At 34.6% G+C, this 72,089-nt stretch overlaps 1 protein-coding gene across 1 annotated transcript; it reads right to left on the bottom strand.

Annotated features, from left to right (window-relative positions):
• Positions 1-35,226: 35,226 nt before the first annotated feature.
• On the bottom strand, positions 35,227-55,954 carry LOC127849721 (uncharacterized). The gene is made up of 11 exons (XM_052382469.1): positions 55,936-55,954; positions 55,401-55,541; positions 51,532-51,684; positions 49,764-49,916; positions 48,994-49,155; positions 45,085-45,237; positions 42,880-43,032; positions 42,174-42,305; positions 41,097-41,240; positions 38,373-38,519; positions 35,227-36,440 (listed from the first exon to the last, which is right to left on the bottom strand). The coding sequence occupies exons 1-11, from the start codon at positions 55,952-55,954 to the stop codon at positions 36,313-36,315; spliced, it is 1,485 nt and encodes a 494-aa protein (XP_052238429.1). The 3' UTR covers positions 35,227-36,312.
• Between the last annotated feature and the right edge of the window lie 16,135 nt (positions 55,955-72,089).

Genomic DNA, 72,089 nt, shown 5'->3' with positions numbered 1-72,089 from the left:
TTTACAAATACTTTCGCGTCTGCCATTTGCGATAAAAACGAGTTGAAATATTTGTGTACATTCACTCTATAAGGCTAGAAAGAATTATGAAAAATGAATGTGACCACATCTTAAATTAAGTAAATAGGTTTTAAATAGACATATGGTTTTCATTAATAGTTTTGCTAGTAATGATTGAATAATTTCCAAATGCCTAACGTTGAGCATTCTTCGCCGTTGACACTTAAATTTTGATACCCGCTGAGTGCATATTTAAGTAACGAATGATTTCGACTTTTTGTTTTACACTTTAAATAACAATTGTTGTGTAACCTAACTAAAATTATTTATATGTTAAATATACTTCCTTCAGCTTAACAGAACATGCAACTTCAGCTACATCATAATGATAGAAACCTCATACAATACGGGCCTTTACTTATGGCTAGCGACTATTTGCCAGAGAGACACATACATTAACCCATTTATGCCTAGCGTCTAGAAAAAAGGACGTGACATACAGCGTAGACCCAGATAAGACGCCGCATGATGCGGCGTCTCATCAGGGTCTGCGCTGTTTGCTTAAAGGAATTTCTGTAAGAAATATTCTGAATATATAGAAATAAATATACTAGACATCCCTAATTTTGGAAATAAATTGATCCAATTTAGAAGGATGGGAGAGTCCACTATTATTAAGTTATGTGAAATGTAACTATTAAGCTCAATGTAACTGTTAACATTACACCATAATTCATATAGAAAACATAGTATCATTTTTATCTAAAATATCAACAAAAAGTTAACATGATTCTTTGTCGCTGTTAAGTCCGTGTATATTCCAGGATAAAATAGAAAGTTCATTTGCCACGTAATTCTAGTCCCTGACGGGCTTGCCGTCAATGAACAGCGTGTCGTAAGAAATCCATGCACGTTTTCCTTCTCGCTTGGCAGCCTTCACTTTAGGGAAAAGTCTGGCCCTCCGCGCTTGAACTTCCGAGGGAACTGTTCATTTACATAAAATTGTGTCCCCTTCAGCTCCGGCCACTGCTGAGTTACCGCTTCCCTGTCCTTAAAGAAGGCAAATCGAGCTACCACGTTCCTCACTCTTCCCGCGATCGGCTGCGACGGCATCCGGTGCACCCTCTCGAGGCGTAGTGCATCGACTGTCTCCCTGGCGATCTTCATCTTTTCATGCAAAAAGTCACGGAACTTGCGCTCAGTTACTGCCGGGGTCTCGCTTCCGGTGGAGTTGTCTTCCTGAATGCCAGAGAAGATGAGGTTGTTTCGCATCGAATGCGCCTTTAAATAGTTAGCATCTTCACTGAGCTGCTGGCGTTGACGCTCCAGATCGTGCACGCGGGAGCTAACCTCACCGACTCCAATATCCGCCGCTTCCACCTTGTCTTCCAGGCGTGTAACTTTTTCGTCCGTCTTTTTTGCCCGGTCATCTAGAGCGACCCAAACCTTCTTCAGCTCACGCTCAAAGTCCGTCACTTTATTTTCCAGTACTTCGATGGCACCTAACTTCCGTTCCATGACCTCTTGTCTGTCCGAAAAACCTCTCATATTGTCTTTAAGGGCAATCATTAAGTCCCGGTTGGTGGGTACCCGCCCTCCTTCGGCGATCTTGGATACTTGTTCCGTACCGTTTAGAAAAACGTTAGAAGCACTAGACATATTAGGGTCTACACACTCCTCATTCAGCACTGCATTTGCTCTACACAAAACCTCACTTTCGGAAATATCACCAATCGAATCGTCAGACGGGCCTCTTGTCTTGGTCACCTTACACTTCAAACTTCTATCCGGACCATCCGAAATGCAACCACTACTATTCCGCTCTTTTCTTTTCTTTTGCTTCACTTTTGGCATGGTGAAATTCACAATAATTCATATCCAACTATTAGTATAACATTGACAAACACTTAGTAAGGTAAACCGATAATTTAAATGCTAATTAACACAAAAAACTTAATTTTATATCCCGCTTTGAAAAACACACTTGACCGCTCAATATCACGTGACCTTCACAAATCACAAATAAAAAATAAACGAGAATACTTTTTGATTAATTGAATTACCATTTTACTTCTCTATGGTTATATACAGACAAGAGCCACAGAACCGTAACTTTCTGAGGCACGGTGGAATTACACCAAAACGAGTATCAACTACATCTTGTCTTTATTAAAAAGCTTTGGAGAAGTAACATCATTAAGATCATCACGTGAAATTCAAGATGTGACCCTATATACATGTAGATTTGTAAACGATTAAATTACAGAGCTTGGCTGTGTATCTACTTTTATCTTAAGTCACATAGTATTGTACACGTCGAAGACATTCAGGAGTCAGAATAAGTATTCGGTGATGACGTCACACAATCTCCCGCTCGACTTGAAATCCGATAAAGTCATAATGTAAAATGCACTTTAAAGCTGTTTACTGTATGCTTTCCGGTGGTTTATAGTGAAATATCAGTGAATTAAAACTGATAATTTCACTGTTTCAAACAGTGAAAATTAACAGTGGAAATTATCGATAATTTGCACTGTTTACTGTGAAATGACGTCACTTTTTTGACGAAATGACGTCATTATCACAGCAAAATTCTTTAGTTAAACTCTTTAACAATGTATATTAATGGTGAAAAAAGCATTAAATAAATAAAATTTGTTGGATTGGGTGGAATATCGATTTTAATTCACTCGTGATCATAGTAAATATATATTTTCACTCGTGGCTGCACCACTCATGAACATATTATTTTCTATGATCACTCGTGAATTAAAATCGATAATCCACCGAATCCAACAAATATCCTTAATATCGATTTAAAAATCAAATATAGTCTCTCTGTAATAAATCGAGATTTATAAGAATGTTTTCGTTATATCTAAGTATATAATACAATCTTGTCTAAAAAATCAAGTGACCACCAATTTAAGAGTTCGATAGAAATTATATATAAATAAACAATTTGATTGAACAGTATAATAAATTAACTTAATTGTTTGTTTTTACAAACATGAACTTTTTTTTTTAAGAACGCTGATCCTTAAGACCTCTTAAATTACATGTTCAGTAATATACGTGATAGAAACAATATGATTGCATTTTTCGAAATATTTTTACAGTAGCTTTACAAAAAACACACATACCAAAAGATGTACGATTTTCTGACAGTAAATTCTACATTTTTATGACGAAATCGTGTCATGCGCGCTTTGAACAATTCTCTAGTTATATTTAAACAGAAGCAAGTAATTTAAAGGTACTTATTCATTATTCAATACCAAAAATGTAATAATAAATAACTTTGCTGTAAACACACACACACACACAACACATTAGAACATTTCCTTAGATAGGTAAAACTGTACCACATTAATGAGAATTCGCTTTGCTGAACAAAAGTCTTAACATGTCCCAATAGTATATACTAAATATCTAACTTTCGTTATCAAATATAATCAATGTTTAAACATTTTTCTATAGCAAATGTAGGTTGTATCAGCAGCGAAAGTTTTTTTAAAGACTATGTGGCAATGGTTTGTACAGTTTGAAAAGAAATATGGTCCAATACGGGGCACTCTGTTTACTTGTTTTTCAATTGTATTACTGTGCCCCGATGATTTGTTTGTAGACTAAAATACATTCATGTTTCTATTCCCGTATATTTAGTTTCTTCTTGCACCATGACCAATAATCACACAAATTTATTCAGAACAAAAATACTTTAAACATAGATTTTTGTTGATTGTGTGCTTGTACGCATAGTAAGACAAACCCAGTTAACACTTTACGCCTCATACGTATGTTGAACATGAACCGCATAATTATACGCAGGTATAAGGATTGTGTATATTGAAATGGGTCTTGCATGTCCAGTGGGTGGTAGTGGCGAGTGCGGCTACCAATGCACGGATCAAACGGTGAAGGTATCTCGATAAGATACCCCCAATAACCCATGTCACATTTTTAGGGGATTATGCTTGCAAAGTATGTTCCACATAAGTATTCGAACCCATAAACGCTTCAAAGGAAAAAGAACACAACACCATGTTTTACCCGTGAAATTACACAAAATTGTAATTCGCGAATACATGGAATACTGTGATCCGCGGCGAGTGTTGCTGCGAAACACCGCGGAGTTTCAATGAAACACCGCGACGTTATCAAGATTTCTGAACATTCACATTTCTAGAGCGGCAGCAATGATTGTGTTTTTTGTTTTAAAGTATTGGTCTATCTGTGATTGTATGCAATCATGCTGATGAGACTATAATAAACTAATCACTTTCTATGTGCTAAACAATAATATATCTACGAAAGATTCTTGGATTGTATGACATCAAATCATGATCGTCAAATTCAAATTGTGTCGAACATTAAACTAAATAAATATATATTCAAATATAAAAACACACAATCATAAGAAATGATTCGCCACATACCGATTATTGACATTTTCCATTCTTTAAATATTGCAATTTTATATAAAAGTCCAATAAAAACTGTGTGTTAAATTGCAATCTAAACCATTTTGAAACAACAATATATATAACACGATATATTTACACTGGCCTGTAAACGCATTTTCAATACGATGTAAATCCTCATTTACATCACGTTATCTGAAAAAAGTAGAATCATAGTTTTGAACTTACTGCGTTAGAATTTTTATTTGTGGATTTGGAAACCGTAATCAGAATTACTTGTTTTTAAATGTATTTATGAATGTTTGGTATTAGACAATAATTGGTACATAGTTTGAAACGGTAGTTTCGTAGTTTTCTCAAGAATGTGGGAAAATGCCATATCGCGGCGTCTTTTTTTAAATACTTATTTTATTCCTCGCACTATCAACGCGCTCTGGAAGCTTATCATTAACAGTTTCCACGGATGTATATTTAACGTCAAACATTTTATCATAACTTATTCGTTTTTAGCAATCTACATTGTTTTCATGGCCAACGTGGTTCTATATTTTATCATTTTATCAGGCTTTTCAGATTTGTATTGATATATTGTTAAAACTAAGCATTTTTCTTATATGTGTTTAAAAAAACACAAAAAAAACACAACAACAATAGAGAATAGCCCTAGTATGCTGTTATGAAAACAGGATGTATTTCAATGGACTGTCATTGCAATAAATGGTTTAACGGCGTTTACCTACATATATACTACTCAAAATTTGCTAAAGATACTGTTTATTTTCCCATTATCTTCAATTTAAACTTATCTAATTTAAATTGTTATTTTGCAGGTTTTGATAATAGAATGTGTGTTTTTGATTTTATTATTATGTATTGATTTATCATTGATGCGTGACGCTTGCTGAAATTAGCTAGGGATGAACTTCAAATTACACATACTATAAAAAGTGATCCTTAGCAAATTTTGAGTAGTATAAAGTAATTTCAGATAGTTTGATTCAATCAAAACCCTTGGACATTTTCAACCGTTAGTGCACCTAGTCCTTGATTCGTTCCAATTGAACCACGAACTGTTTTAAACTTGTTTTGCCGAATCTTACTTCTAATGCCACTGTGGTTTTTTTACTATCTCAACACTAACTTTGCCGCGGAGAAGATGAATATGATCTTGTTTGTGCAGCATATTGTTCGCACTTAAATAATGTGTGATAAACTGACTCACACTCGGCCCATGTTATTGAAAATGTCAAAGATCTGTTAAAGAACAGTTAATTAAGAGTAATGACGCTTCCATTTGTATACAACAAAACTGTTATGGCAGTTGAACAATGTATGACCCTGTCGTTGGTCTTTTATAAACGCGTCCCTCAAAGTATTGTAAAGTGTTCTTCTCCTTACCACGTTTAAGTTAAGACGTGTGTTGTTTGATGCACTACATTATTGTTTATTTTCGACGTACCTTGTAGCATGAGAAGTTATTTTACCGAGGTAACTAGCTGTTCATGAAAATTGTCAACGTATGTTGTATAATGCAAGAAGATTTCTTTTCGGGGGTTAGAGTGGCTTTTGAGATCAGCTTACCAAAGAAACTAGGAGTTTCATACAAAGATTCACTTTGAAAGGACTATTTATAAATGGCATTATATATTTGTACTAGTATGAAAGCTTTTTTATTATAAGTGGGTGTTTTTGCTATGCAATTATTGAAATATAATCCCTTTTCACAGTTTGTATAAGTATGTGTAGTTGTTTTATATTATACAAATTAATTGCGTTTATAGAATTTGTATGAAAACATTCAGCTGTTGATTTCGATAAGTCACGAGCGAGGTCTTACTGTCGCCATCGTATTGTCGCACTGTCGCATTGTCGTCATCGTACTATCGCGTTTTCGCATTCTCGCCATCGTACTATCGCATCGTCGCCATCGTATTGTCGCACTGTCGTCATCGTATTGTCGTATTGTCGAATTGTCGCCATCGTAATATCGGTTTCTCGCATTCTCGCCCTCCATCAATTATTAATGTAAACAATTTCGCTGAAATATACAAAAAGACACTCCCTTTCCAGAAAAATTCACCCATCAGAAAATATGATATTTATAGAATTTCTAACGATACTACTGTGAGAGCAGTGGTCTAATGGTAGGACGCTGGCGTAGGGATCGAGAGGTCCCAGGTTCGAATCCCGCCCTGACCGCTGTAATTTTCTTGAGCAAGAAATTTGTCCCACGTCTGCTCCTCTCCACCCAGGTATAAATGGGTACCTGTGAGGGAAATGTGCCGTGGCTGCCTGGTGCGCCATATGTAAACGGACGACTTAGATTGGGGGTTGATGGTGAAGTCGGCTGAATATTTATATAGAAGCAGACTATAATCCGCACCTTTAACCTTTATACTAAGCTCTGCGGAACACATCAGTTCAGGCGAAACTGTAGAAACCTTTGTCCAGGGTCTGCAATTGACGAAGGCACAAATTGTACCATACATTAGAGCCTAAACGCGATTTTGATTCCTATGGCATTGGTGATAAAGGTCTTGCAGTTTATCCTGGTTACGCTGGAAAGTGGTCATTCGTCATCATGGCTGTTGGTGGTAAGATGATTTCTTTTTTTCTCAGCGATGTCCTATTGTGATTAACTTATTCAGTAATTTGTTTACTAAATTTAAACTGAGGCCTAAAAAAGACGTCTTGTTTCTGGTAACCCGATCGACCCTAAAAAGTTTTTTCTGTTACAAACTCCGCATCCGAATTTTTTATTTTTTTTAAAATAAGAAAACTTTATTTTCCTCGTCAATAGGTATGTGTAGGTCGAGGCCATCCTACTCCATACCTTACAAAAATTATGTGTTAGTAGCAATTAAATACAGCCTGTGTTAGTATACAACTAAATGATTTGCACGTTTATAAACAGCGGATGCAAGTTTATATTTAGCAATGTACAATGTATGCATGTATACATAGATACACAGTAGATGACAAACTTTGTGAAAGCACAGAAAATACAAGAAGCAACTATACTTTCTATATAACACAGGGATCTACATACTTAATATGGAGATTTGTACTACACATATCATTGTTTTCTTTTGTAAAAGGTAAAGAAAGTGTAGATTTTAACAAAAAAAATATGTGAAAACAAAACCACAGTGTATAGTTGAAATCATTCATTTCAGTGCACATCAATGTAAAGCAAGTACATTTTAAGTTATGGGTTCATTGATTAATAATCTTACAACTGACCAATTTGAAAATTCCGATCCTTGGCAAATGGTGTGCTTTTGAATTTCCCATGCAAGTTGAAAACTATTTTTTAGCCCTGGTACTGTTGGGATTTTACTTTGTTTTTTATAGATAAAAACATACCTTTTCATTTCAAGAAATAAAATATTAATGGCGGTCATTTTTTCAGAACAAATCCCAAGTAGAACATCTTGGCAAGAGATGTTGGGAAAATTGATGTTGTTTAGATTCATTGAATATTTTATATAGTTGATAATGGGTTGAATGTGTTCACATTCCGAAAAAAGATGAGTTAAGGTTTCCTCATGTTTTTTACAAAAAGAACATAGATTGTCGTTAACAATTTTCATTTTATATAACAGAGATTTTGTACCCAAGTACATCCGAATTTTATGTCCGAAATTAACGCAACTGCGGAAAGCGTCTGAACCGTTAAGGACTGTTATTTTTGTTAATGTTCTGTAAAAATTCATTGACATTTATTCTATTCAATAATTGCTTTATTCAAAATGCAGTCTTTAGTTTTCAAAGAATATTAATTTGTACAGTAATTTACAGATGAAGACTTAAAAAAATTCTGCAAAATCCGCATCCGAATTTTATGTCCGAAATTTACGCAACTTCGGAAAGCGTCTGAATAGTTCAGAAATGTTATTTTTGTTAATGTTTTTTTTTTGTTTCATTTACATTTATTCTTGTCAATAAATGCTTTATTCAAAATGCAGTCTTTAGTTTTCGAAGAATATTTATTTGTACAATAATTTACAGTTAAAGACAATCTGGATCGAACATCTTCTTGTTAAGAGCTATATCTGAAAATTAGTACTATGTTATCATGCATTTAACACTGCTGATACCTGAAAATAATGACATTCTCGAGTTAAAAATTTAATTAAGTGTTGTGGTCAGAAAAACAAAACCTACACAGGCTATCGACCCAAATTATTTTGGGCATGTAACCAGAAACAAAACTATTTTTTTAAGCCTGATTCATTTGATTGCATTTAATATTCAAGAATGAATTAGGTTTGTTTCATTTCAATTGAGTGGTGCCATGTCGTACCTGATTCGTACCCAATTCTTTTTTAACGTATAAATATTTGTCATTTCGCCCACATTTGGTTGTGTTTTTTCATATTATATAATCTTGATACGAGTGTTCAACGACTTTTGCTTTTGTTAATCTCCCCGGCGCTGGTGATTATAGCCTATGAAGTTTTGTCCGTCCGTCCGTCTGTCCGTTGGTAACATTCGCGTCAGCCATGTGATTTGAATTATGGAGGTTTCATCACACTGCATTTTCGTACAGTTAATTTTGTGTATAAAACAGGTAGAATTCTTCACAATAGTAACACATATATTATATACATAATATTAATAATAAAACCTGTACATGTCAAGCATACATGTAATAAAAAATTAATCTTTTATTAAATATCGAAATAAAATGATTTTTACACTACATTACTCTATTGAATTTCTACTACACAAATAATTTTTTTTTAATAACGGTAAAAATAATCAAGATACTCATTTATAAAAGTATAGCATAACTCATTTCAATTATATTGACAATTAAAACCATATTTTGTCATAATAAAATATTCAATCACACAAAAGAAAACTTAATATATTTCAGTTTACTTATTCACATAAAAACTATAATTCAACGTCAATAGATGTATAATACACTTCTATATATCAGTGTGACGAATCCTCCACGCCCCCCGTACACAAAATAAGTATGATGAGACTGTAGTGTGAACACCTCGCACAAATTATAATACTTACCACTGTAAAACGATGTGCAGAAGGAGGTTTGTTGCCCTTAGCTTCAATGCCAAGGTCAAAATTTGGTTCAAAGATCATCAATATGCCACAATATGTTTATAATACTTCTTGTCTGCTCTGTATATGACTTTCAAATTAAGATGACCGTATGTTTTATCTGTTTATTCTTGATTTTTTTTTTACCATCCTTACATTTTGTTATAACATTTTAAAGCTGTATGTTTTATTTCAGGGCTGTCAAGACGCGATGAGCTGTCAAAACTGGTGGCTTTGGAAAGGAACCCATTTAATGCAGAACAGATAAAAAACCAGCAACGAGTACCAGAACGGGCAACCATGCAAAATACAGTCCCCTTGGAGTGAATTCAATGGTCATCTTAGTCAATTTGTCTTTTAAGTGTCTCAAACACTGTTCACCAATGATGTTTACTGTTAAATGACAGCATAAATGTGATGTAGTGAGCACAAGTCAGTTTTAAAATCGGAGGTGTTAAGGGCAACATTTAACTGTCTTGAGTGTGTGACTCAATTTGCTGTTTATTTGTTAACTTGCCTTTCAGTTCAATTAAGGTTATAAAAAGGAGTTTTCAGTTTTTTATTTGTTTTATAGTGCTTTGACTCAGACCATTGAAATAGTGATGAGAAATTAGTGATCATCTCCTATCCGTCTTTACATGTCTATGTCTTGCTTTGAACGAAGCTGCTCATTTGGGGCAACTGAAATTACCATCGGTAAATTCTGTTCATTTAATGGGGGATTTATGTTTTGGTTATGTAAGACTAAATATTTCAGAACATTTCTAAGGGGTATTTTTGTACGTGAATCAGTTGCCAACAAGTTTTGTTTTTTTATGAAAGTTTACATTTTATTTAATAACTTGAAACATAGTTGACCATATTCATCAGGTTTTGACACGTGGCTGATCATGGTTTCAGACCATGAAAATTTACAGAATCATGAAACAAGTTTTGACGATAAAACGTGGTTTACTAGGGTGGCATTAACCATGTGGACTATCATACATGGTAGAGCATGGTTATTTAAGGAAAGTGAAACAAGATTTATCATGGTCTGAGAGTGAAACATGGTCAACCATGGTCATCAGAGCGGTCATAAACCACGTGGACTATGAAACATGGTACAGCATGGTTATGTACAGGATCATGAAACGAGGTTTATCATGGTTTGGCAATGAACCTTGGTCATCCATGGTCACCAGAGTGACCATAAACCACGGCATGTTTCATTGTCAAACATTGTTTAAACATGGTCATTTTGTGGTCAAACATGTTTATAAAACATGGTTGACCATGGTTGAAACATGGTCGAACATGTTTTGACTATGGTTATTTCACAGGGGCAGGAAGCGTTAAATTATTTTATAAAATTTTCTTTTCTTTCATTTTAATATAGTCTGAAATCTTAAAAATGTCAGTGGTTATGTATTAATTGATTGGATGTAAAACCTGTAATGTAGATATGATTCTGACATATTGTAAAAAAGCTTAAAGATTTAATCAACAATTTTAACAAAGTAAGAGATAGTGTGATAAAGTTCTCATTGAATAATACATGCGTGAAACAAATAATGCACATGTTCTTTTTACTATATATATATATATATATATATATATATATATATATATATATATATATATATATATATATATATATATATATATATTTATATATATTTATATATATTATAGCTTACATGAGCAAATACGTGTAAGATCACGTAAACAAGAACACATATCTGCAATTGTGTGTTAAATTTAGATTGTGACCATTTTTTTACTGTGTATGCATGTTGATATTTAATTAAATATAAAACAGATGGAACGCCTTTTTTACACAAAATACAGTCAGTATCATGGTATAGTTAATGAATTTGTGTCGTGCTATGTATCGAAAAAAAAAAACTTGCAGAGTGGTAAAATGTTGGAATGGAAAAAGGGTTTCTTAGTAAAACAAAAAACCGTCGGAGACGGGTGATGCTCCCCAAAGTTTTTTTTGTCACAATATTGCACTATATATTCAGATAAAAGGAAACGTCTTGAGGGCACAGTAGTTGGGGGGAACAATAATTTTTTTTATAGAAAATTTCAAAGAGCCATAACTCTGTGAAAAATCATCCGACCAGAACCCGCTGATAATATGCACATCTCCTCTTGGTAGTGAAGCTTCCCATAAAGTTTCATTGAATTCCGGTCATTAGTTGCTGAGAAATAGCCCGGACAAGAATTGCACTATATGTACAGTTAATGGAAAATGTCAAACGGCCATAACTCTGTGAAAAATCATCCGACCAGACCCGGCTGATAATATGCACATCCCCTCTTGGTAGTGAAGCTTCCCATAAAGTTTCATTGAATTCCGGTCATAAATTGCTGAGAAATAGCCCGGACAAAAATTGTGCACGGACGGACGGACACACGGACACACGGACAGACAGACGAAGCGGCGACTATATGCTCCCCCAAAAAATTTTTTGGGGAAGCATAAAAAGGTAAGAATACACCCACCAATATGGGAAAATTATATTGGTTATATATTAACCCTGTCAAAATCGGTCTTTTGCCATATGCGGCCAGTGAAGCTCGAGATAAGCCAGTGCATCCGCGAAGTCTGGTCAGTAGCGACGTTGTTCTCTGTAAATTCGCACATTTTTTTCCTAGTCTCATGAACGGACATGGTATTTCTTTACCGGACTGCGCGGATGCGTTTGTTGGTCTGCAGCACAGGGACTTACACAAATATGTTTGTATATATGATAGGTCCATGATTCGCAAGACGCGGGTCAGATTGTACTTCTGAATCTAGTCGCGTTTATTAAAAGATCTTCAATCTTATAGAAACGTTCATGAGATGAATTCTGTTTAATTAAAACGAACACGCCATCCATTTTATTTCAAAACTCACTTAAATTTAATAACTCAAGTTCTTAGAAAACAAGACATGGTTCAGATTCCATTTTAAAAATCTCAAGAAGTTGCTCAATGATAAGTCACCTTTAGGAAAAAAATCCTGCAGATACAAGTCTTATTATTTTATCAAATTACTCAAATTTCAATTTAAACACGTTCCAAAAAGTTGTTTATTTATTAAGTTTTGTTTATTTGTACTTGAGTTTAGTTAAAACCTATTTATTTTAGCTCGATTGCATCAAAAGCCTAAGGCTTATATAAATACTCTCGAGTCCGTTTCCTGGGCCTAGAACCAGTACTTGGTGTTTTTAGGGGGAGATCTTAAGAATGCTTTCACAGTGGGGATCGAACCCGTGACCTCCCGGTCGCTAGGCGGACACCATATACATATTTGGCATTGTTTCAGACATCTTTACTAGTTTGGCCTGCATTGGATTCGTATATCAAGGCATTGCAAGTTACATGATGTTCGGTTGCTGGGCTCCTTTTGTTATTTTAAATTTTGTCGCTAAAATAACTGCTGCTTTAACGAAACATTACGGGCCCATGATAGCTGTACACAATCAATTTTCGCGATCTCCTTGGTGTGCCATTGTTTGATAAAACTATAATTACCTAGAACTAGATTTATCCAGATTTCATTCTTTCCAAACTCCTTAAGTGATAAAGTATTGAAAGGATCGCGCTTATCAGCAGCTAACATTCACATTTAAGAGTCAAGCAGCATTTTTTTTTTAAATGACAAATTTCGTGGATGGCGCCCTTACTGATTTGTGTGTGTATGATATTTGATTGTCCTTAAACTCACAAATAATTCATGTTTAATGCAACAATATCAACTCACACACACACCTCACAAATACGAAAGAGTCCATTGTTTAAATACTTCTGCTTTTAAGAAATGTTTAGGTTATAAGGTCGTGTTTATGGGAAAATAACGTTTGTGCTACAAATTAAACTCGTATATTGCCGTAACAACAGTCAGTTAATGAACGGTTATTTATTACATCATATGTATTTCAATAAATTTTCTAAAATTCATCACATGAGCCAACACAACAAATATATAGGAATAGCTTTTGAAGTAATAAGTCGACAAGTAAAAATATCAAATGTAATCGTCATTTAATTTATATTTCTTTTGAGTTCAACACAAATTTCACGAAGGAATATTGAATTTGAATGCGCGAACAATCAATGTAGAGTAAGTTGGTTCCTTGTTCTTACTTCCTTATTCCTTATTCGAATAAGGAATAACGAACTGTTCCTTATTCTTTCTTCAAGCTTAACATATTTGATATAGGGTTTTAAGAAAAATAATGCATACAATTATTAAGTAAATCAAAATAAAAGTACTCGAATACATTTACTTTATGTATTACGTTACATGTTCATGTTTCTTCATCGCACTTGCATACGATTTCTTGTTTAAACCGAACCGATATTTTCTAATTCGAATACCAACTTCACATCCACAAAACCTACAGCATATAACATTATTTTATATGTATGTGATATAAAAGTGTAATCTTGTACATTTCAACATGTCTGTTTTTATTTATAATCTAGTTCCCTTTTCGTTGCTGAATAAGGAAAAAGAAACCAGTTCCTTATTTTCCTTTTTCAAACCGAATAAGGAACTGGCATTTTCTTACTTAAACATCAACGAAATTGATCCAAAGTAAACCACGTATAAATGAACATCATTATATATATGTTGTATATTTAAAATACTTACTACAATACATTTGTACTTAGTTTTAAGTAATGATAATCCAGTTCCTTATTCAGTTTACAATTCAAATAGAATAAGGATATGGCATGTTCTTTCTATAAATTATAAACCAAAATGAACTAACGAGACGAATATATCAACGAAAATTATTTTTAATGTAGGAAGGGTATAAAAATATTAATTGCAGTGCATTTCTACTTTGTTGTATTTAATTATACCCTAGATCCTTATTCGATTTGAATAAGGAATAAGGAACTGGTTCCTTATTCCTTATTAAAATCGAATAAGGAACTTGCATTTTCTTACTTAACAAATAAATTAATATGAATAAAGAGACGCATAAATCAAGAAAATCACTGTAAATGTAGGTTGGGAATATAAAAAAAAAGTATTTATTACAGTACATTTCTTTTTAGTATTCTTTTGTAATGATAATATAGTGCCGTTTTGCGGCTGAATAAGGAAAGCGCGACCAGCTGCGATATCTAAAAATATCACTTATAACTAACGAGAACAGTGTAATTTTGCCGGTTCGCACGGCTTTTAATCGTGCGCCAATGTTGAAGGTCGCCGGATGTAACGTAGGCATCCTAGAGCGAGAAAACGCGCTTTCGGAGATAGAAAATATATTGAAATAAAACCACCCAATTACAGCTATGTAAGTTTTGGTTTTTAATTGAAAAAAAAAGAACAGCAAACACGAAATACAGAGGCATTTCGATGAAACGTTCCAGTCTAATATCACCCCCTGTACGTCGATAATCCAAACTGTGTAGGATAATTCAAACTGAAGAAAACATCGCGACAGAAATAAAGACCCCAGTCATTTATTTATAAGAACACGTTTATTTAAGGTAAGTTGTGACATTATAAACGTTTCTTTTTGATGAAATGTTATTTTCCGGAAACAATGCGCTAAAAACCCAATAACAATTAAAAACAATTAAATCGAAATAAAATGAATATGTTTGAAAATCTGGAAAAAGTAAATGAAATTGTCGAAAGTTTGAAGACGAAAACAATTATAATCGAATATTTTTTTATGTTTTAATGCTTGGACTTATGTATTTACCTTTCATATATGTATTTACAAAATTTGATTGGCGTAAATGCTCGAAAACGCAATATATTCGTATTTGTTTAGGACAAGAATATACCAATTGGATAATGACCTAACTAGTGTATGGATAATTCCAAACTAACATTAGGAAGTCGATGGATAATGGCCAAACTGCAAGATGTCTTTATGTAAAGATCTATGCAAAATAAAGACTCTTGTAAAATATTTCGAGATTTATTTAATTGCTGACAACGAAAGCATTGTAGCACAATGTTAAACAATCTACATTAAAATGATTTCGTTTTCTTTTCATGTAAAAGAGAAGATAATTGAAAACTACAGATGTTATTATTGTACAGAGTTCTTTAAAGGCCTGAAAGAAATACTAATCCATAACACAACTAACCATTACGTAGAAAAATTAAAAATTAGAGAACTTACCTTAGATGAAACAACCGGCAATTATATTATCGGACAAAAATATATGCTGATATTACTCCACAAAACATAGATGAACAACATCAGCAACTCGCTATTTAAAATGGCGTTATCAAAGTGATAGAAAAAGTTAATCAAAGTGCCTGCCCATCGCCCCGGCTCTAAAATTATTTGTCATCAGTTTAAAGGAGCGAATCGACGGTATTTCCCTATATAATGAAATATCAAATATTCACAATTACAAAAAGTCCAAATTGTATTATCATAAAATCGGAAGAAATAATACGTAATTGATGAAATCGGAAAAAAAAAGTTAAAAGTGCACAAATATTTTTCCTACCAAGGTTTCAACAGGCTTCAAAGTCAGTCCATATATAAGTCGCAAGCTTTCTTTGCTTAAATGCCGTTAATTAAAAGTCGTTTATCGTAAGTGAGCATGCGCATAGCGGGGTACTGTAAAATTCACTCGTAAATGTTTAACTACTACTTCAATTTTCCCGCGCCGGCGAAAAGGGTAACGGGAAAAACTTTTTATTATTATTAAAATACATCATTTACAAAAGATTTTTAATATCTATGCCTGTGAATTTAGAAATCATTTAAAATGTTCTTTTTTAAATGTGTAAATATATTTCGGAAAGTAAAATGCTACACTAGCCGTCGATATTGCCTTAAGGTTCATGTAGAGGCTTCATTTTGAAAAATGTGGGACCCCTAGCATTGAACTCAAATTTGACTAAAGGAAGAGTGCCACATTGATAATGTATACATATATGCTTTAATGGATGTTTTTCCTTCAAACTGCTACCAATTTTGTACATCAACGTATCATAACATCCACAAAATCAATCAAAATACAAAGAGATTTTAACACTAAAATATACATTGTTTTTAAAAATCTGAATCATGTTTATTCCACGTATTTCGGCGGAAAATTATATAACTAGTGAATGATATCGACATTGACGAGGGCAAGTTACGCTTAAATAGTAAAAAAAGTTTGCATATCTAGAAATATCAAAACTCGAACACATGTCATTTCATCACCATGGGGGCAGCCATTTTTAAATTAATAAAATAGAAAGAAACATGCTAAAAACTCACTCATCGCCTAATTGACATTCCATACGGTTGACGATGACAAATGCATTGGATTGTAATCTTTCCGTTGATGTTTGCAAACTGCACGATCAGACCTCATAAACACTCAAAAGAATAACTATGTAAGAAGCATTTCACCAATGTTTACAATCGTTGTCGAATCACATATACTTTAGTATTGCGCATAAAATAGTACGCTTACAGACTGACAGAAAGATCTAGATTTCTCCGTTCAATTCATCACGGTATACTATTCTATTGATAATATATAATAATACATCGCTTTAACAATCTAAAAGTAGTAATAATTCTTTTAAACGGAGTTTTTAATAACGAAAGTGAAAACAACGGAAGTTGGTTGGATAGTCTGTGAGATGCACTTCGGCTCCAGAAAAACAATACAAATTAACTAAAAAGACGTGTGGGGGACAATTTTCAGCTGGAAACTATTTCAAATAGGGTAAGTGATGATATCTCTACGCGGTCATTTCTGTTATTTAGTGCGATCTCTTGCTGATTAATGTTAATAGTTGTTTTACAAGTTGCCACCAAACTGACAAAATAAGCATGTGTTATCTCAGGTATGTGTATACACATACCCGGTTTTCTCACCACTGCACGTGGTTTCGACCGATTTGTTTTGCACGCTTTTCTACGGATCACAGCGATGGCCACGCTTTCAAATGGGTAGAAGGAATCGAAATATAAAATAAATCGTTTTGCCAATTTCTTTATATTCCTTTACAATTTTATATGTCGTCTGCAATCTATTTCAATTTGAGATGGTTTAAAATTTGCAATTTGGTTGAGAGGTAAATAACAAAATTGTTAAGCCTTTGAAATAGAATTGTGACTCTTATTATCCACCATACCTGGATTGTTAAAAAGTAGTTACGTTTTAGTTATTTTTAGAACTATGTTTAGGATATTTATCCAAAAAAGGCAGTTGAATAAAAACTCATTTGTTGTTTTATGACAATAATTTTCTGTGAAATGTTGCTAACTTGACCTTGTATATGTATATAGCTTTGTATTTATTCAACTTAAGGTAGTGCATATCATTCCTAACTTTAGATTGAGATTTTGTAAATTAGTGTAAAAAAGTATTGGTTTTAAACCAAAATACGAATAAAGCACACAAATATTGAATGTCAAAAATGTGTTTATGTTATTCTATCCGTCTTTAGCTTTAAAATGATATATAGTTTGACCATATTGTACCACATTCAATGAAGAAAAACCAAAGCGAAGTTTTAATGAATTTTATCCCCCCCATGAACCTTAAATATTTGGGTACAATTCGATGCAATCTTTCTGATATAATCTATAATGAATCAGATCAGTTATGCCACGAATAATATTGACAACCTCTAATATGGTGACAAATACACGAATCAGCAGGGCAAGTGCCACTTTAACATGCAGCTTCGACTCGAATTCCTTTAAATCAAGTGACTATATAATAAGTAAGGACATTTTTAAATTTCTTGCTTTTCATGCTATCCAAAATGACATGGAACACGTGCTATGGCATCTGTGTGTGCGTGGAAAGCAAATTTCGCATGCTTATTTTGCTTCTAATCTTAATGGTATATAAATGCGAATTCCATTGACATTGATTTCACTAATAACAAATAAATGAATGTTGATGTTGGTGGAAAGTATTTTTTATATTCCATTATACACATCGTTTGATTTTTTGGTTATAAATAGTTGTTTTCAAAGAATAATATCCAACCTGTCTTTGGAAAACATATCAAATACATCGCAGTTTGTGCATTATCCATTTTGAGTTTGGTTATTATCCACATAAGTTTTCTTATCAGTTTGGATTTATCCATAAACTTTTATGCCCTTCCTGCAAACACATGATTTTAACACAGAAACATACAAGGTGTTAAAAGTAAACTTTTAAAGGACATTCATGATATAATTTGGCATATCTCTGTTAAAGTTTCGTTCGCTCTTTTGTCAATTAACTTGTAAATAATTCAACACATAGGTCGCATTTCATGAAAATTAGCATTTTCCGAAGACAAATATATCGTTTTTTACTAGAAAACTATTAAATCATTGCAGAACTCAAAACGCATGTGTGTGTCAGACATTCATTATCACATGTGTAGAACAATAACGTCCTTATAGTTACTAGATTAGCAAAACTGATAAATTAATCACCTACCTTTCAGTTTCAGTTTCAGTTTCGGCCGACATTTTATTCTTCAGTTTGAATTATCCAACTGAGTTTGGGTTATCGACGTACAGGGGGTGAATATAGGCACCTTGGCCGCTGTTCCAGTTCAGTCTCACTTTCATGTGACATCAGTGACGTCGCACTGATGAAAATGCTGTCCAGAACATTTGCATTCGTCATGTGCCGAGGTTTAAAGTCGTCAAATGTACCGTTGGTCTGCATGAGCGAAAAAACGCGTATTCGCACTAAAAATATATAAAACGAAAACACACTTTTACAGCTTGGATGCGCCCTTTTTCGTTTCAATTCTAAAATAAAATATTGAGGCATTTTGATGAAACTGTTCAATCTTCTAGAGGATTTGGACCGCTGCTTCCGGTGCAGTCTTTCTTTTATGGAGGTGTGTTGAAATCATTTTTCATTTTTATTCATATCCCTTCGTAACAGATTTCGTATGACAACGGAACAAGATATCTAAAACATGTTTAGTTTTTAGCTATAATATAATCTTGACCAACGTTCAGGGCCAGATAAGACTTCAAGAACTAGCTGTACCAGAGATATAAATAACAAATCGTACACTAAACATCGCCAATAATAAGGAATATAAAGATGTGCTATTCTAGAATGTTCCGATTTTAAGTATCCGAAATTATGGCCTCTGAATAAGGAATTGGGCGTTAAGTTATTTCCTTATTCGGAAGCCTGTATTTCGGAAAATCACTTTCGGATATGTTATATTTTAGATGGTTAGTGGGTTAATTATGTATGATTATGTTATGCGGACGTATTCTGTCACATTTCTATTTATATTCTATGTGATAATATACGCTGAACACAAATATTATGAAGACGATAATAAGGAAATGGTATTGCCTTACTCAAACATAAATTGAAATTAACCAAATAATAGTAAATGTCGATGAAAATCGTGGTTTATGTAGGTTCAAAGTTAAAAATATTTATAACAATATATTTCTACCTAGTATTATTTAATAATAACATAGTTCCTTATTCATTGTGAATAAGTAATAAGGAACTGGTTCCCTTTTCCTTATTCATATCGAATAAAGAACTTGCATTTTCATACTTAACAAAATATTAAAATGAACCAACGAGACCAAAAATCAATGAAAATCATTGGAAATATAGATTGGGTATCAAGAACATCAATTGCAGCACATCTCTACTAAGTTTCATTTAATGATAACCTAGCTCCTTATTCTGATTGAAAACGGAATAAGGAATTGGTTCCTTATTTCTTATTGAAATCGAATTAGGAACTGGCATTTTCATACTAAACAAACTATTTAAATGAACCAAAATCATTGTTAATATAAGTAAGGTATCAAAAACATTAAATGCAGTACATCTCTACTAAATTTCATTAAATGATAACCTAGTTCCTTATTCGGATTGAAAAAGGAATGAGGAACTGGTTCCTAATTCCTTATTCAAACCGAATAAAAAACTATGTTATCATTAAATAAAGAAACGTAGAAATGTACTGCAATTAATATTTTTACATCCGACATACATTTACAATAATTTTCGTTGAGTTATTCGTCTCGTTGGTTCATTTTGATTTATAATTTATAGAAAGAACATTCCAGTTCCTTAAGCGATTTGAAAAAAGAATAAGGAACCAATTCCTTATTCACACTGAATAAGAAACTGGATTATCATTACTTAAATCATAGTAGAAATGTATTGCAATTAGTATTTTGTAAAATAATAGTATATGCTTTAGGTTTTGTTGATGTGAAGTTAGTCTTCGAATTAGAAAATATCGGTTCGGTTTAAACAAGAAATCCTTATCAAGCGCGAAGATGAAACATGAATATGTAACGTATACATATAATAAATGTATTCGAGTTATATTGTTTTGATTTACTTCAGAAATGTTTTTATTATTTTTCTTTAAAACCCTTTAACAAATTTGTTACGCGTGAATAAGGAACAAGGATCAGTTCCTTATTCCTTATTCGAATAAAGAAAATGGAACTAGGAAAAAGGAACCAACTTACTCTCCAACATTGTTTTGTGTATTTTACTGGCGTGTACTTGGACGTGATATTTTTTGTTTGTTTGATGGGTTGGTACCTTTTGCTCTCTGTATCGGTACACACTAAGTAATGCTTTCTTTTTTACTCTTGGCATCCTAAACGTCTATAAATGGCGTCGGGTTACCTGAAAAAATAGTAAGAATAGTATTCCGTTAAGTAAGCATATTATTCATTTTTAGGCATATTCAAATAGAAGTCTGCTCACGTGTGTTAAAATAAACATGTAAAAATTACACGGGGTAAATAATACCGTCAATGTCTTATATTACGCACACCAGATGTTAGCGTTAAACGTGAGACATCGTTTAAACCAATTTTATGTCACCTTTAAGCTTATGACTTAAAACTACACAACTCCTCATATACTACATACTGGGTCAACTACAAAAGAATACAAAATATTCACTTTCGACCTCGAATGAGAACAAGTTCTTCAAAACAATTTATTCACAAAGTTACACCGCGTAAAACATTCTAACATGATATACAGACATCCAAAATCTCGAAGGTAAAAGGGATTGGGGATTGGAACAAAACAGCCGAGGGGAGCACAAACACCGTGGAGCCGAAAGGGCTTATTCATTTAAATGTCTGTTTTTATTATCTAAATTATTAAAAATAAATACTTGTACTTATTTGTAGCACAAGATTGAGCTTGTGACTGTTATGTTTGATTTTGATTTTGTATCATTTTTGTCACAAAAGGCCCCATTCACAGATCGGCATTTTGAAAAATTATTATTTGTGTCAAATATTTTGAAAACATAAACCCTTTTTCTAATAGTATCGGCCCTCCTCATAGTATCGTGGCTTTAACAAAACACCATCAAGAAGTGATGGAAAGTTAATGTCGTTTTCATTTTAAGAAGTTTTAATTTATTTCATGGTTGTCCATGACTATTACGACGATCATTCTCATGATTTCCGGTGTTCATTGGAAAGTAGGTTATGTTGATTCCAAGGTGATGCTATAATTTTTAAACTACGTAATACATAATTATGTTTGTTTAGGGTATTTTAGTAGCTTAATCAAATGTTTTATATGCCGCTTTTTTTTTTTTTAAATGTAAAATTGTATAAGATCAAAATGAGCAAGAATTTCGTTTTTCCATTTATAGAACAAGCACATGCACATAGTCACACACCTTAGCAACCAGTCAGAAGGGCCAGAATGTAGGACATTTGCCCCTTCGGACATTTGCCCGTTCATGAAAGAAGGACTTAACGGACATTTACCCTTCACCCAAATTCTCAAGGTGGACATTTGCCCCTTCACTCAAATTCTTTGTTTGTTCCTCTATTTCTATAGTGCCTATGATTGTGAATTCAATGGTGGTTTGAAGAGAGTTCATTCATGATATGCTTATAGCTTGTACAGGTCATTCTCCTTTTTTTATTAACTTGTGTTACTTTCAAATGATTTTAATTGTAACAGAACTCAACGGTATAATTTTAATTTTGTTATCTGTGTCATAAAGTAATTTTATAAATATTATTTTTTGTAAAAAAGTATTTTATAAAAGGTAATTCCCTTATTCTATTTTATTTACGTTCTTTGACGTTTTTAAGCTTTGATGCTCTAGATCAAAACCTTTATTAATTGAATAATTGCATACCACCTCTTTAATGGTTAAAAACTGTCACATTAATTAGTTTAAGTATTCTTATTATCAATATTGAGTGGTACTAGGTAATTTTTACAGTTATTTTCACAGTTATACAAGAGACATTAGTTTATTAATTTATAGAAATGATATCAAAAGCATGCATAAATGTACTATCCTCATAACTCATACTTTCATCGTGGACGTTATTCTCTGCACCAGTTCTCAAAAACTCTGCTATGAGGGTCACTTGTATACAAAGAAAAAGTCATTTAAGAGTACAATTCGTTGGGAATGCTGCAAGCGTCAAAGTCTCCAGTGTGTTGGTGTACTTGCTGCAGACCTAAATGTGAGTATTGCTTTGTTGCATATAAATTTTAGTTGTGAAGACGTATTGTTTATGCCCCCTTTAGGAGTTCGTAAATATATCGGACTATCCTTCCATCTTTCTGTCCGTCCGGTGTTCATTTTCGGGAGTTTTTTCTAAATAATTCCATATACTTGCATGACTTACAGATCAAGTTTGAGTTTAGTGTTGAACCATTGATTTTTGAAAATGTTACGGGTTTGGATTGAGAAATGTTTTAAAAATAGCAGTTTTCCAAGCATTTCGTATAATATTGAAATAGAAAAAGCAATATTTGACATCTTTCAAACATGTGAATATTTCAGTGCTTATAAAATAAACTTTTAGTTTGTGTGTGTTATTTATTTATTTAAATTATTAATTTATTATTAATATTATAATTATTATAATAATTTTATATGATGTTGATAAATTTTCAGACCACAGAGGTCAAGAGCGCTAAAGAACACTCGCACAATGCTGATCCCTTTTGAGGTTGAGGCTCAAAAACTCAGATCAGACAACAAATTCCATGCCAATACATCCAGCAGGGGTAAAACTAAGCAGATCATCAACGAAAAAAAGAAAAACTACAGTGTCCAGGTAAAAAGCATATTAAATTTTTTGTCTATAGTGATATCATTAAGTTTTCAAAAAGACAGTTTATTACAAGATGCGGTTGCGTCCTTTTCGATCGAGACCGACGATATGTAAACATGTTTTTGTTGTCTGCTGTATAAATAAGCTGTACATGTAATTTGCCACAATCAGTATTGATGAACTTTTTGAGATTGTCTCTAAGTTTAGAAACTCTCACTATATTTTTATAGGTGGCGACTTAAATATAGACCTTAGTGCACAAACCTCCGATAGAAAACGATCCTACATTAACAATTTATAGATGAGTTTCAATTAGAATATATTTGTGTAGGCTCTACGTTCTTCCACCCAAGTGGGACATATGCATCTGAAATAGATTACTTTCTAGCGTCAAAATCTAACTGCTTTGTATACAGAAACAAAGAAGTTCTTCCAGTAGTGTCAAATGTCTCCGACCATGTGCCAATCACAGTTACTATAAAACTCGAGCTGACCGTAAAACCATTAGATGATTGTAATAAGGCTAAATCGACTACTGTGGCTATTGTAAAGTGGTACAAAATTGACAAACAAACCTATGCTGATCTTGTTGCTTCAAAGCTTGATAGTGTTTGATCAGGTATAAATCAATCGGTAGAAAAGTCAGCTACTGAAATTTGTGACAGTATGTGCCATGCGGCCCATGAAGTACAAGGGGAAAGGAAAAAGCCAAGAAGCACTAAACCCAAACTAGCCGTATTGAATTAAAAAATATCGCAATCCTTAGAGAATCTTAGAGTAATGCATAAACAATGGAAAGCGAATGGTAGTAAGAATGACTCATGTGACCCGATATTTATCGAAAGAAAGAGTGATAAAAAAGAATTTAGACGTTTACGTAGGGTTAGTGCTGCCAAGAAATTGAGCGATGAGAAGCAAAAGTTTATAGACTCTAGGTCATGCGACAAGAAACATTTTTATAATCTGATTAATAGACAGAGAGGATCCTTTAAAAAAACAAGTGGTTGAAGACCTATATGTAGGAGAAACACTTTATTCGGGAACGGAGGGTATTTCTCGAGGGGTTCAAAGAGCACTTCGAGCGCTTAGCAAAAGACTCAGATAACACCGATTTTGATAAAACCTATAACAGCCAGGTTAAGATATCCGCAATCACCAATATTGTTTTCAACTCCCCAGTGAACCATGTGACATTTGCTGAACTTACAAAAGCTCTGGAAACCATTCATAAAGGCAAAGCGGCGGATATTTTTGGTGTAAACATCGAGCATGTTGTATTTGGTCCGGATAGTTTAAGAACTCGTATTCTTGAAATCATCAACACTATCGTCAGTAACAGAGAAATTCCTACCTGTTTGAAAAGAGGCACCCTAACCCCGGTGTTTAAAAGTAAGGCATTCCAACCGAAGTAGGTTATTAATTACAGAGGAATAACAGTCGAGGAGTACTATCGCGAGTGTACAGACTTAAAAACCTCTGCTCATGTTGTGGTCCTGGACGCCAAGTCCGCATTTTACATGGTAGACCACTCCCAACTTTTGCGCAGACTCTACCATGCAGGAATAAGTGACGGTCATTGGCTCCTCCTGAAATCTTCCATGAAAATTCAGTGTTGTAAAGTATAGGTCCCAAATCAGTTATTCCTTCAGACTATCACAAGGAGTACGACAAGGAGGTATCCTCTCCACGGACCTCTACAAGCTTCACGTCAACCCTTTGTTGGATAGGTTAGTTGACACTGGACGAGGTGGGCGCATTGGGACCGTACTTGCCAATAGTTCGGCATGTGCAGATGACGTATGTTTAATGGGTAGAGACCATGCAGATGCGCAGTTAATGATAGATATGCCCCTATCATTTGCGAATGAAGAACGTTATCTCCTCCAACTCACAAAGACCGTAGCCCTGAATATCAAACCCTCTAGAAGAGCAACAATCCCACAAAGTGAAAGCTTCAAACTGGGTGAAATTGACCTCAACTCTGTGGATACCTCAGTCCACTTGGGGATAACAAGAAAAACGTCTGTCTGTGAAACAGTTGAAGTGAACGTAGAGACGAACATCTCAAAGGCAAGACGTGTTCTGTACAGTCTTCTTGGAGCCGGATTGCACGGTCACAACGGTTTGGACCACAAGTCGATGCTGGATCTCCATTCCAAAGAAAAACTATTAAACATATACGTTTTTACCAAACAACACTGTAGACCCCTGTGTGTTTATCCTTACAGGGCTTCTACCAGTTGAAGAAATCTATCATCTGAAAATTCTGAATTTATTCATCAACATATGTGGTTGAAGTGAGTCTAGTATTGAACGCCAAATTGTGATACGGCAACTATCTGTGAAATCAGGGAAATCTTCATCTTGGATAAACTGTGTGCTCCCTCTCCTTGTGGAATATGACCTAGAAGAGGTTGATGATTATCTGCAAAACTCCCTTAACAAAGCTCAGTGGAGCTTACAGGTACACAAAACGGTAGTGAATTACTGGAAAGACTATATTTACAGGATTGCCCCCACTTATTACTCCCTGAAATTCATGAACATTCAATACTTACCTGGAAAACTTCACAAGTTGGATGTTCCTCAGCACTAGAGGTACATGTAACTAGACTCCCTACAAGATTCGGGCTAGTTACCGGCACCTATTTACTCCAAGTGAATAGGAGCCGCATCAACCAGTATACCATAAACGCAGTGTGTCCAAACTGTAAAGAGGAAAACGAAACAGTGGAACACTTTTTGCTACAGTTTTCTGAACTGAAACATGTAAGAGACCCAATTATGTGTGAAATTTGGAATACACTGGAGTCTATGGATCTCACCACACAAATTACTTCCCCTACACTACTTGTCCAGACCCGTATTGACTGGTCAACCATAGTCCCAAACCAACCCTCATATAGAGACAAAATGTGCACACTAGAATTCCATGTGCGAAGACTGTTCTTCCGCTTACATACCACAAGATATAGACTTTACAAAGAACTGCCTGGAAACTGAGTGCTTCTTGGTTGAATAACTTGTGGTCTACATACTTGTACAGAAATATACAACTCATTCTTAATGTTTCGGGTACATTCCAAAGCTGGTGCCTTAAAACCTATTAAACGTCAGGTCCACCGAGTGAAGACTGCCGGTACTACGCAAGAACCAACCTCCATAGACAACATACCATAACCGATACCAGAACAATATAGAAAAACTTGAGGTCCAGATTATAGAGAGTTCCTTATCTATTCGTATATGAGTGATATGCAATTGATCTTTGATAGCCAGACAGGGCTTGAACTGTCAGCTCAGACTGACTCGTGGTTAATGGACGGCATGTTTGACGCTGCTCCAAAGCAGTGCGCTCAGCTGTTCATCATCTGTGTTCCGTATCTGCTGTGTATGGGTTTCTCCCGTCAAACTATCTTCATCCGAAGAAATCCAACATTTCCGTATACCGAAGGACCGATATTATGATAAATTGCTTAAAAATTGTTTTTTAAATATTTAAATACAAACTGGATACAACGCTCGTCAATTGTCGCAACAGTCTAGTGACTTGTGTTATGCCGACTGACACTTCCAACAATCTGCTAGTGTAACGCTCTTATTTTTATGTTCCCTAGTCTATACACTATCAGAGTTTTATTCCTGCAGAATGTTGTAAAACGTGCAACGGAATACGAGACAAAATTCCGTTTGAGCAAAACCTGCATCAACATCCTTTATTGAGTAGGAGTTTCGAGGCCATTTAACAGAATAGTGACATAAATATGAACATGATTAATATGAAAAAATAGCCTACAACGACTGATTAAGCGTTAGAATTCCTGGGTACGTTTAAGTATATTTCACGTACACAGGGTTCATTTAAGTTATTTATGAGTACCCGTGGTACATTTAAGTAGTACCCAAGCCAACAATGTCCAATCTCTACACGGAGGTTAGTACTGACATCAGAAATATGATAGAGCTGTGCCTGGAACCAGTTATATCTCTACACAGAGGTTGGCACTGACAGCAGAGATATTTTAGAGCTGTGCCTGGAACCAGTTATATCACTTCACAGAGGTTGGTATTGACATCAGAGATATGATAGAGCTGTGCCTGGAACCAGTTATATCTCTACGCGGAGGTTGGTACTGACAGCAGAAAATGATAGAGCTATGCCTGGAACCAGTTATATCTATACACTGAGGTTGGTACTGACAGCAGAGCCATGATAGAGCTGTGCCTGGAACCAGTTATATCTCTACACGGAGGGTGGTACTAACAGCAGAGATATGATAGAGCTGTGCCTGGAACCGGTTATATCTCTACACAGAGGTTGGTACTGACAGCAGAAAATGATATAGCTATGCCTGGAACCAGTTATATCTCTACACTGAGGTTGGTACTGACAGCAGAGATATTATAGAGGTATGCCTGGAACCAGTTATATCTCAACACGGAGGTTTGTATTGACATCAGAGATATGATAGAGCTATGCCTGAAACCATTTATATCTCTACACGGAGGTTTGTATTGACATCAGAGATATGATAGAGCTACGCCTGGAACCAGTTATATCTCTACACGGAGGGTGCAACTGACATCAGAGATAAGATAGAGCTATGCCTGGAACCAGTTATATCTCTAGGGTGGTACTGACATCAGAGATATGATAGAGCTATGCCTGGAACCAGTTATATCTCTACACTGAGGTTGGTAATGACATCAGAGATATGATAGAGCTATGCTTGGAACCAGTTATATCTCTACACGGAGGTTTGTATTGACCTCAGAGATATGATAGAGCTATGCCTGGAACCAGTTATATCTCTACACAGAGGTTGGTACTGACATCAGAGATATGATAGAGCTATGCCTGGGACCAGTCATATCTCTACACAGAGGTTGGTACTGACATCAGAGATATGATAGAGCTGTGCATGGAACCAGTTATATCTCTACACTGAGGATGGTACTGACATCAGAGGTATGAAGCTATGCCTGGAACCAGTTATATCTCTACACTGAGTTGGTACTGACAGCAGAGATATGATAGAGCTATGCTTGGAACCAGTTATATATCTACACTGAGGTTGGTACTGACAGCAGAGATATGATAGAGCTATGCTTGGAACCAGTTATATCTCTACACGGAGGTTGTTACTTACAGCAGAGATATGATAGAGCTATGCTTGGAACCAGTTATATCTTTACACTGAGGTTGGTACCGACAGCAGAGATATGATAGAGCTGTGCCTGAACCCGTTATATCTCTACATAGATATTGGTACTGACATCAGAGATATGATAGAGCTATGCCTGGAACCAGTTATATCTCTACACTGAGGTTTGTATTGACATCAGAGATATGATAGAGCTATGCCTGGAACCAGTTATATCTCTACACGGAGGTTTGTATTGACATCAGAGATATAATAGAGCTGTGCATGGAACCAGTTATATCTCTACACGGAGGTTTATATTGACATCAGAGATATGATAGAGCTGTGCATGGAACCAGTTATATCTCTACACGAAGGTTGGTACTGACAGCAGAAAATGATAAAGCTATGCATGGAACCAGTTATATCTCTACACTAAGGTTGGTACTGACAGCAGAGATATGATAGAGCTATGCTTGGAACCAGTTATATCTCTACACGGGGGGTGGTACTGACAGCACAGATATAATAGAGCTATACTTGGAAACAGTTATATCTCTACACTGAGGTTGCTATTGACATCAGAGATATGATAGAGCTGTGTCTGAAACCCGTTATATCTCATTACAGAGGTTGGTACTGACAGCACAGATATGATAGAGATATGCTAGGAACCAGTTATATCTCTATACGAAGGTTGGTGCAAAATATGTCACAACTAATCAACTGCTGCTGTAAGATTTTTATTGAACACCAAGGCACAACATACATACATATTATATATAAACAATTTATGTACATATCATGTGATCAGTTTTCCTACAAATTATATGATACATTTGTGTACAATTTATTTGATAAGTTTAATTTTGAAAAGTTTATTGACACTCTGGTTTTGTTCAATATAACAATACTTCATATAAAATGTATGCATCCGGAATATTTGTTTACTAAACATGCATTTAATCTGTTAATCATATGAAAATTAAGTCACTTATATATCTGTTTACATTAACAAAATCAGGAATCACAGAAAAAATACTTGATTTTGTTCATCATTGATATTATTACATGTAAAAATATCTCACATCATAGCTCATTGGGTCATTGTCGACCTGAAATGGCCCACAAGTCACCCGGGGGAGACTAGAAGCCGATTCTTGTCTTGTCACCTTAAGGTGACTTCACGCCAATTCATGTCACCCTGGGGTGACTTCAAGCCAATTCATGTCACCCTGGGGTGACTTCAAGCCAATTCATGTCACCCTGGGGTGACTTCAAGCCGACCGGGTGATAAGAATCGGCTTGAAGTCACCCCAGGTTGACATTAATTGGCTTCTAGTCACCCCTGGGTGATTTCAAGCCATTTCAAGTCGACAATGACCCGATGAGCCACATCATAATGTACCTATAATGTTTCATTACTTAATAAAAATATGTTTATTTGAACAAAAGTGTCAATATACATCTACATGCAAACCTCAAAATGGAAAGCCCTATTTGCTGTTAAATTTACAAATTAAAAAGAAGAATTTAATATTTGTTAAATAACATCTTAAAAATTAAACATATATTAAAACATTTAAAATGCTACATGAATAAATGCATCTAAATGGAAAGCCAGTTTCAGCAATATACATGTACCTATTCCATTGATTAAGCTATCTGATGATGTAATTTGTACTATTTCCACTTGGCTCCTATATTGGTTTGCCAAGATGAAAATTCAACACTGTAAAGCTATTTGTATATTTCTTACGCTAATGAAAATATGTTTGAAAGCAATTACAAGAGCAAAACTATTTTAACACTGTACATTTATTATTCAATTACAGTTCTTCAGTATTGCTTTAAGCCAATCATATCAGTATTAAATATTATATACTGTTATTATCAAATAATTTAAGAATAAAACATGCAGAACATTATAATAATAACACACAAGATGTGTTTGTGAAACACTATGTCCCCCCCATATATTTGACCTTGAATGATGACCTTGACCTTTTCACCACTCAAAATGTGCAGCTCCATGAGATACACATGCATGACAAATATCAAGTTGCTATCTTCAATATTGCAAAAAATATGGCCAAATTGTTTAAGTTTGACACAAACAAACCAACAAACAGATAGGGTAAAAACAATATGTCCCAAAAAAGTTCATTACTCTCACAATTGTTGTGGTAGGCACTTGACAAATGTGTTGCGTAATTTCTAGTAAGCTTAATTTTCATCATTAAAACTGTCATCTTAATGATCTATCAATTAAAGAGCACACAATATTTCATCAAAGATAATAAATTTGTGCACTATAGCACTTGTATGGAAATTGACCAGAGAAAACCAAATATAGAAATAAGGTAATGATTGCAATAACTTAGAAGAAAATTTTGATGATGCTCCTTTACAAAATCTTTGCATTAATTATAATAAATTTAAATATGGTTCAAACAACTATTAAAGTTAACTGCATTTTTTTCATAAAGAAAAGTTCACAATATCACTATATGAAATAACTGTATAATAAGAAATTAATAGTATCCAGTCATCTTTATGTTTTAAAGACACGCACATTCCTATTGAAACATCACCTAACAAAAGTTTATAATCGTTCATACACTTTTTGTCCTTAATATTTTGTATTTTTACAACAACAACAACAACAACCATGTACACAATTCTTATGGATCTAACTCGTGTAAGTGCTTAATACCAAACTCATTAGTTTTTGCAATGTCTCAATTTCGCATTAATTTTTAACAAGGACTAACCTGATCAGTGATCTTTCTATTTTCAGGCATGTTTATTTTAATAATGTATGTAGTACATACTAATCCGCTGGTATCATCCATTCAACAAAATAATATGTCAATCCTTCAAAACCGTTCATCCCTGTATAACCATGCACAGTTTTTACACAGACTCCCCATGTCAATAAGTTGCATTTAATTCTATGGTATGAACCCAAATCCAAATTGAAGTGATTAAAGTATAATTTAGCATGAATTCTAGCAGTGATTTCATATAGCTCTCTTTATTCAAAATAATCTGAACTACCAGTATGTCATCAAACAATTTTCTAAAATAAAGGAAAGCAATGTTATAAAAACATAGAAACTAAATTTTACATTTTATGTTGATAGATGTTATCCTCTACTACCACGATTGACCCTAAACAGAAAACATTCAACATATATTGAGTCCAAAATTACAAGCTAGTATTTCAAAATACTTCAAAATCTGTACTCCATCAAAATCTATGGTTATATAGGTAATTTACATATATCCCATTATAATCAGTCCCAACATGCACTAGATAGTTAAGGCCATACAAGATCAATGTATCTGATCTGCTCAAACCTAGATCAGGTCTTCAAAGCCTCCATGGATACATTTATTTGATAATCTATTAAACACAGAGTTGGATTTTTCAGTACAAACTATAATCTATACATATGATACTACATTTTCTAAATAAACAACTTTAGAAAAACATGAAAGACTCGTAAAAAGACTATCACATAAAATGAGTAAACCAAATCAAATATTATTCTTTTGTAACTTTTTAATTATGCATTCAACCTTATATTTATAAAAATTGGTGTAGCATGCAATACAATTTTGTACAGCATGCATCAGCAAATGACACAAAAAATGATGATAGAAATAAATGTACAAACTGATATAATTAACAAGATTGAACTTGCAACTATGCCACAGATCTGAGAGAAATCATATTATTACTGTATTCTACAGAAATATACTCACTATTAATACACAAATATAAAGACTTATAAAAAGTCTAAAATATGACAATTGACAGAAAATAGGTAAAAGTGGCATACATTATGTCAAAGTGGCATAAAATATGTCAAAGTGGCATACAAAATGTCAAAGTGGCATACAATATGTGAGAAAAATATCAATCAAAATGTGTCAACATTCAAACAAGAGAACCATGATGGCCCTTATTTGCACACCTGGCTATATGAACACCAAATGTTGTAGACTTGATATGGTGATCCAGTTTTTGACCCCACTTGACAAAGATTCATACATGAACATGATATTATACAGATCAAAGTTCTGACCAAGTTTCATCAAGATTGGGTCTTATTTGTGCCCTCTGGAGTGATCTTTGTCACAGGTCTTGTAAAGATTTGACTTGGTGATCTTGTTTTTAGACGCACCTGACCTAGATTGAAACTTAGACTAGACAATTTCAAGATAAGCATTCTGACAAAGTTTCATCAAACTAAGGTCATAAATGTTGCTCCTAGAGTCATAAGATTTTTTTCATGATTTTACCTGGTTACCAAGTTATTAAAAGCCCATAACCTTGGCCTAAATATTGTAAAGATAAACATTATGACCAAGTACCATAAAGATTGAGTCATATACATGGCCCTTAGAGTGGAAACAAGGTTTTTTATGCTCTCCAGATTGAATGATCGGGGGTATATTGTTTTTGGCCTGTCTGTCATTGTGTCCAAAAACTTAACCTTGGTCATAACTTTTGCAATATTGAAGATAGCAACTTGATATTTGGCATGCATGTGTATCTCATGGAGCTGCACATTTTGTGTGGTGAAAGGTCAAGGTCATTCTTCAAGGTCAAATATATGGCTTCAAAGCGGTGCAGTAGGGGGCATTGTGTTTCACAAACACAGCTCTTGTTAAGAGTTGACCTGGTAAGAAAGTTTTTTGACATGCATGACTTAGATTCAAACTCTGTCTAGATATTGTCTTCAAACTCTGTCTAGATATTGTCTTCAAACTCTGTCTAGATATTGTCTTCAAACTCTGTCTAGATATTGTCTTCAAACTCTGTCTAGATATTGTCTTCAAACTCTGTCTAGATATTGTCTTCAAACTCTATCTAGATATTGTCTTCAAACTCTGTCTAGATATTGTCTTCAAACTCTGTCTAGATATTGTCTTCAAACTCTGTCTAGATATTGTCTTCAAACTCTGTCTAGATATTGTCTTCAAACTCTGTCTAGATATTGTCTTCAAACTCTGTCTAGATACTGTCTAGATTTTGTCTTCAAACTCTGTCTAGATATTGTCAAGAGGAACATTTTGACAATGTTTCATTTAAATTGAGACATATTGTGGCTTCTAGACCGTGTTTTTGGACAACAATGGCCCAGATTCAAATGCGACCTATGTATTGTCCAGATTACAATTCTGACCGATTTTCGTCAAGATTAGATGAAAAATGTGGCCTCTAAAATGCTTAAGCTCTACAAGTTTATGACAGGCAATACCCAACACTCGACAACAGATGCCAGACACAAACATGACCCAATTTCAAACTCGGCCTAGATATTCTAAAGATAAAACATTCTGAAATGTTTCATCAAGATTTAGTCATAATAAGATTTAACCTGACGACCTTATTTTAGATTCATGGGATGCTACCTAAATAATGCCAAGATATAAATTCTGACCTAGTTTCATCAAGATTGGATGACAAATGTTGCTTCTAAAATGCTAAAGAGCTAAAAATTCACGGCCGGAAAACACACAATGCCACACGTCAGACATATGATGAAAAAAAAAATCATTGGTTTGCCACTTCATCACTGGATTTTATATTTAATCCATAATTTTGTATAATGTCACTTTTAAATATATTGTTCTTAACAATATTATAAGCATGATTATAAAGTAAAGATTTTACAAAATTGAAGATTTTATGATGGGTTGTTACCTAATCAATAAGACTGAATTCATTAGATAAAAGTATTTCTCCAAAAAAATTTTTTTATAAAAAACACTGTCATAATTGTTAGTACAGAAACATGAACATGAAGACACACAAAAGAAACATAATTTTGTGAACCACTTGACATTTCTTGAACAGAAATATTGCAACCATATTGCATACTATGCATTTTGAATCGAATAGAGAATATAACATCAGTAACTTTCTTTTTCACTGTGACATTTCTTGTAATACCAATTTGCAAATATGTTAAACACAAACTAGCTATTTATGACTTCTCTTATAAAATATATTTATTTAAAAAATCACTAAATTAAAAAATAAAAATAAATAGATAAACATACAAAATATCACTAATACAGCTATTATAAGTATCAAATCATGCATTTTTGTCTTATGACCTCAAACATCATGGGTATGCTTTATGTATACATACATAAACAAAAATTAAACAATTTTACTATAATGTAAAGGAGCAATAAAAGTAAATACTTCAACAAAATATGAAATATTAATATTACAAAAGTATGTAAATAAATTGAACTGGATGAGACATCACAATGTATTGTTGAAGAGAAGGACAATTTTGTAATAAAGACAACATATGTAACAAGAGTGGCAAATAGTCAGGGTAATAATACAATTGATACATAAATAACCATCAATATTAGTAAATAATTGTTAATTCAGTACTAAATGTAAATTCAAAACGTATCTTTTTCAAAATAAAGATCATTACAAAGTCATTAGAATGTAACATTAGGACCTGTATAGCAAACTAAAGTATGTTTTATTGTATTATAATGACAGAGAAACACAGCAACATTTGAGGTTAAAATGACTAAGAATAGTTGTATCTTCAATTGATAAATCAGTAAATAAAAACAACTACAACAATTGATTAAAATAATGTATAAATTCCATAACCACAGTTGATCAATTGTTAATATACAATTATCAAGCAGTATACATTATGGCATGATTTTGAACAGCAAATTTGAAAGTATTTGGGCACAGACAATAAAAATATCCAACGATTTTGGCCTCAATCCCAGAAAATGGAGTTAAATGCATTTGCGTAAAGTGTCATCTCAGATAAGCCTGTGTCATCTCAGATAAGCCTGTGTCATCTCAGATAAGCCTGTGTCATCTCAGATAAGCCTGTGTCATCTCAGATAAGCCTGTGTCATCTCAGATAAGCCTGTGTCATCTCAGATAAGCCTGTGTCATCTCAGATAAGCCTGTGTCATCTCAGATAAGCCTGTGTCATCTCAGATAAGCCTGTGTCATCTCAGATAAGCCTGTGTCATCTCAGATAAGCCTGTGTCATCTCAGATAAGCCTGTGTCATCTCAGATAAACCTGTGTCATCTCAGATAAGCCTGTGTCATCTCAGATAAGCCTGTGCAGTCTGCAAAGGCTTATCAGGGACTACACATTCCACTTTTATTTAAGGCCTGTGAAGTATCGTTCCTGATTAACCTGTGTCTCATTTGTATTCAGTTGACAAGCATACGAAGCATACAGTTGACAAGCATACGAAGCCTCCAGAATGTTGCTGAATAACATGTAGTGAATTTAACTTGATCTTTATATAGATTCTAATTCTAAAAAAAGAGCTGGCTACATAAAGTATACCCAAATTGCTAAGATAATTAACTATTGCTAGTTTTGGTGTTAGAAGATTAATAGGATATAAGAAACTTAAGAAAAATTACTGTCACATTTAAAAAAAAAACAACAATAACAAACAACTCTAGCAAGATTTTGGTTAAGAAGAGACTTGCGTAAATGCCAAAAGTGTCATCTGTGGACTGCACAGGCTAATCTGAGACGACACTTTACACACATGCATTAAGCCCTGTTTTTCCAGAGCACAGATTACATACAAATGTACAAGATCCATTAGCAAGCCTTCATTTTCACAGACTTCAGTTCACACTCGAGACCTCCTTGTATAACATGACGGATCTTCTTCTGTACACCGTTCTTACAAGCATCAAACTCACCCCACGGGCCGTAGAAACAACGCACTGAAAGAAACCATATGATCAGAAATTATCAGTCTGAGACAAACTCCAAAGCCTTGCTGTTTTTTTTAAATAAATTTGTCAGAAAATTACACAACAATGTTTAACCAAAGATCTATTATTAAACATATAAATATTTATGTACAGGTCTGTGGTTTGACTACCACAAATGTATAACAAGAGCACTACATAACGGGTGCCACGCTCGGCTGCGAAAGCTTGTCAGAATTTTTTTTTTTTAGAGGTCACAGTGACCTTGACCTTTGACCTAGTGACCAAACAAGAGATGTGTTTGTCAGAAACACAATGCCCCCTACTGCGTTGCATTAAAATAACATTTCTATTTATCATTTGGCGGGTATAGAAATCATCTCCCTTTAAAGGTTATTACTTCCCTTGAATTTTTTCCAATCCAAACCGGGGGGGGGGGGGGGGGGGGGGGGGGGGAGGGTCTCACAGTCAATTACGACCATGTCAGACATCACTAACAATCAAGGCCTGTGGTTTAAAAGAGATCATAGCCAGAGTTTATCATGAATCTATGGACATAAGTCCACAGGTATGTAATGAACATTAAAGAAATTATGAGTATATCATTTAAAAAAAAAACTTTGACAAATCAATCATTTGGGTTATAAATAATCAAAATAATAAATCTGTACAGTAACTGTGAAAAGAACTTCAATTCTTGGTAAGGAAATATATAATATGATATTTATAATTATATAAATTACTTCCCTTGAAAATAATTGTCTGTAACAAATCTCTATTTTTAGTAGCAAATAATTAAAAGCCACTACCGTGACTGTACATTCACAGATTCACCACTCAAAATGAGCAGCTCCATGAGATACACATGCATGCCAAATATATAAAGTGGCTATGTTCAATATTGAATAATTTTCTCCCTTTTTAATGCTTATTACTTCCCTTAAATCTGTATTTTTTACCATAGACCGTAAAGGATGACTTTGACCTTTTACCACAATGTGTTTGTCAGAAACACAATGCCGCCTACTGCGCCGCTTTGATTTATTTAACAAAAATATATACGTGGGCAGGTCAGATAACTATGTCCATTTAAAGCTTATTACTTCCCTTGACTTTGTTTTTTTTTACCCTAGACCTTGAAGGATGATGTTCACCTTGAAATTTTACCACTCAAAATGTGCAGCTCCATGAGATACACATGCATGCCAAATATCAATGTGCTATCTTCAATATTTTAAAAGTTATGGCCAATGTTAAGGTTTTAGCATGACGCCTATGGAGGACGGCTGACAGCAGACGATGAACTGGCTATGACAATAGCTCGGGTTTTCTCTGAAAACAGCCTCGCTAAAAAGAAGGTTCATTATGATAAAAGGAAGAGAACTCGAGAAAAAGCTATTTATTATCATAAAAGTTCCTACATGAGAAACGGGCACTGCAATTTTTTTTTTACAATAAATGTCTTAAACTCCATATTGGAGGGCCATTGAAGCATCTTACTAAAAGTTAAAGTTGTCATTAGGAATGGAATACTGGTATATGGGAGATAACTCAGATATTATAAAACACACCAAGAAGGGCAAGATTTTGAATCAGATGTAAACATTGAAAGCTTCTCTTCCTAATATACATTTAAAGTTTCTATATTTTGAGTTTCATTAATAGAGGGTATTAAGCTTTTGCATATTTCAAAGAAATGAAAGTTAAGGATCTATGACTGAGCTGTTGTATGTTTTAGTCTTGTAAGCAAGCATTTACTAAAAAATCTTATTGTTTGAAAAATATATGTTACAGAATGATAAATATACTGTCAGAATACCATTGTGTTACTAAAAATGTTTAAATTTAATGTACAAAACAGAAAGTTTTATATTTTGTAAATTTATGAATAAACCTGTATTAACCTTTTGAAACATGTCCGTAATTATAAGAAAATCATACAACCTTGTCCGTTTTTCTTCTTGCACGATTTCTTGGTTATCTTCTCTTGTTTGCAGTTGGACCCACCAGATATCAGGATCTGTGTACGGGTACGCATTGGGTTCTCTGTTGTGTCACACTCTGACCAGGTCCCTGTCCCGTACACACACTCTGCATCAAAAGCAAACAAGAGCTTTGTCACAAACGTTTCTACTGATAATACCCTTGGACTGCTTTCTCAGCAATGTCCCAGGGTAGATAACTCAGGAATGCGTGGATAATAAAGGATACAAAAAGCAGAATTTGATTATGGTGTCATATTAAAATTTCCAATTTAATTGTTTGAGGAAGAAGAAAACAACTATTCAAAATAACAAACAACTTCTTTTATTGGAACAAACGACTGACTGGCTGACGGGAAAACTGACTGATACAACCAACACAGACACTCAAATATAACCCCTCATTGACAGAGGGCATAAGGGCATAATTAAAACAAGAGGGCCAAGATGGCACTAGTTCGCTCACCTGAGAGAGTCGGTTCATTCAATCTTTACCAAACGTCAAACTTGACCTAGATATTGTCCAGACAAACATCCTGGTCAAGTTTTATCATTATTGAACCAAAACTGTGGCATATGGAGTGGTTTTGTTTTTGTAAGATTTGACCTGGTGACCTATATTTTGAGTTGACCCCCCCCCCCTTATCAAACATCAAAGTTTGCTTACAACAATGAATATTATGACCAAGATTCATAAAATCTGAAACAAAATTGTGACCTCTAGAGTGTTTACAAGGATTTTGTATAATATAATGAAAATTTTGACAATCTAAGGGCAATAATTATGGCATTAATTATGTGATATATATAAAACCAATCTTTGTACCAAGTTTCATGATGATTGGGCAAAAAATGTGATTTCTAGAGTGTTCACAAGCCTTTTTTACTATATAAATATAAGAAAACTGCCCCCCCCCCCCTCCCTGCAGCCATGTTATTAAACTGACCGGAACCATTTTCAAACTCAACTCTCATATCAAGGAAACAAATGTTCTGACCAAATTTCATGAAAATTGGGCCCAAAATGTGACTTTTAGAGTGTTCACATGTTTCACTATATACATATAGAGAAAAATTCCCCGCCCACTGGCGGCCATGTTTTTTTCACTGATCTGGACCATTTTTGAACTCGTCCGAGATATCAATAAAACCAATGTTTTTACCAACTTTCATGATGATTGGGCAAAAATTGTGACTTCTAGAGTGTGTACAAGGTTTCTCTATAGCCAAATAAGGAAAACTGCCCCGCCCACTGGCGGCCATGTTTTTCAACCGACCGGAACCACTTTTGAACTCTACCAACATATCATTAAGGCAAACATTTTGACAAAGTTACATGAAGATTGGGCATGAAATGTGACTTCTACAGTGTTTACAAGGTTTTTCTTTTTTTTTACCTAGTGACCTAGTTTTTGACCCAGCATGACCCAGTTTCGAACTTGATTGAGATACCATTGGGACAAATCTTCTGACCAAGTTTCATGAAGATCCAACATGAAATGTGGCCTCTAGAGTGTTTATAAACCAAATGTGAACGACGGACGGATGGACGGTCGGACGGACGGAAGACGGACAAAGACCGGTCACAAAAGCTCACCTGAGCAATCAGGTGAGCTAAAAATGAGTAAAAGATACTGCGGTTGTTGTTAACTTTGTTTCCAGGCAACAGGAAATTTCAGGACACTGTATTCAATAAACAGTGACCTCTAAAGAAATTGGTGATACTGTACTGCCCATTTGAATTAATTTTAGTCTGAATTAGGTCAACATCAAAATTAGGTCAAGGTTAATGTGTGAATGGGTGACACCAGTAAATTAGGAATGATGACAAGTAAAACTGTCCATTTTAAAAATTAAAGTTCTTAACATTAAGGTCAAAGTTTGAATATGTAACTAGAAATGGTGATAAGCAGCAACTGTCCGTTTGAATTATTCAAATTTTAAACTACCTCAAAGTCAAAGTTAGAATAGGTTATGTGGGTAAAGTCGAAAGTGAGGTCAAGGTGTGATCAGTTGATATGGTTGGATTAGGGATGGTGATAAGTAACAACTGTATCAATGAAACAACAGTTTAATTATTTCAGGGGTTTGAGCAATTTTGGTCATATGACTTTATTTAAGTAAGCAGATCAGCACACAATTTGTTATCATCTCGTTTGAGGCAAACTCAATTTGAAGATTTATTTTATTGTATTAATGTTGCTTAAAGAACACATTAGCCTTTTTGTATTTAAGAGCAATTTTTAACACACCTGTGGTTTGCCAATATCTCATATTGATTAACGTGTTCTTTATGTGAATAGAAATTTCTTTAATTTTTTAACTTGTTAATTCCTGCTCAGGTACAGACTGGGTTATCTATTGTGCCATTTATGGACCCCATACCCAATTATTTATCATTAACCTATCTTAACTTTATGATTGATATTGTTATTTACTGACTTAACTTATCACATCAACCCTTTTAGCGCTGGAACCAAATTTTAAAGGCCTTTGCAAACAGTTTTGATCCAGATCAGACGCCACAAAACGTGGCGTGTAATCAGGATCCAAACTGTTTGCTATTCTGATATAGGTCTTTTAAAACAAGTGAAGAAAATGATTATTTGAGAAATTCAGCATACACCAATTTAGCAGACGACAAATATCCCAGCATGCATAGGATCAATGTCACACAAGCCCATACTTTTTTCACCCTTGCCACATTTCTTGGACAGCACGCGGGCGCTAGGACATGTGGCCAGAGAGCCAGGCCGGAGTCTGTCCACTCTGGTGGTCTGGTAAGTCTCCTTGTCACATGCTGACCATTCCCCGCTCTCAAACCGACACTCTGTAATACACATTCAGGGATATGCACCACTGTGAGCCTAGGTCATGACAAATTTGGCTTAAGGCATGTGCGTAAAGTCGTCACAGATTAGCCTCTGCTGTTCAGATAGGCTAATCAGGGACCACAATTTCTCCCTTAACTGAATTTTCATTAAGAAGAGACTTCCTTTAAATGAAAAATTCCATAAAAGCGAAAAGTTTTGTCCCTGATTAGCCTGTGCAGACTGTGTTAGGCACATGCATTAAGCACAGTTTTCTCAGAACGAGGCAAATTTAAGGACATTACAGGTCTGGCATTGGGCAAAAGTAGCTAAGAATGAGGTCCAAATTCTGAGTAGAACCAGTACTTGGTGTCTAAGAGTAGTTCACGAGAACACTACCAGTAAGGATGAGATCTCCACATTGGTAAGCATACCATATTCATTAACCCATTTATGCCTAGTATACTCTCCCATTCTTCTAAATTGGATCAATTTATTTCCAAAATTAGGGATGTCTAGTATATTTATTTCTATATTTAGAATATTTCATACAGAAATTCCTTAAAGCAAACAGACCCTGATGAGATTCCGCATCATGTAAATACCACTAGACAGCTGATGCTCTACAAAAGGTGCAATGCTGGCAAAGAACTGTACAGAATTATGCAGCCATGCTTTTAACATAGCTGTAATAATGTATGGAGGAAAAAAGTTTTATATTTGAAGTAACGGGGGAAAAAAATACACCATTGTTAACATAAAAATGTTAACACAAGAGATTTTTAAATAATAATAGATCAATCAATAAAAACAACTTAGCTCTTGATAGGTTCTGCACAATAAAGTCAATTAATATCATAGAAGTATGATATAGTTTCATTTTAAAGTGCATATATTTACACTGGCAATCACAAAAGGTTATCAAATAATCATACATAACAAGGATTACTGACGTTTTTTACAATTCCTAGAATATTGTTTCACTGGCGTGCATGTTGCAGGACCACTTGTCAAGACCTGACGACGAGTGATCGTGTTTGTTGTAAGATCACATCCTGACCATGGTTCCATCTTGTACTGACATACTGAAAAATATTGCATACTGTACATTCTCTATAAACATCTAAATACATGTACCCTCATTTTAATGATGCACCACCCCTCATTTGAATAATTCCCAAACTTCATTTTAATAATGCCATCCCCATCTGTCATTAATTTTTCCTAATGCCCCACCACTTATTTTAGTGATGACCTTACCCTTTGTCTTGATAATACATGTATCCTACTACTTATTTTAATCATGTCACTACCTTTTTAAATAATGCCCCATCCGTTATTATAATCATGTTTCCCAATCTCTTTTGAGTTATGACACACCCCCCTTAATTTAATCATGTTGATACAACTCTTTTTAATAAATTAGTATAATATCCCATCTCTGATATATCGTTAATGACCACCACCCTTATTTAAACAATTTCCTAACCACTAATTAAAGTAATATCCTCCCCTTTTTCATTAACACTACATGTATATCAGTATTTCCATTTTATAATAGCCTTGATAAATCTCCTTTATATAAAATCTATTTTTCTCGCCATTAACACATTTTTATTAGGAACATTATTTATATACATGCATATTAAAAATTATTACCATTAACATTGTTTTTCTTAGATTTGCATTTCTTCTCAATCGTTTGTGTAGGTTCACACTTTGCTGGGTCACCTCTTTTAAGAGTTTTCACCATCTGTCGCATGTTTGTTGTCACGTCACACTCACCCCAGCTTGTGCGACGGTACTTGCACACTATGAGAGCATAGGATACATAAACCAGGAAGAGCGTACATTAACTTGGCAGAGGGTACATTAACTTGGCAGAGGGAACATTAACTTGGTAGAGGGTACATTAACTTGGCAAAGGGTACATTAACTTGGCAGAGGGTACATTAACTTGGCAGAGGGTACATTAACCTGGTAGAGGGTTCATTAACTTGGTAGAGGGTACATTAACTTGGTAGAGGGTACATCAACTTGGTAGTGGGTACATTAACTTGGTAGAGGGTACATTAACTTGGTAGAGGATACATTAACCAGGCAGAGGATACATTAACCAGGCAGAGGGTACATTAACTTGGTAGTGGGTACATTAACTTGGTAGAAGGAACATTAACTTGGTAGAGGGTACATTAACTTGGTAGAGGGTACATAAACTTGGTAGAGGGAACATTAATCAGCAGAAGGCAATGCTAAGGAAGGCATCAAATACCCACATTCAAATAGACATTTTAATCAGAAATATTTCATATCTACCTGTATTTAGGGCCATTGGACAAAACTTAATTGTATTGAGACCATTTAAATACATGATTCTGTATGCGTGCCCTTCAAATATACATATTTATTTGAAAAATATTGTAATCTATCTATTTAGGGCAAAACATTTATAAAATCAACTAGCCTTTGAATTATAAAACAAAACAATAAAATTCTCCTTAAAAGAAAATAAGTCAGACTTTCATATATGTTATGAAATTTTTAACAGGAAGATATTTATTAAAAAAAAATCTGATAAAGGGAGAAAACTCAAACTGAACTTTTGAAATGACCAAAAAAAATTAACCCCCTTTGTAAGTTTTTTTGTTTTTTTTTAAATCTATTTTTAGTCGTGGCGACCTTGACATTGGAGATATTGACGTGATTCTTTCGTGGGACACACCGTCCCATGATGGTGAACAAATGTGCCAAATGATTTTAAAATCTCACAATGAATGACATAGTTATGGCCAGGACAAGCTCATTTATGGCCATTTTTGACCTTTGAACTCAAAGTGTGACCTTGACCTTGGAGATATTGACGTAATTATTTCGCGCGACACACCGTCCAATGATGGTGAACAAATGTGCCAAATGATTTTAAAATCTGACGATGAACGACATAGTTATGGCTCGGACAAGCTCATTTATGGCCATTTTTGACCTTTGAACTCAAAGTGTGACCTTGACCTTGGAGATATCGACGTAATTATTTTGCGCGACACACCGTCCAATGATGGTGAACAAATGTGCCAAATGATTTTAAAATCTGACAATGAACGACATAGTTATGGCCCGGACAAGCTTATTCCGCCAGCCCGCCAGCCCGCCAGCCAGCCAGCCCGCCAGCCAGCCAGCCAGCCAGCCAGCCCGCCCGCATTCGCCAATCTAATAACCAGTTTTTTCCTTCGGAAAACCTGGTTAAAAAGCATGAAAAGTGTAACTCAAAGAATATTGTGTGAATATATTATCAGCCATCTCAGAGCTGACTTTCCAGCCCAGCCCCTTCACTTGAGAGGGGGACAGGTCAACAAAAATCTGGATGATAGAAACACTAAAAGCTTGCAATTAGCACTAATATGGTTCAATCATATTTTCAGAGGACCATGTTCATTGATTAAATTATCAAAAGGACCATATTTGTATTTAATATCTAATACACCAAATGTTCTTTGGCCATGCTTCAGTACCACTGATTCAAGTGAGGCAATTAACCCTTAATTAATTTACACACATGCATTAACTCTTTCAGTGCGGGAACCAAATTTTAAAGGCATTTGCAAACAGTTTGGATCCAGATGAGAAGCCAAAGAACGTGGTGTCTCATCAGGATCCAAACTGTTTGCTATTCTGATAGTGTTCTTTGAAAAAAATCGAAGAAAATGCTAATTTTAGAAATTCAGCAGACAACATTTTAGCAGAAGACAAATTTCCCAGCATGCAAAGGGTTAAGTCCCATGTTCCCAGAGTGCAGCTGAGTTTGTGATTGAAGTACTGTTCAATACATTCAAAGAAACAAACAAAACAATCAGTAAAATTTCGTACAATGTGGACGTAGATGTCGATCTTTGCACTTCTTTGTTTGAACTTTTGTGGCGTTACATACGCTAGGATCGCCCTCTATCAAGGTCAGTGTGCGTGACACTGTGTTGGACGCCGCCTCGCAAGGTCTCCATGCACTCTTATCATACTTGCAACCTGCGCGAAAGAAATGAATAAAAGTATATGCAGAGTGTCATCGGCTTCATATAATGACTGCTAATTCTTACTTATGAGACACTTTTACAGATGAGCGCCTTAGACCCTGATTTTGATTCAATATTCTGCAAAATATGGTGATCTTTGGTTAAAACTTATTGTTGAGTTTTAAATTAATTATAAATTATCATGTATTTTATTTTTGCAAGATGAAGTCTTTATTTTTCAGTCATTTCATTAAATACTAATCGTTTTATACATCTAAAAAAATTACTGCAATTACCGATAGTGTATTAATATTAAAGTTGTAGATAAGAGAATATGGTTGTATAATTCAATCAATTTACTTTGAATCCTTGGACATTTAACCTTTTACAAAACAAGAAATGTGACCTTAACCCTTAAAGCGCTGGAGCTGAATTTTAAAGGCCTTTGCAAACAGTTTGGATCCAGATGAGACGCCACAGAACGTGGCGTCTCATCTGGATCCAAACTGTTTGCTATTCTGATAGTATTCTTTGAAAAAAAATGAAGAAAATGCTTATTTTACAAATTCAGCAGACGACATTTTAGCAGACGACAAATTTCCCAGCATGCAAAGGGTTAAGAGTTTTCACAAGATCATAATTAAAGATGCAAGGACATCTCATGACATACAATGGTCATAAGAAGATCACATACGCTAACCATGAGTTTGTTGTACTCAGGTGGGCTAAGAACGTCTAATCTCAAAGTCTAAGACGAATGACAGACAAGGAACAACTAACAAAATTAACAATAACACCCTGAGATCAGGTTAGCTAAAAAAGCAGAGCAGTATGCGTTGGTATACTGGTTTATTCAAGAATATAATGATTTATTTTATGCTTTCCAGTGGTTTATAGAGAAATATAAGTGAATTAAAACTGATAATTTCACTGTTTCAAACAATGAAAATTATCAGTGAAAATTATCGATAATTTTCACTGTTTACTGTGAAATGACGTCATTTTTTTGACGAAATGACGTCATTATTTCAGCGAAATTCTTTAGTTAAACTCTTTAACAATGTATATAAACTGTGAAACAAAGCATAAAATAAAAATAAAATTTGTTGGATTCGGTGGATTATCGATTTTAATTCACTTGTGATCATAAAAAATATATATTTTCACTCGTGGCTGCGCCACTCGTGAAAATATTATTTTTTATGATCACTCGTGAATTAAAATCGATAATCCACCGAATCAAACAAATATCCTCTATGTTCTCAATAAAAAATAATCTCACATTTGTTAGCATTGACTCCTTTCATTGAAATTGTGGTTATCACTAGCAAAATGATTTATAAATGAGTTATAGATTGGAAAGCAGTTTTTTATTACTTACTGTTTAGAAGAGTGTCGTTAAAGACTATTTATATTATAATTACAATAAATATGAATACATTTGCATTTTCCAGAACATTTGTGGTTACAAATGAATCAACATAAAGTCAGACACTTTAATTGTCCAACTTGAATAATATCAGCAGATGTTCAAACATTTCGTTTTCAATTAGCAGTTACTTCCCCTTAACCTCTTGCTCAGTTGTTGACAACCGGTATATATGGACATTGATTTCTTTGCATAATACTAAAAATGTGGTCAGCAACAAAGATAAATGTATTTTTTGCATACACACTGTAAATCACATAACATTTATGACAGAATAATAAAATCATGGTCAATTAAATATAAACACGGACAATATCCAGCAGAATTTAATGAATACCTAAAGTAATGTACAACTGCAGGTCAATTAACTACTGAAAACATTTAACACTGCCCCAAGCTACAATATAAACCTGATGACGTCCAACTTTGATTTGACAGAACCTCACATTGAACTTGTTTAATTGATGTAAATGTGTACTACATGACAAATGAAGACGTATGACTAAGATTATACACATCTTGTCAACAGGGCATGAAACGTTCCTTTCGAAGATACCTTTTTGTCAAAACCAATAGATTTTATAGTTTCATGTCCATATAGGAGTTCATAAATAATAATAAATCATTTGCTTTTTAAGTGTCATGTCCCATTTATAAAATGACGGTTATAAAACAGTGTGTACACTACACTCCTTAACTACTATTAAGGTCAGAACTAAATTTATTAATTTTATTTAACCTGAGGCACCATTTTGCATACATTAACACTGAGACAAGTATAACATTTATGTCGTGAGCAAAAACTTTAAACTGTAATCCTCATGACGTTATAAAGATCTAAACATTTAAAATATGCACATTTCCTGAAACATTCATGCACACAATCAACACAGCAAACTTTGACAAAATATTCACAGCCCAGTACGGCGTAGTAAACCATTTAAAATTAAGTGAAAACTTTTCTTTTCTGAAATATAAACTAGTTCGTAGTAATGTTCAAAATATCTTAAAAGTTATCAACTTATACATGGCCTGGGTAAAGCCTGACAAAAGTAACCTGACATTTAAGCATGAAAATTTATAATATTAATTGTTACCACTAATCATTAACTTTTTTCCCTATTGAAATAAAGTTTAATCAATATAATTAATTATTGCAATAAATGTTATTCAACTACTAGTAAAGTATGTGTATAAATAAAACAGAAAACCAAATACAAATAAACAAAACACGCCAAGGGTGTAATTAATGAGGATATTTGTTTGCCTGGGGGTAAATAATGAAATATTTTCTAAATAAAGTGAGCTAATTAATATTTACACAAGGGCTCAAATTTTTTAGCCTCTGTGACTTTAGTAACTGTACTAAATTTTATTTTACTACTTAGTTCACTAATCAAATATTAAAAACTGTATTAATTACCATATAATCATGTATTAGTTATCAATATGCATTTTTTAAGTAAGTATAAATGATTTGCATGCCACCATTTTTTTTTTTGCAACCTCAAATCAAACCATAAAAAATGTTGAGAAATCTAAAATTAACTCATTTTACTATCTTTTAATAGAACAATAAATCAAATGTTCTTTACTTGGATGACAAATTTAGCCAATAGAGACACATTAAGTCACATTTTACGCAGAACTATAAATTGTGTCAATGTGTTTTATGATCAAATCTGCACAGATTAGTGGGGATTTCACAACAGTGTACAAGCGTACAAGCATATGAATGAGCTTTTGATCTTAAAGCAGAACATTTTTTGTAATTGTGTACATGTATAAGTCTAATTTCGTTGATGTTCTACTTGTCATTTACATTTGAGTCATGTTCTGAGAAAACTGAGCTTAATGCATGTACGCAACATGTTGTCCCAGATTAGCCTATCAGGGATGACACTTTCCGCCTAAATTGGATTTTTGCTAAGAAGAGATATCATTTAAACGAAAAATGTCATAAAAGCGGAAAGTGTTGTCCCTGATTAGCAAAAGCGGACTGCACAGGCAAATTTGGGACGACACTTAACGCACATGCATTATGCACAGTTTTCTCAGAACATGACTCATTTATTTGAGCCTCATTTGGGAAAACAGGGCTTAATGTTTGTGTGTAAGTTGTCAGTCTAGATAGGAAACAGTCAACACTTTCCACCTAAACTTGATTACTCGCTAAGAACAGAACTCCTTTAATAGTAAAATAACATAGAAGCGGAAATGGACACTTAAACACAAGCATTAAGCCCAGTTTTCTCAGAATGAGGCTTATTTAAATTTAGTTTTTCATCAATGTTTTATCCTTTAAGACTAATTATAATCATGGGGACAAACTTCACCAACCATTCTGATTTTCTTCTTTCTTTTTCTTTTTATTTCCACAGGGTCTGGTCTCATTTATTCTCGGCTGGCAACGACCTTTCTTCAGGACCATTTCTCGGGACTTGAGACCTGTTTTTGGGTCACACTTTCCCCATTTACTTGCTTTTATGTACTTGCAATTACCTGGAAAAGGCCAAGTATTAATTTACTTTCATTTTTCATTTTTTAAGGGCAGATAAAAGTCGGTGATAGCACTATAGATCAAACCTGTGAGACCAGGTGATCACAATTAAAGACTGTATTTTTTATTTATTCTTATGGTATCTAAATGCAAACCATTGCACAATATCAATAAGTATTCTTTATTGATAATAAGGGAAACATTATTCAATACATAACTTTTTAAATGAATTTCTGTTGGGTGAGTAAACAGTCACTGTTTTATGTATTTGTTTTTTATGTTTGTTGAAAATTGTGAGAAAAGATGTTTCTGCCATGTCAAACAAAAGAGTACCGGTAAACGAAAACATTTTGAAGTATTTTAATATTCACTATGGCAAACCAAATTAACATTTAACAACTGACACTTTAAAAAAATGTCTGTCATTGTTAATTGATGGATCCACAAAATTAATTGCATTTATACGGTTAAGTAACATTATTAATAATTATATTGCAGTAGATGAAATGACCAAACAAGCTGGAGATCCTTTAAGAAACGTACAGAAAATGATACATAAACATTGAACACACAAAGAAATTAAGTCTGAAACATTTCCATGAGAAAATACTTTTAAGGCCTTGATGTTTGCGTTTGCAGATTTTCTCAACAGTCATGGTGGGTTTGCATGTGTTTGGATCCCCTCTCTTCAATGTCTTGACCATGACTTTGACATTTGTGGTCTGGTCACACTCCCCCCACCTGCCTTTCTTGTATACACATCCTAAATAACAAATAAATGAACACATATAATTATTCCTTAAAAAAAGTAATATATTTTTTCTTCATACTCCCCCCTCTGCAAATTAATTTAATTCAGTGTTTTTTCAGAATAATATTGCAGGGTCAAAGTAACAGATTATAATTTCAGTTTAATTGAATGGTGGCTTAACATGTAGGTCTTGTTTTTAGGGTAGTTATAAAGTTCAAATTGAAAAGCAACATTTTTTTACGACTGATCCATAATCCCAATTGATGTTTGTATCAAACAATATTTTAGGGCACACTTTTGTTGTACACAGAAAAAGTATACACTACAGTTAAAGAATACTATAATAAAGTTTTCAGACATCCACTTTTTTAGCCAAAATAAATATTTTGTGTGACTTATTTTTCAGACACCCTGATCTTCTCTATAATTAATGAATCTACACATTTTTACAGTTGCATTTGATCATAATTATGCCTATTTGTCTTAATACTGTGACAAATTGCTTGCGTTTTTTACAACCAGATGACTGTCATAAAACCTGATTGTCAGTGGACAATTGCAATTGCTTTATTTAAATTAATAGACATGCATATCAAGTATAGACAATTGTTTCATCTGATAGCATCAAGCGGTAAGGCAGTTGCAATAGTTGTAAGGGCCCAATAAATCATCCGCAAGTTTTTCATTTGTATTATTTTTGGCGTGTGTAATGTAAACTTCTGCCAACTCTAATCATCTGATCTGATTGCTTTTGAAAACAGTGTTTTGTTAATTTATGCTTCTTTAAAATGCAGATATCAAATGATAAATCATTGTACTCAATGGTAATATAGCATTCTATAAAACAAAAAAATGTTATCTAAGGAGATTATTTCATCAGTAATTCATACATACCCAGTAATGGCATGGTGTTTACAAGCACAGGTTATCATTGATCGACACCATTTGGGAAGTGACGTGATATATAGAGAATAACAGGTTACTACCTGATCGTTTTGTAATATATCAGGCGAGGCTTAGAATAAAATTAATGACGTAGCTTGCCAAGCCTTTATTTTATTCGTTCTGAGCTTGATATATTACAAAACGATCAGGCAATACTCAGTTTTTCTGTTTATCGTACCTCTACATCGCCCATTTTATCAGACATAGTGAAAAATAATAGCTACGCCGCTGCTTTTTTGCGGGCATTAGTACTTATTTTGACGTTTGATGTGTTCATAATGACATCATTAGTATTTGCGCTTAATATTTCTAAAATATGTTTCTTTATGTTTATGTTGCTTTTCTGTATAAATTACACAACATCTTGGTATCCAAATTGTTTGTCCTGTTGAATCTGATTCTATTTCAACAAAAAATATTACTTTATAGTTGATTCCGATTAATATGAACTTACATGAAACATCGAATGATATAACAACTTCCTGCTGAAGGGATATAAAAAAATTATATCATGCAGTCTTATAACAGGCAGATATCGATGGTGTGGTATGATAAACAGAAATATCCCAATGTAAATGCATCAGAAAATTGTCAAGATGGCTCTTAATGTTTGCACACTGTCTTTTAGGGAATATTTTTGTGCATTTAAATTTGTGGACAATTTTTGTTTAGGTGTCAATACCTTTTGATGACTTCTTTTGACGTTTACAATCTTTCTCTCTAGTTTTAGTCTGTGGGCACTGTGATCCACCAGTTTTCAGTGTCATCAACATCGTCTTTTTGTTTGATACTGGATCACAGATGCTCCAGGTCCCACGCTTATATTTACAGGCACCTGTAGTGACAGAAATACTTATTTATTCTAAATACGAGTATTTGTAATAAATTGAATATAGAATATTACATGACTGTGGTGTTGCTATGGGTTCTTTCGCACTAGCCGACAGACAGACAGACAGACAGACAGACAGACAGACAGACAGACAGACAGACAGACAGACAGACAGACAGACAGACAGACAGACAGACAGACAGACAGACAGACAGACAGACAGACAGACAGACAGACAGACAGACAGACAGACAGACAGACAGACAGACAGACAGACAGACAGACAGGACAGGACAGGACAGGACAGGACAGACAGACAGACAGACAGACAGACAGACAGACAGACAGACAGACAGACAGACAGACAGACAGACAGACAGACAGACAGACAGACAGACAGACAGACAGACAGACAGACAGACAGACAGAAAGACAGACAGACAGACAGACAGACATATAGTGAATGCAGTATACACCCACTTTACTTTGTATGGGGCGGATAAAAATACCTAAAACAAATTTGTGCCTACAGACAGACAGACAGACAGACAGACAGACAGACAAGACAAGACTAAGACAGACAGACAGACAGACAGACAGACAGACAGACAGACAGACAGACAGACAGACAGACAGACAGACAGACAGACAGACAGACAGACAGACAGACAGACAGACCAGGCAAGGCAAGGCAAGGCAGACAGACAGACAGACAGACAGACAGACAGACAGACAGACAGACAGACAGACAGACAGACAGACAGACAGACAGACAGACAGACAGACAGACAGACAGACAGACAGACAGACAGACAGACAGACATATAGTGAATGCAGTATACACCCACTTTGCTTTGTATGGGGCGGATAAAATACCTAAGAAAATGTAACAGATGTTCATTGGAACAGTTTTCACAGAAATTATGTAAGATTTAATGTTATGGTTAAAAGCTCTATGCCATATGCAAATCATTTTATTGGCCTCATGAAGGCAATTCTTAAACATTATTTTGTGTGGTTTATAGCTTACGCACAGCAGGCGGCCAACACTATAAAGCAATTAAAACCAAGTTTCTCAACATGTTTGTTCACCAGTCTTACTTGAAGTAGTTTCATGTTTCAAGGCATTACATTTTCCAGTCAATTGAACCAGGCAGTTTTTGGTTCTCAGATAGATGGCCAGAAAAGATATCTCCATATCTCATTAACCAATTTGATGAAATTAAAACAATAAATTGTGGTAGTCTGAGAATCGTTTTACTATGATCCACACTTTTCAATACTCTTTACTCTCCATTGCTCCCTGAAAACGATTGAAACTTCAATATTTGGGGTCTTTTTGTGGATATTAATTTTATCATCGTATTTTATGGATAATAGCAATGTGTTCACTTTAACACAATGGCCCTGACAAACTTGGATTTTGATTTAAACCTTTTCATTAACTTTTTTTTCATTTAAGCTAAAGTGCATAAAAATCCTAATGCTTATTGAGAAACTCTCGAGACTAATTCCTGGGTAGAACCAGTACATGCTGCATAAACAGAGGGTCTTGAGACAACTCCTAGAGAGAGGATCTAACCCATGACCACCTGATTACTGGGTAAACACCGTATCCACAATGCCACTGCAACATGACAAAGTTCAGACAAAGACTGATCACATGTACCACCTTGTGTGTACAAACCCATTTTTCATGACATAAACATTCATCATTCAACAATGTACAGTCCTGAGAATAAAAACTGATATAATTATGCGTCATTATCTGACTTACATTAATAAACACATAAATGGTCACTGCAGATGTATGCAAGCTATTCGAGGAAGGGGGCTGAATATCAGAAACATGCATCCAGCCTTTAACCCTTTGAATGCTGGGAAATTTGTCGTCTGCAAAAATGTTGTCTGCTGAATTTCTAAAATTAGCATTTTCTTCGATTTTTTTCAAAGAATACTATCAAAATAGCAAACAGTTTGGATCCTGATGAGACGCCACGTACTGTGGCGTCTCATCTGGATTCAAACTGTTTGGAAAGGCCTTTAAAATTCGGTTCCAGCGCTGACAGGGTTTACAAGCTAGTTTTTGGCATATATTTCCCTGCAAAAATGCAGTACAAAGATGGACCATAAAATACCCTAATTGCTTCATGAATGCCGAAAGAAGATCATGAATTCTGTGGTGCCATTGGATTGGGTGATTGGGGGGGTGTTCATAGACCTTAAAAATGTGTTGTAAAGTAAGAACTGGTATGGTAACAATATTGCAATTATGTAGAGGAAAAAGAAAGGGAGTGTTATGCTGTTTCAAAATGATCATTATGCAACATGTATACTTCTCAATTAATAAATCAAAGCACTGAAGGCACTGAAGTTGTTGGCTCTTGTGGTCCTTGATTAGCTTGTGCGCATTGCACAGGCTAATCAGTGTGCACAGGATAATCTTACTTGATATGCATTAAGCCCTGTTTTCCCTGACAGCAGCCAATATGTACAGATTTCAATGATAAACACTAGACTGGCCAATGTCGTCTTACAAGCTGGTATATACACTCACTGCTAGAGCAGAATCATTTGTCGTCTGCTGCAGACAGGCAGCGGTTATCGTCCCTAGCAGAGTGAGTTGCGGTTCTTACCGTAGCTAAGGCTTCTAAACACATACTGATTTGCAAAATATGCTCTGTAAATTTAGTCAGCCGCTAACGCGACCAACTAATAACTGTTTTATTTACCAGTACAGATGGTCTATCAACAATTTCAAGCTGAATTTCTAAAATAAAATCACTAATGAATAAATGTTTTAAAAGGTGACTACTACAAACATATGTTGAACATAATGCTGCATCCTAAACAATACAAAGATTCATTGCAGTAATATGAGACTTGCAAACACCAGGACTGACATAGAATTTGAATTCAAATTAACAAGACAACATGCACATCTGCATGATAAAAACAGACCAATCCTGCATACAACATAACATGAATTACATGTCTTAATGAACAACAACAAATGAATGCCTAATGGAACATCTCATGTTTTTTTTTTACATGAAATGTAAATATGACCGGCTTATGCTATCTGAAAGAAAATGGTGTATTTTCATCTATGGTATATTAAATGTGCTTTTCAGCTAAAAATGTATACTTTTAGGCTCAATTTTTCAAAAACTACCCACAAGCGATATTATGGACCCAAAGTAGACTCAACAAGGCTGTCCAGCTATATCTCCATCAGTAGTAATTTTACCTTAAAATGTGACCATAAGACTTATTAAGTCTCATTTACACTAATTTTAAAGAACAATGCAGTCCAAAGGACCCCTTTATCTTTATCCCCTCAATGATCCTTTTGACCTTCAACATTGAACTAGACTTTAAAGAGGTTTTACTGCCTCCTAGGGTCGCACTTTGCAAGAACATGAGAAACATTTAGGTATGTTTCATGAAAGTATTGTTAGTAGCATTAGAAAAGACAGAGAGTGTGACCTTGATCTCTACTTGGCTTGACTGCCCTCTCCACATGGCCTCAATAAGCAGAACATTTAAAGCAAGATTCATAAATATCCTACCGTTTTCTCAGCACTTAGTTTAAAACACAAATTTAGTTGGATCTGGTAATTAATATATGCACCATATTAAACGAAATCTTAAATACATTTCAGCTTTAAGGTCAAGGTCAGGTGAATGTTTTTCAGCTACCCTGTTTCCCATGATACCTCTCTGTCCACGACATGGCCGTTCCTGGACCTGAACGGGTGGACAATCGCCTCCACCACGCTTCAGTGAACGCTCGCGCTGTTGAGTATTTGTGTCCGCATTGCACTCTCCCCATGGGCCGGCATTGTACTTGCATTTACCTATGGAGAAAAGAGTAAACAATTGACTTTTTGGTGAGATTTGTTGGACGATTAGTTAAACCAATTTAAAGCCTTGTAACATAGTTGACGGAGAACGCAATAACAAGAAAAACGTTAACCAAGTCCATTTCTGATTTCTTTACGTTTTATTTCTGCTTATTAAAACATCACAACGCTTTCAAAAATGTTTGTCAAATTCAAGTTGACCGACTCTCTTATGTTCCGATTCAATGAAGCCATCGGCAGTTGCGAGGCAGAAATCATCTTATTTGACCATGTCAACGAATATTTTTGATGGCTCTTCAAGATAAGTATATTTGGACTGTGTTTCATAAGTAATCTTGTTTGACATCTTTAAGTATATACCTATAGGCAGTCACGTTTTGACTTGTACCTTGATAACCGTGGTACATTTTAATTTAAACTTAATTACGTTCAATTATGATTTGGTAAATATTTAAACCATTATTTTCTCTATAATTAAACATCTATTACATTCTATTCTTTATAATTAAACAACTATAAATACTCTCCAAAATTCAAGAATCCTATTTATGAAATTATGGTTGTTGTGATAAAAGATTTGGTAATAATTTTCTACCATTATTAATTTATAAATACCAACTACGTTACAGCGTAGACTTCAATGTTTGTTGGAAATGTCTCATAGAGCAAATCTCTTGCCTTGATTCCTAGAACATTGTAAAGCCTGTTTTAACAGTAATAGCTCAAGCTCATATTTTATATTGCAATAAAATGTGTCTTGTTCTGATAAAACTGGGCATAATGCATGTGCGTAAAGTGTCGTCCCAGATTAGCCTGTGCAGTCGGCACAGGTTAATCAGGGACGACACTTTCCGCTTTTATGGTATTTTTAGTTTCAAGGAAGTCCCTCCTTACCAAAAATCAAGTTAAGGCAGAAAGTGTAGTCCCTGATTAGCCTGTGCGGACTGCACAGGCTAATCTGGGACGACACTTTATGCACATGCATTATGCCCAGTTTTCTCAGAACAAGACACAAATGTTCAATAATTGATTTGGAAAATGATACCAGCCTTAATTGAAAATTAAATACTTACTTAACGTCATAAATACTATTTTGTACTTCACAATAAACTTAATTTTTTTTAAATAGTAATATGAATCAATGGAATAAGTAACTTATGAATGTTATGTGTACACCAGGCTTAACTGTTTTTAAAAAGTCAAGGCCACATGCTTTGCCCTGACTGTTCCAAATTGCTTACACAAGCTTTAATCAGTTTTATTCTTAATCCTTAACCACCTAAATACGTATTTTGACGCATTTGTAGTCTCTTAGAAAGTTAATTTAATTTACGACCTTTATTTCTAGATTCAATTTTTTAAGGCTTGATCTCCAAACCTTAGTTAATGATGAGCAGCAAAGAGCATAAACCTGAACAGACTGCGAGTTACTCGCAGGCTGTTCTGGTTTTATGCTGTTTGCACATAGCCATTTTTACTTTGCTTCTGAGTGGAAAAGGGTTAATGTAGTTTTGTTTAGGGCATTAGTATTGTACAGACCATTGGTCGCTGGCTGTAAATAAAGGTCCAGCGAATGTTACCAAAATGTCTTTCCTGATATTATATCTGATATTTCATTATTCTCATAATTGTTAAACTTTTGTTTACGCTCAGTGTCAACAGTTATTGTCTTAATTATGGCTAAAAATGTTATAAAACAGTGTTTTCTCGAGGCCAATAAGGCATTTCACTGCCAACATCCCTTCATAATCATGGATGTTTTTTGATATATGAAAAAGAACACACCAAAGGACAGCAAAGAATTTTTTTTATGGATGTTTATCATTAACTGTCTCTGTATGTTCAGACAAACATACTTCACCCAAATAGTGAAAAGGTTTTCATTGAATTGGGTCTTGAAAAGATAGATTATATCTTAGCTTCATATCAATGATTGGATCCATTATTTAGAAGTCATTATGTAGGAATTATTGCAGTGGGTCCCATATCACTCACTGGATTGGGTATTTTGTAGATATTATGCCTGCATGCCTTATATCACGAAATATTCAATATCTTGAGGTTGGATAGAGGCATAGCACAGAAACTTCACATTTATGTAGCTTACATGATACCTAGCTTGGTTTTACATTTGGGAAAAGTCAATTTAAGGTCAAGGTCATTTTACTAAAAATAAATAAATAGTTTCTACTTCATAAATTTCGCTTTTATGGAGATGTTGTTCTTAACATTTCTGTGTAGGTAGGTAAATGCAGATGTAAGTTAGGATTTTGTTAGGGCAATTTGTTTTTAGATTGAGATCATTGCTAAAAATAAAAATAATGTGTTTCTGGTCAACAAATTCAGTTTAGATGAAGACATTGTGCTTTAATCGTTTGCGTAGGTAACTTACATGCAAAGCTAGATGGGAATTACGGTACATAAGTATTAAAATTAAATTATCAACTAAAATGTTAAAAACCTGGTTTTGTGGCATTGCCAAGATTTTTGTTTTTATACGCCAATATCATTTTTCAAATCAGTTATTGCATGCCTCACATTGTAGCCATTTCTGCTTTGTTATTTTTGAAAAATTACATAATTACACAATAAATGCTGTTGTTTTTTCAGTTCACTGACCCCACATGTTGCCAAAATCAACTAGCAATACAATGTAATTTACAATTTCTTGGTAAGCAGAATAATACAGCAAAATTAACTGAAGCAGATGAATATGCTTACATAATGCAAATGTATTATAACAGTAACAAATATGGTGTCAACATAACAAAATCATTGAAGCCTACAAACAGGTGAAAAAAGTGAACATAAAAATGACTTTTCAAGGTGTATTTTGAAAATGATGAGGTCCTTCCACACCTCTGACTATATTACACATCTAATCCCCAAATGCTCCTACCTAATTAACTTACTAGACTCCAGATAATTGGGATAAATTTGAATAAAAGATGCCATTTTCAGCTTGTTCTTACTGAAATATTTAACAAATTGACCATGCTCTGTAAACAAGAGGGCCTGAAAGGCCCAAGTAGCTCACCTGAGATAACAAGATATTATTTGGACAAATCTTCTGACCAAGTTTCATGAAAATTTGAAAATAAATGTGACCTCTAGAGTGTAAACAAGGTTTTACTATAGCCATATAAGGAAAAATGCCCCCCCCCCCCTGGCAGCCATGTTTTTCAATCAACAGGCGTCATTTTTGAACTTGTCCAAGATATTATCGGGATGAATCTTCTGACCAAGTTTAATGAAGATAGGACAATTAATGTGGCCTCTAGAGTGTTAACACGATTTTACAACTGCCATATAAGGAAAAATGCCCTGCCCCTCGGAAGCCATGTTTTTCAAGCAAACATATTTTTTTTTCAAATTCATCCAAGATATCATTGGGACCAATCTTCTGACCAAATTTCATGAAGATTGGACAATAAATGTGGCCTCTAGAGTGATAACAAGGTTTTACTATAGCCGTAAATAGCCATATCAGGAAAAATGCCCATGCCCCTGGTGGCCATGTTTTTAAAGTAACCAAAACCATTTTCGAATTCATCCAAGATATCATTGGGACAAATCTTCTGACTAAGTTTCATGAAGATCGGAAAATAAATTTGACCTCTAGTGTTAACAAGGTTTAACTATAGCCATATAAGGAAAAATGGCGGCCTTCATGGCGGCCATGTTTTTCAACCAACCGGCATCATTTTTTAACTCATCCAAGATATTATTGGGACAAATCTTCTGACCGAGCTTCATGAAGATCGGACTATTAATGTGGCCTCTAGAGTGTTAACAAGATTTTACTAAAGCCATATATAGCCATATAAGGAAAAATGCCCCGCCCCTTGGCAGCCATGTTTTTCAAGCATTTTCTAACTCATCCATGATATCATTGGGACAAAACTTCTGACTAAGTTTCATGAAGGTCGGAAAATAAATGTGGCCTCTAGAGTGTTAACATGGTTTTACTATAGCCATGTAAGGGAAAATGCCCTGCCCCTTGGCGGCCATGTTTTTCAACCAACCGGCATCATTTTAAAACTCGTCCAAGATATTATTGGGATTAATCTTCTGACCAAGTTTCATGAAGATCAGACAATAAATGTGGCCTCTAGAGTGTTAAAAGATTTTACTATAGCCATATATAGCCATATAAGGAAAAATGCCCCGCCCCTTGGCAGCCATGTTTTTCAAGCAAACGTTACCATTTTCGAACTCATCCAAGATATCATTGAGACCAATCTTCTGACCAAATTTCATGAAGATTGGACGATAAATGTGGCCTCTAGAGAGTTAACAAGGTAAATGTTTACGTTGCACAACACACAACGGACAACGCAAAACGGACGACGCACGACGGACAAAAGGCGATCACAAAAGCTCACCATGAGCACGTTGTGCTCAGGTGAGCTAAAAAGGGGGTTTTATTGCATGTGCGTAAAGTGTCGTCCCAGATAAGCCTGCGCAGTACTCACAGGCTAATCAGGGACAGCACTTTCCGCTATTATATTTTTCATTTAAAGAAAGTCTCTTCTTAGCAAAGATCCAGTTAAGGTGGAAAGTGCCATCCCTGATAAGCCTGTGCAGACTGCACAGGCTTATCTGGGACGGCACTTTATGAACATGCATTAAACCCCCTTTTCACAGAGCACTGCCCAAATTTATGTTGTCTTGTGTTGTGGGGAGAAGTTGGAGTATCTGACCAAAAACCCCACCTGTATGGTATAGTGTCCACCAACATAACTCACAGAGATTGAACCCAGGTCGCCTAGGCCAGAAGCATTTGCACCAACCACTGCACTACCCAGACAGCCAATGACTCTTTAAGTAAGAAATATCACATTTCTTCACTGAATGAGAACAACAAGGGAAAAGCAAGAATGACAAGAGCACCGCCTTGCGGGTGCAGATCGCTCATCTATTTTCTTTTTAAAGGTGAATGGACTCTCATTTTCAATCACAAAGGAGGGAGGGGTGGAGTGAAGAGGGGTGTATAGTGTGGGGGTGTGGACATTTATTACATTATCTTCCAAAAATGCGAAAAAAATGCAAAAAAAAAATCAGGGGGGGGGGGGAGGGGGGGGAGGGGGGGGGGATTCTTGGGTTTTTTAACCGTTAAAAAAAATTTAAAAATTGGGGGGTGAGGTGGGGGTATAGTGTGAGGGTGTGGTGGTCATTGTGAGATGATCTTTAAAAAAAAAAAAAAAAAAGGGGGGGGGATTCGGGGGGGGGGGGAGGGGGGGCACGGGGGATGGTTTGGGTGGAGTCTATTGTGGTATGTCAGGTAAGAGTAGTTTTGTCAAAGTATCAATCAAATCTAATCATAAATAAAGAAGTTATGGCAATTTTAGCAAAATTTAATAATTTGACCTTGAGAGTCAAGGTCATTCAAAGGTCAAGGTAAAATTCAACTTGCCAGGTACAGTAACCTCATGATAGCATCAAAGTATTTGAAGTTTGAAAGCAATAGCCTTGATACTGTAGGAATAAAGTGGACCTAAACACAAAACTTAACCAAATTTTCAATTTTCTAAGTATAAAAAGGGCACATAATTCTGTCAAAATGCCAGTCAGAGTTACATTACTTTGCCTGCACAGTCCCCTTATGATAGTTAGTAAGTGTTGCAAGTATGAAAGCAATAGCTTTGATACTTAAGGTATAAAATGGACCTAAACACAAAACTTAACCAAAATTTTCAATTTTCTAAGTATAAAAAGGGCACATAATTATGTCAAAATGTACGCCAGAGTTATCTAACTTTGCCTGCCCAGTCCCCTCATGATAGTAAGTAAGTGTACCAAGTTTGAATGCAATAGCATTCATACTTTCTGAAAAAAGTAGACCTAAACGCAAAACTTAACCAAAATTTTCAATTTTCTAAGTGTAAAAAGGGCACATAATTCAGTCAAAATGCACGCCAGAGTTATCTAACTTTGCCTGCACAGTCCCCTCATGATAGTAAGTAAGTGTACCAAGTTTGAATGCAATAGCATTGATACTTTCTGAGAAAAGTGGACCTAAACGCAAAACTTAACCGGACGCCGACGCCGACGCCGACGCCAAGGTGATGACAATAGCTCATAATTTTTTTTCAAAAATAGATGAGCTAAAAATTGGGCTTGTCAATGGTTGCTGGGTTCACTATATGATTGGTAGAGGTCAGAAAAGGCCATCCCGGGAAGAATATATTTCCCAAGCTATCACATGCTGAAAAACAGTTCCAAATGAACTATTGTCATATACCCTTTCCCCCATAAGAAGCAAAGCAAAAATGGCTTTTGGAATCAGCATAAAACCAGAACAGCCAGCAAGTAACTCGCAGTCTGTTGAGGTTTTATCCTGTTTGCTGCGCATCAGTATCTAAGGGTTTTGACTGAAACCTTTAAAACTTGATTCTTTAATTAAATATAACTTTCTAAATGACTACAAATGTGTCAAAATAGGTATCTTAGTGGTAAAGGGTTAATGTTAAAAAAAAGACTGAGAAGACAATTATCACACTCATTTTGTATCTACATGTATCTCCAGGGATCTCTATGAGATATTACCTTAGAGTCTGACATCCAAAACAAATAAAGTCTTGAGAGAAACCCAAACCTTCCTAGTGAAACACAACATTTTAGAATCCAGGGATTAAGATTCCAGTACAACTGTAAAATAATTATTATTCAAGTTACATTAATTTTCATTGACTGATCAACGAATTTAACAGAAACTGTCGTAAAAGAACCAATGCAAATTAATCATTTTTTTCCAAAATGGGATATCTACGAATTTAGCTACCCAAGAACAAATCATTTATTGAAAAACCATGAAAGTTCATATCGACACATATGAATGATGTTACAATATTTGCCCCTTTTCAGACCTGGGGAAGGATTGTACTGGTGACCACACTAGTATTAACCCTTTTCCCATCCGCAGCAAAGTTAAAATGGCTTTTGCAACCTTCATAAAACCAGAACAGCTTGCAAGTAACTCGCAGTCTGTTCAGGTTTTATGCTTTTTGCTGCTCATAAGTATCTAAGGGTTGGAAATAAAGCCTTCAAAACTTGAATATAGTAAGAAAGGTCTTTAATGAAATTTAATTAAATTCTAAGTGACTACAGGTAAAAATGCCTCAAAATATGTATCTAAGTGATCAAAATACGTATCTACGGGGTAAAGATTTAAATAACCAATTAGTGAGGTACAGTACACTCCACGCGTTTTCCCCAAAAAACGCGCTCCCTCCGCGGGTTTTTTCTGCTAGCGAGTGTTCACGCGGCGTTGGAAGAGCGAGGTGAACTCGATAAAACGCTCGGCGTTACGCCGCGTTCGCTAATTCCCGTGGCGTGTATTACTTTAGGCTAGTCGGTAAATGCAGACACTTTCCGTTCTTATCAGTGATCGCCGCGCAACGCCGCGTTAGCAGTGAGCTACTGGGCATGCCAAAAAATAAAAACATTGTTATAATAAATTGTTTAAATACTGTAGTACATGTATAAAAAAGATAATTGTATAGAAAATTAATACGTATAAAAATTATGTTTTTTAACTCACAGGTACGTCTACGATATGAATAAATCTAATACAATACATTTGACAAATTAATATTTAAATCATAACACATATGACACAAGAATAAATGTTCCGTAAAATTTCCAAATGAGAATAATAATTCGTAATCCGAAACACACTACGATTTTAATTGTTAACACGACGTTTACAAATGCTTCCAATATACAGTCATGTATATTTCCCGACAAAAGCGCGCGAAAATTATGCTGCAATGTACAAGGTCAAGGTACAATGTATACTCCTGCAAAGCGTGCGTGTATTGATTTTTTTATACAAACTTTGTAGCGCAGAGAACATTGAATTTTGTTGATTTCGGTTAAAAGTTTCTTTGGTATTTATTAACGAAATTATATCGCGAAAAAGTTGATATTTCCTCTAAAATAATTTCAAATCGAACACGCCGAATCTTTATCGTTACGGTATTTTAGTAGAGTAATTATTTTAACACTAATTGTATAGTAAACTGATTAAAGAAGACATCTGGGCGGAACTGGATTTTAAGTGTTTGACGTTATGAAAACACGCAAAGCTTGTCTACTGGCCTATTGTGTAGACTGCTGTCTGCGGTGTTTTGACAAAAGGGATTAACATGTGTGAATGTCACTCTGCCGATTTGGTCCATAATTACTGGTAAACATTGTTTAGAATGTCGACGCAACAAGAATACAACTGTGAATATTAAATGCAATTATCAACTCAATAGTTACCACCTTTTAGCAATCAATGGAATAACCTACAAACAAAGAGAAAATCAATGCATTAGCGAGCAGAGAATTGACTTTGTTCCGACAATTAAAACCATTCCTTATGCATTCGTTGAACGTGTTTACTTGAGTAAGTTATGCCTGTAGACAGGAAGCGGCTTTTCTTTGATTACGTCAAACTGTCAATTCACACAGATTTGCGAGATTTTTAGGGTCCTTGGTCATTTGTATACATGTTCAGTATAGAAAATCACATGCTAACATGAAAACTTTGGATTAAATTATCAAAATAAAAACAATGTTGCAAACTGTGTTTATATTAATTGGTAAGTATTAGTTAAAAGACGACGTTTTGTGTGTCGTAAATCAACGAGTTTTCTATACAACAACAACTACTTCTACAACCACGTCGGGATCGATCTATCTTGGTTGTTTTTTTTTATTGTAAATATTATACTACATGTACATGTATGTACTTCTAATAAATGTAATTTTATTTGAAAATCAGGAAGTCAAACAAAATTAAATTGATCGTTATCTCGTAAAACGCGGAGTTTCCCCCGCGTTGCCAACGCCGAGGGCCGCCGCGTTGGCTTATCAGTTTTGCCGATCGTTAACCGCCGCGTCCAAAATTATGCAAACGCCGCGTATAGCGGGATTTTCTTATTCTCCCTCCAGGTCGAAACCCGCGGAGTATGGAGGGAAATTGGGGAAAACGCGTGGAGTGTACTGTAAATGGTACAACAGAATAGGCTGTAGCCATATAAAAATAATTTTACATGCAGTTATTATTGTGATTTCAGTAAAAAGTTATGTTTCCGCTAATTTACCTGAGGTACAAATAAATGTGCTCTTAATCCGTGAGTTCATGTATTGTAATTTAAATTAAATGAGCTCAAGTCTTTTGTCACCATGGAATATTCCTGTCAAAAAGTGCTTTGCAGCATTAAGTTGTTTTGTCCCAAGGGATCAGTTGAGTTCCAAAGTAAATTGGTAACATTTAAAAAAGATTTTACCTTGTAAAATAGCATTGGACGCATATGACCCAGATTTAAACTCTGCCATGGTATTGTAATGATAATCATTCTAATTAAGTTTAATCCAAACTGAGTCATAAATGTGGCCTCTAGAGTGCGGAAACAAGGTTTTTCTTTGATTTGACCCCATGACCTAGTTTGGAAACAGATTGGGAAAGGGCCTAGAAATGATATTGTCAAGAGAGATATTTTCAAGTTTGATTAAGATTGAGTCATATGTATGGCCTTTTTTTTTTATGGCCTCTAGCGTGGTAACAAGGTATTACAAAGATTATAGCAGATGACCTAGTTTGTCCATGCACATGATCTAGCTTCAAGCTTCTAAATATTGACAAGACAAACTTTCTGACCAAATTTCATTAAGATTGACTAATAAATTAGGTGTTTTAAGATTCAATCTGTTGACCTAATTTTGGGGACCCACAGGGCCAAGATTCGTAATGGGCTTAGATGTTTTCCGTTTAAACAAACTCACTAAGCTCCATTAAGATTGGATGAAAACCATGGCCTTAAGCATAGTAACAAGCTTAAAGTTGACACATGTGTGCGGCTGCACAATTTTGTGAATAAGTTTAATGTCAAAATATCAATAAAATGCGTATCTCCTGAATGTGTTGATCATGATTCATTTCACTAGGAGCGCTTCTATGCTGTCATGCCTGAAGTATTATTATTGCTATGATGTATGTTGCATAATTATGTCATTGAAATTCAGAATTTAATTTTAACAAGGATAGTTATTATTATAATAAACAAGAGCACCGCATAGGGGGTGCCAACGCTCGGTTGTGGGTGCAGTTTTGAATAGATGACTAATGGGGTTGTTTACCCTCGGGACTTCTGTTAAAAACCATTGCCCGAGCACACTGCTTAACATAAATACTCTGCGTTAAAATGGTCAATAAAGGCCATATGGTCAGCCCGATTTTACTGGGCTTAACCATAAATATAATAGGATACTTTGCAGTGTTGGTGTGGTGCTTTAATAAAAATCTAATAATTTAAAAATAGCTTTACTTATAACAGTTAAAGGGCGTTATAAACGCAATACTCAACATAACAATTTTGCCTATATAAAACGCTGTTAAGAAAGCGGTGTTTCAATTGGATAACAGTTTATTGAGACGATGGCACTGATTGGTTTAAATTGCTTTACTAAATAAGTCAAGTAGTTCAATCCGTTTTGGATTCAGAAATTTATACATCAGATGACCTTAACATAAGGTTCACTATATGTAATGTAAACAATGCAAAAATTTCATTAAAGGAAATAGTGAATAAATGAAATCTTGTCAGAAGTTTTATATTAGAGGTCCCAGTGACCTTGACCTTTGATCCAGTGACCCAAAAATGGGTGTGGCATGTAGAACTTTTTAAGGTGCATCTACATATGAAGTTTAAAAGTTGTAGGTGGAAGCACTTTGATTTCAGAGCCAATGTCCAGGTTTTAGCACGACGCGGACAGCCGACGGCAAACGCCAGACTGCAGACGCTGGACGGCGGACAACGAGCTGGCTATGACAATACCTCGGGTTTTCTCCGAGCTAAAAATGGGGGGATCCGGAGGTCATCTTTATATAATTTAATCATCATTATCATGAACTTATATACAATTATATTATGCCATTTTGTTTTAAACATATAAGTGTGACATATGTTGGGGAGTTCAAGATTTTTGACAGTTTGTGACAAGTGGTAGGGATACATTGTTACCATCCTGCAAAGATTCATGTAATGTGAAAATAAAGTCCAATTGTTATAACTTACAAGTGAAACAGAAGTTAATGTTCATACACAAACATATAAGGCATCATGAGTCATAGGCAAAAAGCTCACACCATGAAACATTTGGTATTGTTTCAGAAAAATTTGTATGGCAGTTTAATGAGTGCATTATTTTACATAGCAAATAAGATTAAACTTTTATTTTTTTATTTTATTTTTTTTTATTTTAAAGACTATTTAAACTTATTGGAATTTCATGTTAAACAAGAGCTATCACCATAGAATGACTTATGCCCCCTATAAACGCTTAATAGAAGTTTTTTGAAACCTAAACGCAAATTTCGAAACCTAAACGCGGACCCTAAGTTCAAGGTCAAGGTCACAGGGGTCAAAATTTGTGTGCGTATGGAAAGGTCTTATCCATATACACATGCATGCCAAATATGAAATTGCTATCTGAAGCGACATAGAAGTTATCAGCATTTTTCGAAACCTAAACGCAAAGTGTGACGGACAGACAGACGGACAGTCCGATCACTATATGCCCTCCTTCGGGGGCATAAAATTTTTAGTTACTAAATTGTTCATGATTATGTGAAACATTGCAAAGAATTCCATTATACTTCTTATAGATTTCAGGCAGCCAATATTGAGCTTCTTATTGCATGAACAATAAGCCAAAATATCAGCAAATTTAGCCCCATAAGACAGTATAACTGAACGGTTTGTATGTCTGATTTATTAGACTACCAGGCCACTATGTACCAGCACTGGTAAATATCTAGTTGCTATGCTCTGATCTGAAAGACGACACTAATATAATATCATTGGATAATCAATAAAGACCTATAAACGATTGTATCAGTGTATTGTAGGTCTTATATTTAATGGCACTTGAAAAAGAGACTTAATTCCTGCTAAACACTTTACAGCCATACCCATGATTCACCATGGTAACATTTCAAATGCAAACACAAGCTTTTTAATCAATGATTTGTGCAGGAAACATTTGAAATTCCACACAACCGGGTTTCTGATTTAATCCATTGAAACATGCAGGAAAAGTCTGCAAAATGTTCTCTGAAGATCAATAGACCAGTAAAAACTGGTTCCTACAGTGGCGGCTGTAATCCCAACAAGAGACTGATGAAACGTTCTATCTGGCATGTTCGCAGCCATGGCAGTGCAGAAAATGGCAGCCCATTGTGAGCGCGATGGGAATTTTAGACCTTACACCATGGAGATTAATTTCCCAATAAAGATGCCTTCTTTATTGATGTTTATTGGAAATAAAAGCAATCTTAGGATCCATCTTGTGCAATAAAAAAGGGGTGAACATTTAGAAACATTCACTTAAGAGCAAAATGCACTTACAGCTGTCTAGATCTGATCTAGATCTATTGGCAAACCTATTTTTCACTAAAAGAGTTGATTTTGAAAAGATAATCAACGTTGGGTCGATTATTGTTTCTCAGTGCAGATAATTATCTGCAAGGACAAAGCAAATCTATATTCGTAGTCGAAAGCAGGAATTCTACATGTCAGAATTCATTGATGAAAAACAAATCACATGCTCATGTGAGGTTATAGACATCACACTTGGTTGAAATTTGAACGATCATAATAATCACATCAAATCCAAGTATTTGTTTAAGATGGGCAAGTTAGGTATAACAAAATTTAAGTCCTAAGTTGGCAAAGGTCAGAGGTCTGATGATATTGTTGGATTCAATATGGTCGTAAGGGTTGACTGTTTGATAATTAAGTTGTTTAGCATGCAGCAAAATAAATTTACCAAAAATTGCCTGTTTCATTTAGCATTGAAATAAAGTTACCAAAAATTAACAGTGTTATTAAAAGTTCAAATTAGGTCAAGGCCATAGTTTGGTGGGTTGATGTGATTAGAAAAGAAATGGTCATAAACAACAAGTAAAAAAGTATTAATGAATTCTAAGAATGGGTGTTGGTATTACACAAAACAACACAATATACTTAATCAAGATAATAGCCAATTTGAAGACATTTGTCGAAAGTAGGTCAACGACATGGTCAGGTTAGGTGATATACTTGGATTCTTCTTATAATCAACAAATCAGCCCGGAAAACCCATTAACCTTCCCATCAGTGGCATTTATGTAATGTGAAACCCATTTTTGCCATCAGTGACATTGGTTTAATGCGAAACCCATACAATAAACCAAGTAGATTTATGTAGGTCTGCTCAATCATTCAATAAATTGTTAAAAAAACTTTTGCGTCCTAGATTATCAAATCCGCAAATTTAAGATCAAACAAACAAGAGCTTGTCACAGTAGTGCCAAATCCCCACCGAAATGTGTTTGCTTGTATGACAACATTTGTTTTAGAGTAGAATAATATTTGTAAAACATGGCACCTGTGTCATCTATTTATTTTTCAAGGATCAATTAGTTATATAGTGTTGGAGTTATGCTGTAGAGAATAAATATGGAAATGAAAGAAAGGGAGGTAATTAAAAAAGAAGACTATAAACAGTACTGTTCTTGATCACTCTATTTTTTCTTAAACTCATCTACTCTTTTAACAGTGAATACTTCAATGTTCAAATTAAAATTTTATTGTAAAATTAGATAAAGGAAGATATTAAAATTGAAAAGCTAAAATATTTATTATAAAAATTAAATTAAATATAATTTTAAACTATAAATTAAGAAAATATAAATAATGAAAAAAGGGAAATAATTAAAAAACTATGGCCAAAAGAGTTAGGGTTCATGTTCACTGCACTTTTCCTAGTTGCCATCTGTTTATATTTCTAGTTTCAAGAAAATCCCTTCAGTAGATTTAGAGATATGCTCCGGACAAAAATTTACTTTGAAATTAAATAAATTGAGATAATTCAGAAACTAAGGTAGATAGAGTTATTGTTCTTATTCACTGCATTACAGCTACTTGCCATCTGTTTATATTTCAAGTTTCAAGCAATTCCCTTCAGTAGATTTATAGTTATGCTCCGGACAATAATTTACTTTGAAATTAAATAAAGGGAGATAATGCAAAAACTAAGGTAGATAGAGTTATGACTTATGTTACTTAGTCACTGCACTTCTCCTACTTGCTATCTGTTTATATTTCAAGTTTGAAGTTAATCCCTTCAGTAGATTTAGAGTTATGCTCCGGACAAATATTTACTTTGAAATTATATAAAGGGAGATAATTAAAAACTAAGGTAGATAGAGTTATGGTTCTTAGTCACTGCGCTTCTCCTACTTGTCATCTGTTTATATTTTAAGTTTCAAGTTAATCTCTTCAGTAGATTTAGAGTTATTATCCAGACAAAAAAAATACTTTGAAATTAAATAAAGGGAGATAATGCAAAAACTAAGGTAGATAGAGTTATGACTTATGTTTCTTAGTCACTGCACTTCTCCTACTTGCCATCTGTTTATATTTTAAGTTTCAAGTAAATCCCTTCCGTAGATTTAGAGTTATGCTCCGGACAAATATTTACTTTGAAATTATATAAAGGAGATAATTAAAAGACTAAGGTAGATAGAGTTATGGTTCTTGGTCACTGCACTTCTCCTAGTTCCCATCTGTTTATATTCTATGTTTAAAGTAAATCCATTGAATAGATTTGGAGTTATTCTCTGGACAAAGTTTTGGACGAAAGGACTGAAGGACAGACGGACGGACTGACAGACAGATGGAGACTATTACTATATCCCCTCCAAAAAAAGTTTCGGCAGGGATAATAAGCCTGATTTTACCAATGCACACAATGAGAACATAATTAAATGAATCTACAGTAAGGAGGACATTGCCACAGATTATGTTTAAAATTCAAAGCGCTGAAGGCACTGTAGGTGTTCGCTGTTGTATAAGTTTAGACGCAACTCAGTTTAAAAAATTATGTTATAGCTTTTTATATTGCAACTTTTACATGAACACAGCCCATTCAAATTTATTAATAGTGTGTCTTAAAGAACAGGTCCGGATGTGTTTTTTTTTTAATCATTAATAAAAAATATAATTTAAGCTTCATTTTTTGGGGAAAACAGGGCTTAATGCATATGCATAAATTGTCATCCCAGTATCAGAGACTCTCTTTAAACAAAAAACATTCTAAAATCAGAAATGTCGTCCTTGATTAGCTTGTGCGCATTGCACAGGCTAATCAGTATGCACAGGCTAATCTTATTTGACTTGCATTAAGCCCCATTTTCCCTGAAAGCAGCCAATATGGACAGATTTCAATGATAAACACTAGACTGGCCAATCTCGTCTTACAAGCTGTTAAACACCATTAGTCATATACACCCACTGCAGTGTACCAGTGGTAAACTATAAACAGGCAGATGTGGTGGTTATCTTTCCTAGCAGTCGCTCTTAGCATTTGTCATCTGCTGCAACAGGCAGTGGTTGTCTTTCCATAGCGTAGCTAAGGCTTCTAAGTACATACTGATTTGCAAAATATGCTCTGTTTCTTAAATGCGGTTAGTGTAATTCCGTATTGAATATGGTGACTGCACAGGTACATCTAGGATGGAACTTTGCTGAGCCCACTATGAACAATTTCTTAAATGCGGTAAGTGTCATTCCTAATTGGAAATGGTGACTACACAGGTTTATCTAGGATTAAACTTTGCTGAGCCTGCTACAAAATATTATTAAATGCGTTAAGTTTCATTCCTTATCGGATATGGTGACTGCACAGGTTAGTCTAGGATGAAACTTTGCTAAGCCCGCTATTCCAAGAGAACAGCATATATTTCTTACAAACATCAACTTAAACTTTCACAAGTACAGCACTTACAACACAAATACTCAAGAACGTTTTCAAAACCCATAGGCAAAATAATCAACAATAATAACTATAACACAAGGTTGCACTGTTATAATAAGGTGAATGCCTAATTGCTCTGCCATTCAGCAGTTTATTTAAAACTCTGAGAAATTTCAAATGATGTTTTTCAAGAAACTCGATTGACTCGAATGTTCAACTCAATCAGGCTGAAATAAGGTAAGATAGGTTTGGGCTATAGTAACACAAACAAGACATGTGTCCATAGGACTCAAATGCCCAACATTCTTCTTTCGATTTCAAACTTGACCTTTGACTTTTAAATGTGGAGAAGGGAGATTGGTGCTTGGCGGCAATGTTGTCTTATAAATTTTTCCTTTGTGTTGTCTTATTTGAAATCTACCATATAAGGCCAAATTATGTTTATTTCAAAATATGACCATGGACCTCTAAGTGTGATCTTTACCTTTGAGGTAGTGGGACGGATGTTTAACGCAACAAGTCATCTTATAATTGTTTACATTTGTCCCGAACTATTTTGAAATACTTCAATACATGGCATTTATGACTGCAAAATAAATTTTCTGATTGACATCCAGACTAGTGGACAGACAAACAGATGCACAAACAGTCAGTGTAACTCCTATATCTTGCCGTCTTCAAAGTGGGGCATAAAAAGGTCACAGCTTTAAACCTTATGTATTAGGCCCAGTTTTCCCAGAGACCATCTTT

The sequence above is a fragment of the Dreissena polymorpha genome, chromosome 11, assembly GCF_020536995.1.
Source record: "Dreissena polymorpha isolate Duluth1 chromosome 11, UMN_Dpol_1.0, whole genome shotgun sequence".
NCBI lineage: Eukaryota > Metazoa > Mollusca > Bivalvia > Myida > Dreissenidae > Dreissena > Dreissena polymorpha.
This window is presented reverse-complemented; position numbering and strand designations above follow the sequence as displayed.

What these genes read in the sequence shown, in the direction of transcription:
- LOC127849721 (XM_052382469.1), bottom strand. An exon ending in GCCATGTCGTGGACAGAGAG is followed by an intron (nt 51,685 to 55,400) that starts GTATCATGGGAA and finishes CTGTCACTACAG; the next exon opens with GTGCCTGTAAATATAAGCGT. An exon ending in ATGTGGCAAGGGTGAAAAAA is followed by an intron (nt 38,520 to 41,096) that starts GTATGGGCTTGT and finishes CTTTTGATGCAG; the next exon opens with AGTGTGTGTACGGGACAGGG.